The sequence below is a fragment of the Glycine max genome, chromosome 17 (assembly GCF_000004515.6).
Source record: "Glycine max cultivar Williams 82 chromosome 17, Glycine_max_v4.0, whole genome shotgun sequence".
Lineage (NCBI taxonomy): Eukaryota > Viridiplantae > Streptophyta > Magnoliopsida > Fabales > Fabaceae > Glycine > Glycine max.
Window position 1 is genome coordinate 26525118 of NC_038253.2, and position 72089 is coordinate 26597206.

Genomic DNA, 72089 nt, shown 5'->3' on the forward strand with positions numbered 1-72089 from the left:
AATAATCTCTCATACTCAAGAAGAAGAAAGAAAGAGAAAACAAAGTAAGTTGTGTAAACGTAAAGAATGAGTTCAACATTTTTTTTATAGCTGAAAACTTAAACCCCACCCCCAACGTTCAAATTTTTTTAACGTTAAGATGCTATATAGTATAGCCTTTTCAGAACCTGAAAGCTATTGCAAGGTGCAGACCATGAAAGCCTTCAACGTGAACCTAGGTGCAGGCTTTTCAGAAACAAAGCTAACACGTGAACCATGCATACGTGAACCCACAGAAGCCTATCCCGCAGAACCCAGTGGCGGCATCCCTCTCTCCCCCTGTCCCGCAACCGCCACTGGCGGTACCACCCCTGCAACACCCTCTCTCTCCTGTCCCGCTAGCTCCAAGGGCGGGACACCCTCTCTCTCTCCTATCCCACCAGCTCCAAGGGCGGGACACCCTCTCTCTCTCCTATCCCCTCCCATCCCGCCAGCAGCAATGGCGGCACCCCTCCCCCTCTCTCCTAGTCAGCCCCTATCCCGTCATTGGCACTGGCGGTTCAAGCTTCCCGACAGTGTCAATGGCGGCACCCACGTAAAAAACGAACCCCCCCTGTAATTTGTTATAAATGAGACCCCATTGCGTAAATTGTTTCTAAAACCAACCCTCCTTCGTAAATTTGCCTCAAGAGGTGAGTAAAATAACCTTTTTCAAAACTTCGATGATATGATTATTCAAGGATTTTTACTGTGCAAAATTTATTTCCCCTTCAAACATTGTGCCGTTACATGCACCGTATATGCCTAGTTGCTTTTGGTCTATAATGAATTATATTATAATATATCCATAAATTGAATTGCTTTCAAATTTAAATAACTGTGGTAAAGAGAAATTTGGGTGCGAATGATATATATATATATATATATATATATATATATATATATATATATATATATATATATATATATATATAAACATAAACATTGATGCTACTTTATGGTATTTTCTCGTAAGTGTGTATATGCCTTGTGTGTGAATGATAATATTGGTATTTATATACTTGTGTGTTTATTTAATTATATCTGTGACTGATGCATTATTCATATCATAAATTGATAATTTTGAATTATATGATAGATACCTCTATTTGAGATGGAGATAAAATTATTAAAGATACTTCTATTTGGGATGAGAAATAGATTTTGGACACCTTCATCTATGATAGGGAAGACAATGGGACGTCATTACATATAATATGAGCTCATACACCCTTGGATGAATCTAAGATTCACACTGGTTGAATCTTGTGATTCTAACAATCACTAAGTTGTGTATGTTATATTTATTTGAATGCATTGGGTGTTGTTGTTTTTGTAAATATTTTATTTATTCAGAATATCATGAATTGTGATTGTTTTAGTCTGATTTTTATTGGAATATATATATAATTTTATTTTAAATTCATTACAAATATCATGACTAATTTTCTAGATTACCATGCTTGCTGAGAATGACATTATTTACAAACACTCTAGGTTTATTTTAATTAGTGAGATTATCATCTCATTAAAAGTGTTGTGTTCAAAGCACCAGGAAGGATTTGCTAGAATTTAAGATGCTTGAAGACTTGCTTACCTTTAGATACATTTTTTTTAACTTTGTTAGGACTCAAAATAATATGCCGATACGGCTAATTATGTTATACTCTTGGCGTCTGTTATTTTAGATGCCCATATTTGAGAACAATATTTTTACTTATGTAAAGATTTATTTATTTTACTTTATTTATTATACATGAGGTATTTTCAGACTAATATAATTTTGAGATTTCGTATTTTTTTAGTATGTATTGTTATTTTGATGAAGGGCGTTACAATGCTCGTGGTAACAAGTTTGGGATATCTTAAGATGTCATAAATTAAATCTTTAAGATATTTGATTTTTTGTTTAATAAATATGGTTAAATTAAATTTGAATTTAAAATATTTTAATTTTGGTCTTTCCTTTTAATCTAATAATTGAGATTGATCATTCTCATTTTAGCATAAGATGATAATTTTCATATGATACATTGACTAAAAAGTATAAGAACTAAAAAGACCACTTTCAAACTATAAGAACTAAAAAGAAATTAAAATACAAATTGCAAGAACTAAAAAAATCACTTTCAAAGACTAAAAGAGAATTAAAATGTAAATTATAGGGATTAAAAAAATCACTTTCTAAAATATAGGACTAAGAAGGTAAAAATAGTGAAACTATATAAACCAAAGTAATTTAACCTTAAAATTAAATGGAATAAATATTAGTTTTCCGTTTTCGAGCTCCATCGGGATAAAAATATATACATAATCTCCGATTCTTATTAATTAAAGAATGATATATATATTTTTTTCGAACAGCAACTAAGGACATTAAAGATTTAAAGAGTCTTATGTTTTAATTGATCATAACTGATATATAAAGAGTATGTAATTTTTATTGTCATTAAAGTAATGTATGAAATTGCATGATACTGCCGCACAGGATAAAAACTTTTCAAAATGACGCAGATTAATTGTGATAGAGAAAATTACGTCTAATTAAAATTTTAAATTAAATAATTCAATTTTTTCAAATAAATTTAAAAATAAATAATTCAATTATGTAAATTAAATTAGAAATCATAACTTTAATATACAATTATTAAATTATTAAATTACTAATTATTATTATTCAGCAATAGAGAAATGTACGATATTTACAAATTTAAAATATTTGTAATTTAAAATTTATATATACAAATAAATTTATTAATAAATTAATGTTTTAAAATAAAATAGTTCGTATAAATTGAAAATAATATACTTCCTGCGAAATAAAGTAAAATACATTCTCTACAACTGTTTTATTATAGTTTTTAAAGAAATTTATAAACTAATATTTTAAAAAAATATTAAACATTAATAAATATATAAAGGTGCTAAAAATTTTAATTTTAAATTTTAAAATATTGATTGTTGCAAATATAGAATTCAATCAATTTCAAACTTTCCATTGATTACTTTAATACTTTTCTACTACCTCCATCGGAAAATATTGAGAAAATAGAAGTAAATATGTTTCTTTAGCCACACAGAATAAATATTGGTACTTAAAAATGAATTATGCTAAAATAATTTTTGAGTCGTCACACACAGATTTTTTCAATCATGTGTTTTTTTGTATAATATTTTTTTGGTTACGTCTAACAAATAATATATTTAAGCAAATATAAAATCATAAATATTATTCATCCATAATGTCATGCATTTAACAAAAGTAACTTCATAATCAAATTGTTGTTCATAAATTTTTCAAAGAACCAATAGTGTATGACAATTAAAAATACAAGATAAAAACTAAATATTGTTGATAAATCCAAAAACATTTCAATCCACTGGTTCCTTCTTAGTAGGAGCAATTTTTGGAATCTTTGTTGTTAATGTTTGAGTTTCAAAGTCTTCAATCACATATGAGATATCCAATTCATTTGCAGATATTTTCAAAGTTGTTTTGCTTGTAGGAGTTGCAACCTCACTTAGATCAACCTAGATAAAAAATAGCCACAAACAATTATTCTTTTAGAAAAATACATCAGATAATAAAAAATAAATCAATGTTTGTCAAGTTATCTCTTCATTTTTTTCCCTTTTATATTTGTCTCAAGTTCATTGAAGTTAACCTGATATTAAATACAATTTAAGATGTTAATATAATCGCATGTAAAATAAATATATTTAAAATTTTAAGATAAAGAATTTATCTCAATTTTGTTATTAATTTCAATTGAGTTCGCTTATTCCTCACCTAATTCATTGTTATCAACACAAATATGAAATTTTACAATAAAACTAAACAACATAAATACTTGAAATTAAATGAATTTCTTAAAAAAAATTACTTGATTATATTTTTAAAAAAAACTCTATGAAATGAATAGCCTTGAACTGAGCTATTAAATCATGATCATCTAACATCATGTAGATTGTTCTATTGATCCAATTTGTCTTAAATCTTGGTATCTACTTTGAAGAGAAATTGCTTACCTAAGACTGACTTAAATTGTACCGGATAAAATGTTGGCCCTCATTTGTCTTTAAAGTTAAAAAATTTATATATGGCATTCTTAAAATCACATCTACTATTAATATTATATAAAATTAAATTATATATTTGATGCATATCATGTAGAATTTTCGCTACAGTTCCTCCAAAAACTTTCTTTGCTACTTTTTTAAAAATAACCGAATTTGTTGATGTTGTTTCATCACTAACGTTAACATGCACCATGAACTCGTGTGATTTCAAAATTATTTGAGAATGTTATTATCAAATTATTTATACAACTAAAATAAAATTTGAGAATTTAATACTTTGACACATTATCTTTGATGTCTGAACATAATATATTACAATGATTTTTGGTCCCAATAGCTTCCATTTTTTTGAAACATCCCGGGCATGAGTAATAATGTTAATACTATCAATTTTAACAAGTATAATACATAGAACTTCTACAACAGTAAAAATCATACAAAGTTAATTTTATACATTATGCTTAAAAAACTAATTGTATAATTGTTTAAGTGAACAGTTTCAAATTAATGTATTGTCAATAAATGTTGCACCTCTATAGTGTTAGCAATGTCTAATATTGTCATTCGCTTAGTCTGCAAAATTTTATCAGGTAAAGTTATGGTAGAATTGGTAGACTCACCCGACATTTAAGTAATCACTTGAGACATGAAGACATCTCTATTTGCAACCTATGATAGAATAAATGACATATTTTTAACGTATTTGAAATGATCTAAAATAACATAATAATTTAAAAAAAAACATTTATTTTCCTTTTTTGTACTAGACAAATTTCTTTAACATCAACATTTATAGTCAACTTTATGCCAAATAAAGAATTAGAAATACCCATCATACCTAATAAATAAAATTTAAATTTAATTAGTTGTTTTTTATGCCCTATTTTATAGCTCAAAATAGATATAATTTGATAAGATTTATTTACTCACCTTGAAAACTCTTCATTGTGCACATTTCTAGAATAATGACAATTGGGTCATTTGAAACATTTTTCAACAATGGGAATCGATATCAACAAAAAATTCAATGTCAACAACAAATTCATTCCATAGTGCCCAAAAAATAGTGTTACTTCAATAAAATAATATGTTTCATTTAAACTATAAAAACTAAGAAAATAGAAGAATTGTCATTAATAAAAAAGTACTCCAAATTTTCAAGGACGATGTCAATTATCTTTTTCTTTCCCAAGCTTGTACTTATCTCTTTTAGATCGTCCTTCTTAATCACATGACCTATCATGTCTGGATCGAGTGTAAAATTTAAACAAGTTAGTATAAATAATGACTAATATTAAATTAAAATTAAATATATTAAAATCATACCAACCAAATAAAAAAATCAAAATCTTCTCTAGCCAATATCTTTGGAAATGATTAGAAATCAAAGTATACTTTGGGCATACTTTTAGTTTGAAACTTAATACGCTTTGCATACTTAAGGAAAAAAAAAAAAACAGCCTAAATTTGTGTTTTATTGGTGTACTTACCAAAATCTGGAGTTGTCCCATGTTAGGGTGGACTTGCCTAAGGTAGGCTCCACGATCTTGCACGTCAGACTGAGAGTACCCTTTAGGGGGGACCTACAAAACAAAAGAGCCTCTGATGTTCAAGTATGTGAATTAGGTGAGAATGAGTGATGCAAATGGTGAGATAGAACCTAGTACGAATAGAGTGGAGTGGGAGTTGCGGGTCCTTGTTTGTAGGGACTGTTACGACAATGTAACAACCCTTGCAAATAATTACTAACTTGTAGATAATTGTAACTTATAGATAATTAAATACTTGTCATGTGATAAGAAGGTTGCAACATATTCAAATAATGAAGTGGTTTGAGATAACTTGTTGGTTTGGAAGCACGGCCGCTGAAGGCGAGACGTCCGTGCCCCTATGTCAAGACTGACATAGAGGGTTAACGTATGTATTGGAGTGTCACATAACTTATCATGTATATTTTGTGGACACTGAACAATACAATTGGCCTAAATTTCTTATCTATATCATTAACCATAATATCTTCAAGTGCCGAACCCCCTTCAACGAGTTTGTCAAACTTACCCATAATACTTTTATTGATAGTTGTTTGGATCTTTTTAGATTGTTTGGACATAAAAAAAATAATTATTACTAATAGTTGATTTAATTGTTTAAATAAGATAAATATTAGGTAACACAAATAAAGAACACTTACATTTTCATCGAGTAGCAATAGTTCTATACTTTTGATATTGTTTGGTTTGTTGTATTGAGTTTGCTTTCATAGTCAAATAACTAACTTTCAAACTCCAATTCGTTTTTTCAAAAACAATGTTGTCAATGTAGGAAATTTCGCGAGCCATTCGGCGGAAAGAAAACAAATTGTAAATCAATATGATTTTCATAACCAAATGCATTGACAACATATATGTGAAACAAAGTTACCTGAATTTTGTATCCTCAAATTCCCTTGGTAGAGATAAGATTAGAGATGAATAGTAGTAGGTGGAAGAAACAATAGTTTTTGAGTTGGGTTTTAGTTGACTATTTATAGATGGTAAACGAGGATGTATTACTCAATTTTGTAATTTTTTAAATAAAATTAAAAATATCAAAAAATTAATATATCATTTTATAATGGTTTAGATCTTAATGTTTTGTAATTTTTTTAACAGTTTGGATGCTAAATTTATGAATATTTAAATATTTTTTAACATTTATGGAAAAATAGTAATGTAAATTAAATGACTAAATTTAGCCTGTTACATATTTATTTAGTCTGATACATAACAATTATTAAAAATTAAATGAATAAATTAAAGATTTAATTACAAAATTTATTAGTAAATTTTCATTATTTTGTGAACTTTATCACTCAAGTTTTATTTTTGTGTGTTTTACTATTCAACTTTCATAATTTCACAGATTTAACTACTCAAGTTTTTTCCATCAATTTTACCATTCAACTTTCAACATTTCATTTTACCATTCAATTTTTTTATTTTTATATATTTTACCATCATGTTGATAACAAAACAATATAAAAAGTCACTTTTGTAGATTTTATACATGGGTTATAGTCAGTGGCGGTTTCAAGGCCCGGCTACCCTGGGCAATTGCCCAGGCTCTGGCTCCGCCACTGGTCTGAGGACCAAGCAGGGCAAGAACTGAAGCTTCCAGACTTGTTGAACAGTGATGCTGTTAGAGAAATCCATGCTAATATCGAAAAAGAATGGGATTTTCTTCAAAGGTCAGCTTGCCAAACCGCTGCGGGAAGGGCTCTGTGGAAGCATGCCATCCATGATCCACTGGCTGACTTGCTGGCAGGGGAGACTTACTTGAGAAACCTCCATGAAAAGATCAAGAAAGACATTCTCAACAATGCTCGCGAAACTTCCGGAGTCATTCTTGCCGTTCGAACCCTTTGGTTTGATTCTAGACTAGAAGATGCCCTTAATTCCACTAATAGCAGAGAAGCACAGGTTGTTCTCCTTGGTGCAGGTTTGTCAACACTCCGCTACATATTAATTTAATTTAATCCGTAAAACTCGAAGATAATCCTGAAGAGAGGATTTACAATCCTCATGCACCCTGTACACTCTGGTCAACCATGTCATTTTGAGCTGCGAAACTGCCAAGTTACTCGGAAATTTGTGATGGTAGGTAGGGGGATCTAGCAATGATTATTAGCTTCCTTGTTAATTCCTATGCTAATTCTTCGGTCCACTTTACCTAACTTGACCAATAATAGTATTTTTTTATTACTATTTTATTTTCCCCGTGCTCTTCTTAGATATTCTCATATCGCATACTTTTTTGGATGTAGATTTTTTTTTCTTGAAAATTTGATGGCACGACCGTAACTAAATTTTTGCCCAAGCTTTATTATTTCAATAATTTGATGGCACGACCCTGGGCAATCTTTAAATTTTTGCCCAGGCTTTATAATTTTTCTGACTCCGCCACTGGTTATAGTTATAATTGATGTAGAAAAGTGACATTTTACATCGATTGTGATTATAACCAATGTGAAAAGTCATTTTCTACATTGGTTATAATTACCATCAACGATAAAAGTCATCCATCTTTCATAAATAATTTTTGAAATCACCTAGATTAGTATATATTTTTATAAAATCACCTAGTTTCGTGAAAAAAAAGTCCGTTTATGATGGTAAAATACACAAAAATTTTAAAACTTGAGTGATAAAATTGGTAAAATAATAAAAATTTAACGATAAAATTTACAATTAAGCCTAAATTAAATTATTAAAGTCATTGTTTAAAAATTATCTAGTCCGTTACAAATTCAATTGAAAGGTAATTAAATTTCGCTCAATTAGGTTACATAATTATTATTTTTTAATGAAAGTTATGTTACATAGTAGTAAGGTGTATTTTAAAAAAAATTATATATAATTTTGTAATATAAGTATTCCCTTTTTAAAAAAATTGATAGATATGTCTTTACTTTACCTTATTATATAGCTTAGGTAAGATTATCATTTATAAACTTTAATCTGGGAAACAAAGAAAAATTAATATTTTTTAAATTAAATCTTGTAGTAAATAAATAAGATTTTCTACCATTCAGTGATTTTCTATTTATTATCATATATTCTATATAACATTTCTAGAGACAGATGTAATAAAAATAATGTAATACTATTATTTTAAAAATTACACTACAAATATTTTAACAATTAAATATAAGAAAGTAAAAATAAAATAAAAATATTTTATAAAAAATTAAATATGAGAAAGGAGGACAATTTAAGTCAGTTGGTTTAGATAAATGGATTTGGATTTTGATAATAAAAAAAAAAGTCCATTTGTGAGATTTTACTTTTATTATTATTTTGGTTCTGATCACACTCACAGATAGAAAAATGAAAATAAGGAGAGAAGAAGAAAAAATGAGACAAAAATTATTTTATAATTGACGCTGAAATAAATTTTATTGAATATAAATAAATAACAAATAGGAAGAGTTTCTTGTATGAAATTATGTGAGCGTGAAATTTGATTATTCTTCCTCTCATCTTTGAAACTTTCATTTTTAATCTCCATTTTTTAAATATATCTGTGTAGTAATTTTTTATAACCTTTTAATTCATTTAATGATATGATAATTGTCCTTGCTTTAAACTTTAAAAAAATTCAACAATCTCTAATAAGTGAAAAGTGATACGGGATGATCACCATTTTTCCTTTTGTTGTCTTTGCTTTTTATCAATGCACACATCTTAAATTCAAATTTATTCCTAATTAATAGTTATCCAACTGGTAATAAATTTTTTTTATATAAGTAGTTACGAACGTACATATATTTTGGTGAAAATAAATTTTTATTTTCACTATATTTTCATATGGGTCCATTAAATTAATATCCCCCGTCTACAACTTGTCTCCCTAGTAGCATAAGAAATTTTGTTAGCAAACATATTTCTTCCTACATGTGCGAACACACACACACACACTATATATATATATATATATTACCTACAAATTTGTTGGCATAAAATCGGAATTACCTCTCAATTTTTATGATGGATTGCAATCTCATAAGCATGAAAAAAAACATATAACTATAAAATATAGTATTTAGATGTTTAACCTGTCGGAGGATGAATTTGACAGCAGAGCTTCTAAATCAATTTGTGAACTCCATATGTTAGAAGGTGTAGGTAGTGTAAGAATTAATGTCTCATGTGAGAGACATGTGACTTATGTAGGGACTAATAAGTAAATAATTAACGATTAAGGACTAAATTGTAATTGAGCTTAATAAGAGAAGTTTCTAGAACTAACTTCTACTTGATGGGAGTAGTGGTTATAAAAGGGGCTTAATACCCACTAATGTGAAATAAGGTCTCCTTCCTGACCAGAAAAGTGTTCTCTCTCACCCATAGCCATCACGAACGGAGAGAGATAGAAAAGAAAGGTCAAAGGAAGTGAAATCTTATTTCTCTCCTCTTTCAAGGAAATCAAAGTACACCGGAGAGAAGTTCCTATGGAGAAAGATACAAGTCTTCCTAATGGAGAAAGGTACACATCATTATCTATTGTTGTTTATTGATTGGTTTGTGAGAATCATAGGTTTCAAGATCCTGTTGTTTCCTATAATTGACAGTCTAGGAAACCCCTTAAGAATTTTTACATGTGGTATCAGAGCATGTGTTATGAAATTTATGATTCTCCAAGAATGATTTAATTTCTCTCAATTATACATGAACCCTAATTATGAAATTTAGGGATAATTTAATTTCTTTCAATTATGTATGAACCCTAATTATGAAATTTAGGGATAATTTAATTTCTCTCAATTATGCATAAATCCTAATTATGAAATTTAAGAATTTTATTTTCCGCTGCATACATTGTTTATTGGCAATATTTTATTATTGTTGAATACCAATTTTTGGAGAAAGATTATTTGAAAACTTATGATTATCGGAGAGAAAGCTTCACAACATGTATATATTAAATTTGGAGAAAGTTATTACTTCTAATGGTGAAAGAAAGGAAGTGTGCCTAAACGTAAAGATTCAATTTCAATTTTGAAAAACTGCGCAGGTACGAAATTGCTATTTGCAACCTTATGTTTGCTATTTCCAATCCCACTTGATCTTTTTTTTCCGAAAAATTATTGTTGAACGTGATTAAAGGATTGAAAGTTTATATCCTGTAATTAAATTAACGTGAATGCTTTGAAATTATTGGTAGCAGTAAATATATGTATATGTTACATATTTGCTTGAACGTATTTGAATGCAAAAACATAAATAAATACAAATATTATTTTATGGCCTGGAACAAAATTAATAGAATGGCTATGAATTGTTAATAGCAATAAGTATGTACAGGCCATATATATTTGATTGGAATTAAATGTATGTTAAATTTGTTAGTCACCAAAGTGGCCAAATTTGTAAGGTTATTTAATTCCAAATTAATGATTATTTCAATAATATTTGGTTGGAATTAAATGTATGTTGAATTTGTTAGTCACCAAAGTGGCCAAATTTGTAAGGTTATTTAATTCCAACTTAATGGATTATTTCAATTACTCATAGAATAATGGATGCTAAATTATATGATTATTGGTTTATGGGTAATTCAAATTCATTGTTATAAGGCATTTATGGATCGCCCAAAGGTTGATTAGTTGTTCTTATAATTAATGAATATAATTGTAGGCAATTTGTGTGTATCATTAGTTTTATTTATATGCCCAAAGGAAATAGATACTACAAATTGGTGCATATTTAATTGCCAAATAATGTTAAAATTTTATTAGTATCATTATGTTTGTATGTTGTATGTTGGTGTATCACCCAAAGGAGAACATCAATATACATTGTCCGTTATCTGAATGAATCATATGTATGACATGTATTTTATGTCTCAAAACACATGTGAATTTTATTATGTAATACATGTTTTGAATTCATTGGATTCTTATGTATCATCTATGCCAATTTTAATGGGCTTAACTTCTCTGACTGAAATGAGCAAGTCCAATTTCACCTCGGTGTTTTGGATCATGATCTTGCTATGTTGGAAGAGAAGTTTGTTACTATTATTGATGCTAGTAACAATGAAGAGAAAGTCCATTATAAAACTTGGGAAAGATCTAACAGACTCAGCCTAATGTTGATGAGAATGACTGTTGAAAACAGTATTAAGACAACTCTCCCTAAAATTGAAAGTGCTAAAAAGTTTATGTGATTAGTGGGAGAGTGCTCTCAAACAACTGATAAGTCTATTGTTGGGAAATTAATGAGTACATTGATCACCATGAAGTTTGATGGTTCACGTACTATGTATGAACATGTCATTGAGATGACAAACATTGCAGCAAGACTTAAGACCTTGGGAATATAATGGTTGTGAATGAGAACTTTCTTGTTCAGTTTATTCTAAACTCATTACTGTCTAAGTTTGGCCTGTTCTAAATGAACTATAATACCATGAAAGATAAATGGAATGTGCATGAATTGCACAGTATGTTAGTTCAGGAAGAAATGAGGCTTAAGGATCAAGGAAGTCACTTAGTCCATTATGTTAGCCACCAAGGGAATCAAGGAGCTTGAAAAGAAATTTATGAAGAAGCATGATAAAGGCAAAGGGTCATTAAAGAACAATGACGACTCTTTGCAAATCCAGAAGAAAGTTATCAAAGGACAATAATTGTCAATTTTGTGAAATTAAGACATTTCCAAAAGGATTGCCTAAAGTGTAAGTTTTGGTTCGAAAAGAATGGTGAGCTTAATGTTCATGTATGTTTTGAATCAAACTTAACTGTAGTTTCCCATGATACATGATGGATTAATTCTGGATGTATGACTCATGTTTCTAACATTATGCAGAGATTCCTTACAATCCAAACCATAAGCCCAAATGAGAAGTTCATTTTCATGGGGAATGAAGTGAAAGCTCAAGTGGAAATAGTTGAAACTTATTGTTTAAAACGCAACACTGGACATCGTTTAGATTTATTGGAAACTCCTTATGTACCTAGTTTATCTAGGAATTTAGTTTCATTATCTAAACTTGATGTTACTGCATACTCTTTTAATTTTGGTAATGGATGTTTCAATTTATTTAAGCATAATCATCTCATTGGTATTGGTATTCTTGTGATGGTTTATATAAATTGGAAATAGACAGTTTGTATGTTGAAACTGTTTTAACTTTGCATCATAATGTTGGCACTAAACATAGTTTAGTGAATGAACGATCTGCTTTCTTGTGGCATAAACGTTTAGGTCACATTTCTAGAGAAAGGATGGAAAGATTAATAAAGAATGAAATTCTTCCTTATCTAGATTTTATGGATCTAAATATTTGTGTGGGTTGTATTAAGGGAAAACAAGCAAAACATACAAAGAAAGAAGCTACAAGAAGCACTCAGCTTCTTGAAATTGTGCATACTGATATTTGTGGACCTTTTGATGTTAGTTCTTTCAGAAAGGAAAGATACTTTATCACCATTATTGATGATTATTCATGTTACGGTTATGTCTACTTACTGCCCAAGATTTCTTAGGCAATGGATGCCTTAGAAATTTACTACAATGAAATAAATGGGCAATTAGACATAAATGTGAAAATTATTAGATATGATAGAGGTGATGAGTATTACGGAAGATATGATGAAACTGGGCAACACCCAGGTCCATTTGCTAAGCTTGTTCAGAAACGTGCATTTGTGTGCAATACACAATTCCCGATACACCACAACAAAATGGTGTATCAGAAAGGCATAATAGAACTTTAATGGATATGGTTAGGAGTATGTTAATCAATTAGACTTTACCCGTATCTTTGTGGATGTATGCCTTGAAAACTACCATGTATTTGTTGAACAGGGTTCCTAGTAAGGCAGTTCCAAAGACACCTTTTGAACTGTGGACAAATAGGATACCTAGTATAAGGCACCTGCATGTTTAGGGTTGCCAGGCAGAAATAAGGATTTATAATTCGCAAGAAAGAAAATTGGATGCAAGAACAATCAGAGGATATTTCATTGGTTATCCAGAAAAGTTAAAAGGGTATATGTTTTATTGTTCTAATCATAGTATGAGAATTGTCAAAACTGGAAATGCAAGGTTCATTGGAAATGATGAAATCAGTGGGAGTACAGCTCCACGAGAAGTGGAAATTAAAGAAGTTAGAGTGCAAGTCCTTTTAGCTTGGGCCTCTAGCAGTAATGTGATTGCTCCTTTTAGTTGTTGTTACAAAATTAATGAAGAGGAGCAACACAATAATGAACTCATGATGCATAATGAACATATTATGGAAGAACTACAAGAAGTAGCATTAAGGAGGTCTCAAAGAGAAAGGAGACCAGCTATTTCAATGATTATGTGGTATACCTTCATGAAACAGAAACAAACTTAAGCATTAATGATAATGATCCATTTTTGTTTTCACAAGTTGTAAGTTGTGATAGTTCTGAGAAGTGGTTAAATGCCATGAAAGAAGAGATAGATTCCATGGAACATAATGGTGTTTGGGACCTTGTAGAATTACCAAAGGGTTGTAAGAGAGTTGGTTGTAAGTGGGTCTTGAAGACTAAACGTGACTCTCATGACAACCTTGAACGTTACAAGGCTAGACTTGTTGCTAAGGAATTTACTCAGAAAGATGACATTGATTATAAAGAGACATTTTACTGGTCTCACGAAAGGATTCCTTCAGTATTATCATGGCATTAGTAGTCCATTATGACTTGGAGCTACATCAGATGGATGTGAAAACTGCCTTTCTTAATGGAGATTTAGAGAAGAATGTTTGTATGGACCAACCAATGGGGTTCTCAGTTGAAAGAAATGAACACATGGTGTGCATACTAAAGAAATCAATATACAGTCTTAAAGCAAGCTTCTTGCCAATGGTATTTGAGGTTTAATGATACCATTATTTCTTTTAGATTTAAGGAAAATACTGTTTATCGGTGTATGTATCTGAAGGTCAGTGGGAGTAAGGTTATTTTCTAATTCTGTATATTGATGATATCTTGCTTGCAGCTAACGATCTTGGTCTTCTTCATGAGACTAAGAAATTTCTCTCTAGAAACTTTGAAGTGAAAGATATGGGTGAGGTAAGCTATGTGATAGGGATATAAATATTCCATAATAGATCACAAGGATTGTTAGGCTTATCTCAGAAAGTATATATATCGATAAAGTGCTAGAGAGATTCAAGATGGAAAGGTATTTAACATCGCCTATTCTAATTTAGAAATGAGACAGAGTTAGTCTCACACAATGTCCTAGAAATGATATGGAACGAAAACAAATGAAAGTAATTTTGTATGCATCAGTTGTTGTTGCATCTTAGAGCTGAATTTGTAGTATGTTTTGAGGCTACAATTCATGTTAATTGGCTGCGGAACTTTATTTCAGGGCTTGGAATTGTCGACAGTATTGCTAGGCCGCTGAAAATGTATTGTGATAATTCCGCAACAATATTTTTGTAAGAACGACAAGTACTCTAAGGGTGCTAAGCATATGAAATTGAGGTACTTTGTCGTGAAGGAAGAAGTTCAGAAACAAAGAGTGTCAATAGAACATATTAGCACAAACCTTATGATAGTTGACCCTTTGAATAAGGGATTATTGCCCAAGACATTATAGAACATGTTGAAAGTATGGGCATTATTGTTATTGATGATCATTAAGTGTAATTTACCTTGTGTAATTTTGCTGACACTCTGAGCTCAATTATGATATGTTTCTGATTACCTGTTCTCTATGTTTGCATGCATGTTTGTGTTAGAGTAATGTTAACAGGTTTTGTCTTGAATGAAGACATTATGTTGGACCAATTATGTACTCCTAACTAATGGTCATATTAAGGAAAAGACTAATTTGTAGTACATGGAAGGGACTATGTCGATTAGATGATGTACAACCGCCATGACTCGAATTGGTTCCTATTCTTAATCATGAAATTATGATGTACCCAATGTATAAAAAAATTTAGTCAATTTTTAATGCGCATTATGTTAGTTAATCTATTTATTTATTTAGTCCATAATGTTTATTAATGTCACATGAGCCAAGTGGGAGAATGTAAGAATTAATGTCTCATGTGAGAGGCATGTGACTTATGTAGGGACTAATAAGTAAATAATTAACGATTAAGGACTAAATTGTAATTGGGCTTAATAGGAGAAGTTTCTAGAACTAACTGCTACTTGATGGGAGTAGTGGTTATAAAAGGGGCTTAATACCCACTAATGTGGAATAAGGTCCCCTTCCTGACCAGAAAAGTGTTCTCTCTCACCCATAGCCATCACGAACGGAGAGAGACAGAAAAGAAAGGTCAAAGGAAGTGAAATCTTATTTCTCTCCTCTTTCAAGGAAATCAAAGTACACCGAAGAGAAGTTCCTATGGAGAAAGATACAAGTCTTCCTAATGGAGAAAGGTACACATCATTATTTATTGTTGTTTATTGATTGTTTGTGAGAATCATAGGTTTCAAGATCCTGTTGTTTCCTATAATTGAAAGTCTAGGAAACCCCTTAAGAATTTTTACAGGTAGGTGATCGTCGAAGCAATAAAATGTGAAAGAAAATTTTCAAATAAGGAAGAACAAAAATAGAAGAATAACAAAGTCTCAAAATGTGTAATTCAATACCACTTTGAAAAACACATCTTAAACCACGTTATGCATATTAGGCTAAAATCATATTTGCCCGTACTCGTCCCCAGTCCTCTTGGTGAAGAAGAAGGACGGGACTTGGCGTATGTGCGTGGATTATAGATCCCTTAACGCCGTAACGGTTCGAGACCGATTCCCAATCCCCACCATTGATGAGTTACTGGACGAGTTAGGCAACGCCTCGTGGTTTTCCAAGCTTGATCTCAAGCAAGGATTCCACCAAATCCTTATGCACGAAGCTGATGTTGAGAAGACATCTTTTCAGACACACCAAGGGCACTACGAATACCTCGTTATGCCCTTTGGTTTGTGCAATGCGCCTTCCACGTTCCAGGCAACAATGAACCTTCTCCTCGCGCCGTTCCTGTGTCGTTTCGCGGCAGTGTTCTTCGACAATATACTCGTCTACAGCGATTCTTTATCTGCTCACATTCAACACTTGGAGTTAATCTTCCAAGCTCTCCTTCACGGCCAGTATTTTTTGAAGAAGACGAAGTGCTTGTTTTCCTAGAATCAATTAGAATATCTTGGACACATAGTTTTCGGCAAGGGTGTAACCCCTGAACCCTCCAAACTCCAAGCTATCACCGAATGGCCAATTCCGACGACCGCCAAGGAGCTTCGGGCATTCCTTGGTCTTACCGGTTTTTACCGGAAGTTCATTCAGAAATATGCAGCAATCGCATCTCCACTCACTCGCCTCTTATGTAAAGATTCATTTGAATGGGACACTGAATCACAAGCTGCTTTTGATCACCTCAAATCGGCCATGACCTCTGCCCTGGTGTTAGCTCTACCTAACTTCAATGAACCATTTACAATCGAAACAGACGCGTCTGGCTCCACCATGGGAGCTGTGCTCATGCAGCAGGGACATCCACTCGCATTCTTCAGTAAAAACTTCACCCTGCGACTACTACACGCTTCTACCTATGTCAAGGAACTCCATGCCATTATCGCCGCCGTCCGCAAATGGCGTCAATATCTCCTTGGCCGTCCGTTTACAATCCTTACGGATCACAAGAGCCTTCGGGAACTCCTGTCACAGGTGATTCAAACCCCAGAACAACATTACTACCTCTCCAAGCTGCTGGGTTTTGACTACACCATCCAATACAAGGCGGGTGCAACGAACATCGTGGTGGATGCACTATCGTGAAGACCTCCTGATTCCGGTCAACTGCTTCTCCTTTCGGTGCCACCACTGGATTTCCTGCATGACATTCAACACGCGCTCGAAGCTGATCCTACCTTCCAGGAGCTTGTACGCAACATTAAAGACGATCCTTCAGCGTATCCCCATTACCATCTTCGAGAGGGCCACCTGTTGTTTAACGGTCGAATTTGGCTGAATAAAACCAACCCATATATCCCCTCCTTGTTATTAGAGTTCCACGCTACACCATTGGGGGGCCATTTAGGAATCGCGAAAACCACACATCGTTTGGAATCCAGCTTCTTTTGGGAAGGTTTACGACATGACGTTAAGAAGTTCATTCGCGAGTGTAAGGTATGTCAACAACATAAGTCTAGCACCAAGCGCATGGCTGGTCTTTTACAACCATTGCCAGCTCCGACGGGGGTATGGGAAGATATCTCCATGGACTTCATAACCCATCTTCCCCCTTCTCATGGCTTCACCGTTATATTCGTTGTCGTCGATAGGTTCTCCAAGGGGGTGCATCTGGCGGCATTACCCATGGGATTCTCAGCTTTCAAGGTTGCCACGGTGTTCCTCGATATCGTATGCAAACACCATGGATTCCCTAGGAGCATCGTCTCTGATAGGGACCCTGTGTTCCTCAACACCTTTTGGAAGGAGTTGTTTCGCCTCTCCGGCACTCGCCTTCGCCTCAGCATGGCGTACCACCCACAGTCTGATGGACAGACTGAGGTGATGAACCGAGTCCTTGAACAATACCTTAGGTGCTTCGTGAGCTCTCAACCATCAACTTGGTTCCGCTATTTGTCTCTTGCGGAATGGAGTTATAATACTTTATTGCACTCCAGCTCGGGATTAACCCCATTCGAAGTCATATATGCTAAACCACCGCCTGCGATACCACATTATATTCCTGGATCAACAAATAATGAAGCTGTGGAGTCACTGGTTACTTCGCGCCAAGCTATACACGTTAAACTGCTGAAAACACTACAAAAGGCTCAGGATTCCATGAAAAAATACGCGGATACTAAACGTGAAGAAGTCACATTTTCTGAAGGTCAGTGGGTCTATGTTAAACTTCATCTGGCGCGCCAACGTTCAGTCACCGGTGCCACCCATTCAAAGCTATCGAAATGCTACTTTGGACCCTTCAGGATCTTGGCAAGAGTGGGAGTAGTTGCGTATCGACTCGATCTTCCCGATGAAGCACGTATTCATCCGGTCTTTCATTGTTCTTTGGTACGCCCTTATCACGGCGAGCCACCATCAACCACCGCATCTTGGCCTTTGCAACTCCATGGTCATAAGCCCATCCCACGACCTCTCTGCGTCCTAGACACCAAGTTTGATGACTCAACGTCCCCTCCAACTCAGATGGTTCTCGTCCAATAGGCTGGGCAACCCCCAGAAGACACCTCCTGGGAACCATGGAAGGAATTGCAAGTAGTTTACCACCTTGAGGACAAGGTGGTGTTCGTGGGAGGTGGTATTGTTAGCAACCACGCTGCCTCCATTGAAGATGAACCCCACACCACGATAAGGCCAGTGCGCGTAACAACCAAACCCAGATATTTGCAGGACTATGTTAGTTAGTAACTACAACACATTAGCTTGTAACCCATGAATAACATGTGCCCATTAACAGCTATAGAACACGTGCGTATTAGTTAGTTAGGGCAGTTACGCTTACGCAAATCCGTTGAGATCGTTAGTTAGTTCATGCTTGTACCATAGCAGTATATAAAGCTGCTAAAGTCTCGTTATATGATAAGAATAATCACAAATAGTTCTGAGGAACTCAGGAGGATCCCTTCCTCAAATTTGGGTCATCATTCTTTCCTTATCACCTCTCTCTTCTTCCCTCTCACTCACTATCCTCGCTCTCATATGATCCCTTAGCTCTCGTAGCGCCGTCATAAACCCTAACAGTTACCGTGTTCCCGCCAAAAAAAGTTTTTCAAAATTAAAATTACTTAAATTTTATTTAAAATCAACAATGTTACAAATAAATTAAATGAATTAGTTATTTTATCTATTGAAAGTGAAATATTAGAATTATTATATTATAAAACATTGATAAATGATTTTGCAGCTAAAAAAAACTAAAAATTTAATTTTTCATTAAGTTTCTTTCATAATAAATTTTGCCTTATATCCTAATTTCTCTAGACACGACCATACAATGAATACGAAACCGAGAGAATATTTAGAGCGACAATAACCCAAACCGTCATTTTGAAGGAAGAGGTGAAATCACTTTTCCATTATGGGGTTGCTGATGAAATACAACCTCCACTTATTAAGGAGAATAAAACTGCAACAAATAAAATTGATAACATTTCATAAAGCAAGATAAATTTGCATATTTAAACACATAAACTACTTGGTAAATCAAGGCATACATACTTTCTATGCACGTTAAAAATCCGATAAAAAATGTTTTTTTTTCAGAAAAAAAGGATAGAAGTAGAATCTTAATGCATACATGTTGTTGCATTACAAAACAACCAACCTTTGTTCACTGAAAAAAAAAATTGTTTCTTTACAAGAGTGTGATAAAAGTAGAATCTTTGATAAAGAGTCAAAACAAAATCACAATTTTGTTAAGAGAGAAGAAGCATATCATACCATTTTTCTATAAGGTTTATGTTTCATCATGTGCAACACCACCACCTTCGCCATTGGAATCATCGAAATGAGTTATCCGACGATTTGCTGCAATATCTCTTCCATCATCATTAGTGTCATTGGCCTTACACTCTTTGGGATCACTCTGGTACTCAACCCCTTCTGGATTAAAATGCAACATTGAGAATAAAAGTGACTTTTACGATGCAATTAAATGACACAAACCACCATCCCATTGTTATTGTCTATTTATTTTTTGCCAATTAATTCAATTTGACATCAAACATGTGTTTAGAATTTGCTCCGTGAAATAGTGTATGGGAAATATATCAGGTGTGGTTGTCATTTAATGAATCCCACTAATATAGCAATTAAGACCAAGAATAGGTTTTTTTTCGTAAATACACCTTCTCTTTCCTACTTTTTCTCAATCTACACTACTTTACAATTTAATTCCCAATATACACTACTTGGAACTTTTTCTCTCCTTTTTTGTTTTTTTTTTAATTTAAAATCTTATAAAATATAAATATTATATTATATTTTTTTAATTGGTTTTAAAATTACTTATTTATTAAATTAAATTTTATAATTTTGTTTTTAATACTTTTTAAAGAAAATGATATCATTAAATATAATTTTTGTTTTATTATTTAATTTACTTGACATATATTTTAGGTGAATATTTGTATTTAAAATATGAATTTTCTAATATAATTATTTTTAATACAATTATATTACTAAATATAATTAGTTTGTTTATGCCATTAGATTTAAATAAAAATGAGAAGACTTTTTGTTTAACAATTTATCTATAGAAGAACATTATATTGCATTATCAATAAAAATACTTAAACAATTACACTTGAATAAGGAAAAACTTAAGATGGAGATATATTAAGACAATTGTTTATGCTATGAACATATTGCCGGCAAATTTCACATTTTTTCCTACTTTATGATTCATTTTCTTCTTCTTCCTCCATCTCAGTAGGAATGCGAGTTGAAATGGGACGACCAGTCCTCTCCTTCTCTTGGATCAGGACCCTACTCATTGATGTGTAAAATGTGTGTTATAAAGTGAATAGCATCAGCATATAAATTAACTACAAAAGTACATACAAAGTAACTAAAAAATCGTACTCTAATTTTATCTATTTTTTTTATTTTTCTTTATCTGTGTCGCAACGTGCGCTTCGCGGGCGAGCAAGGGCGGGGCTCACGGGTGCGCCTTCCAAAGGAGGAAAGGTGCGCGGAGTCGCCACTAACGTTTATTTGTGGAAAACGTTGGAAAAACCGAAGGAAACCGGTCAAAATGAAAATTCTAAGTTCGGGAGTTGTATTTACGCTTGAGGAAGGTATTAGTACCTCTTACGTTTGTCTCGAAAGACAACAGCCTTATTTCTAGAATTTGTGGAATTGTGTTATCTTAACTTTATTTCTTTTTTATTTTTTGAGGTCGACAAAAGCGGGGCTTTTGCTCCTACGTACCCTTCTTTGGAGAGGAAATCAGACCTACGTAGTTCTTCCTTATGCATGGATCAAGTGATTCTTTTTTACTTGAAGGGTGATCATTTTAAGGCGTTGGACCTTAATAATGATCCATTTTACTTAGTAAGAAACTGAAATGATAAACTTTCAAAACCCTATTTTTGTGGACGAGCTTGACTAGGCGAGTTGATTTTAGCCTTAGTTTCACTTTAGTTATTAGTCAATTCAATTCAAGAATGAGAAATCCCAAAGAGAAAATGTCCGATTGATTTTTCGCTTTACTTTACTAAAAGGTATTTTTTGATTATTATATTATTATTTTACCTCTTTTTTGATTTCCAACGTGGTTACGGAACGACCGAACGGTCGGAATTCATTTTAACCAAAATTAACGGATGATACAATTCAAACGATCGGTGGAAATTTATTTTATTTTTAGATTAAGCGAGAAATGACTTAAATAAATGGCTTAAGCACGTCAAAAGAGGGTATAAAAAGTAAATGAAAACGGGAATGAAAATACATGAAACAAAATGTGGACCACCACGGGTACATATAATGAATTGAAAAGCTTGGTTTGAGGTACTTACCCGTTGAAGACTGAAGAAAACGAAGAACGAACGATGAATCTTGAAGAACGGTCGAGAATCTTCGCATAATTACTCACGGAAACGTTACGGAAGCGCCTCGGCTTGGATTTTCTTCACGGAACTAATTTTCCTCAGCTATTCCGAGAGAGAGAGAAGTGCCTAAGGGGCTGAACCCTTTTCTTCTTCACTTCTTCCCCTATTTATAGCAAAATAGGGGAGAAGCTTGCCGCCCAGCTCGCCCAGGCGAGCCAGGTTGCTTCCTCCAGAAGCAACAGCCTTCTGGAGGAATCTTCTGGAGGGCCCAAGTGGGCCTGGTTGCTATTTACACCCCCCTTTTTACTAAATGCACCCCTTTCTATTTTTTTGTAATTCTTTTTCCGTAACGTTACGAAACTTTACGAATTTCGTAACGATACTTATTTTCCTTCCGCAAGGTTACGAATCCTTACGGATTATGTATTTACTCTTTTTTAGCTTTCGAAGAAGTTACGGAAACTTACGGATTGCGCAAAAACATCTCTTTTCGACTTCCGCCACATTACGGAATTTCACGGATCGTGCAAGCCTGCTTCCTTTAGATTTCTGAGACATCTCGGGACTTCATTTATTGTGCAACAAAGGACGCCATGTATCTCAAAGCGGCTAACCAAAGATTGCGTGTCATCAAGTAATAATCCCCGGACGAAATTAGGGTATGACAGTTGCCCCTCTTTACTTACCTCTCATCGGAGATAAGAGGAAAGCAAAGATAGGACACTGATTTCGTCCGTCCTGCCCTTTTCGCGATGACGACTCTCATCTCTACTTCTTCTTTTTTCTTCTGCACAAAACAAAATACAAACAACAACCAGAACAACCAATATAATACAGATATACACATATACACATACTTGGCGAAGGAACCGATCTGGAAAACAACAGAATAACGTGCTTCCCAGTCATCAGAAGCTTCACACTTGATAATGGAGAACACATGAACAGCGCTAGGCAATGACATTCATGGTACTCCGAACAAAGGTGGAGTATGGAGGATTGCCTTGAGGGTCCGCACTTAGGCAATCATGAAACTCAGCTCCAAACTCGAAAGTGGAGGACACATGAACAGCCCTAAGCAATAACATTCATGTGGCTCCAGAAAAGGATGAGAATGGAGGATTGCCTTGAGGGTCCTCTCTTAGGCAATCATGAAACACAACTCCAAACTCAAAAGCGGAGGACACATGAACAGCCCTAAGCAATAACATTCATGTGGCTCCGGAAAAGGACAAGAATGGAGGATTGCCTTGAGGGTCTTCTCTTAGGCAATCATGGAACACAGCTCCAGACTCGAAAATGGAGGACACATGAACAGCCCTAAGCAATAACATTCATGTGGCTCCGGAACAGGATGAGAATGGAGGATTGCCTTGAGGGTCCTCTCTTAGGCAATCATGGAACACAGCTCCAAACTCGAAAATGGAGGACACATGAATGACAACGCAATTCATTCACGTGGCTCCAGAACAGGATGAGAATGGAGGACTGCCTTGAGGGTCCTCTCTTAGGCAATCATGGAACACAACTCCAAACTCGAAAATGGAGGACATTGAACAGCCCTAAACAAGAACATTCATGTGGCTCCGGAAAAGGATGAGAATGGAGGATTGCCTTGAGGGTCCTCTCTTAGGCAATCATGGAACACAGCTCCAAACTCGAAAATGGAGGACACATGAATGACAACGCAATTCATTCACGTGGCTCCGGAACAGGACGATAATGGAGGATTGCCTTGAGGGTCCTCTCTTAGGCAATCATGGAACACAGCTCCAAACTCGAAAATGGAGGACACATGAACAGCCCTAAACAAGAACATTCATGTGGCTCCGGAAAAGGATGAGAATGGAGGATTGCCTTGAGGGTCCTCTCTTAGGCAATCATGGAACTCAGCTCCAAACTCGAAAATGGAGGACACATGAATGACAACGCAATTCATCCATGTGGCTCCGGAAAAGGGTGAGAATGGAGGATTGCCTTGAGGGTCCTCTCTTAGGCAATCATGGAACACAGCTCCAAACTCGAAAATGGAGGACACATGAATGACAACGCAATTCATTCACGTGGCTTCGGAACAGGATGAGAATGGAGGATTGCCTTGAGGGTCCTCTCTTAGGCAATCATGGAACACAACTCCAAACTCGAAAATGGAGGACACATGAATGACAACGCAATTCATTCATGCGGCTCCGGAACAGGGTGTTGGCGGGACCGAACGGTCCACCGGGTTTTTCCACCTAACAGGATAACATGCTTTTTGCAAAGAAAAATAAATCATTCACGAGAGCACCACATCTTAGAGAAACAATATACTTGTGCCATGGGTAATCTTCCTTGCAACCGAGAATGAAGGGTAGGACGTCAACTTCTAGCTTTCAAATGAACACGCAGGGGAAACATGGGGCTAAGCTGAAAATAAATCACTCATGGTGTATAAAACTCACAAGGCAAGTGTCTTATCCTATTCCCAAACCAATAACTGCACCATGACTCTATTTTGCACGTGACTTCCTATCGAATCATAGATCAAACGTACGATCACGGACCAATAGGATTTTCTCGAGGTCAGCGTTTTTGGAGAGGAAGCTGGGTGTTTTGGTCTTTTCCTCTTTGTTCATGTGGGGTGGGATATTGCCAATCAAGAATGATTCTGAGTGGCAATCTGGCTTTGGGGACTTTCTATCCTCTTTCTTTCATTGATCGAGAATTGCTTCTTTTCCCTTTTCACTTCCTTTCGATCTTTGATCGGGAATCCTTCCTTTCATTTCTTTTGTTCATTTCTTTATTTTCATCTTTTTCTTTTCTTTCTTTCCATTTCTTCCTTCAATTTTCCTTCCCCATCCCTTTCTTTGGGAAATCGGGTTTTAACATTCCATTCGCTCTCCCTTGAGGAGATTTCACTGTCCTTTGCTTCGGGGAAAGGAGGAGGATTCTTTTGATAGGTCAAGGTTCAAAGAGGTCTAAGGTTGTGTCTCAATGGGATCTTTTACCGTGGGAACCCCAATCTTGATATCTGGGGCGAGACAAATTTGGGTGTCAAGGGGTCGCTCGTGGCCCGAACTTCCGCATTATTCCATAAGGCACGCGTGACAATGATGATTTGAAAATAACGTGCAAAATTAGTCATGGCTACAGCCAGGTGGGCCCTCAAGCATCCCGTTTATGGCATTGTGATACTACGGTTGGGAATTTACACAGACAAACCCAACGTTTCCAATTTACGTTCTTTCATCAGTTCAATGAATTCATCCACCCTTATCTCAGTTCATTCCGGAAAATAAACTCTTAGCATCAGTCCCTTGTTTCCAGAAGATGCATTTGCTCTTTACGAATGATTTATACTTATTAACTATAACATGTCGACCTTCGCGGTCTTTCTTTCTCTTTACTTTTTGTTTTATTTTTTTATATATGTTCACTAAAACTATACACATGTGGTCCTTTATGAGGAAAACCTTTCTTTGTACATCTATATGACAAACTTTTTCTGTACACGCACTAGAATTCTTCTTTTTTACGTCACACGGTCTATATACAAACCCTATTTATATTCAAAGATTTTCATTTTTCCCAACACACACTTATGGTTCACACAAAAGTTTCTTCATATACACTCGTTGCTCACACACACAAGAATTCCTTTCCACGCATTATTTACACACAAAAACCTTCTATACACATTTTCCTTTTACATACATGTATAAATAAAAACCTTTTTCTTTTCTTTATGAACATGACTTTTATTCACAACGCTTCTTTCTTTTTATTAGGATTTTTGGTTCATTTTATTTTTAGGACGACGTTCCTAAATGAAAAAAAACTCTACACGGTTCTGGAATCTCAACAAGCACTATTGAAAACAACGAAACAAGTACTGAGGTAACAACTCAAACGATATGTATGTACAAAACAAAAGTCAAAACATGAAACAAACGTTAGTCCCTTAGTCAAACAAAAATAAGATGATATATACCAAGAAAAAATGGAAACAAAAAGAAATATGGATCAAAGAATCTCCCAATCATGCGGCTCCGCTCCCTCCTAAGAAATCAAGTAACTCGGTCATCTCTTCGTCCTCGCGGGCCTCATCTGCCTCATCGGGAGCCTCTGTTGGTGCCCCTGCTGGTGCCTCTCCTGCCTGGGCCTCAGGCCAATCCCCAGGCCACGCGACCTTTGCCCTGAACTGGTCCGGAGTAGGGCACGGAAAAGAAGTAAAGCCCTGACTCTGGAGGCTGAGACTCATCTGATAAAGACAATCATGAGTCTGTACATGTGCCCGGTGGTTGGCCGCCTGCTGGCGAACCAAATGCCGCAAATACTGCTCCGTGTCAAATGATCCGGCTGGACCAGCCTGATGAGGTGGCGGCGCGTCCGCGGCCTATGGTGCATCACCCTGGACCTGTCTCTGCGTGCAGTACTGCATCAAACGGGATCCACTGACCCCTCACCCAGGACCTCATATCACCCACGCCCTCCTCTGTTGGCCAAGCATTGGCATAAAATTCGAGGACTATTTCTGGATCGAACTTGGCCATGGGGGTAACCAGCGATGCCCACCGCCGGCGACCTATCTCCTCCTGGAAATCAATATACTTGTCGTCCCTGAGCTGGACGCGTCGCTCCCAGAGAAATGACCATCCCTTGATGGCCTCAAAGCGCTGCTGGTGTACAGCGCTCCTAAAGCTGTGACTGTCATACTCGGGAGCAGAACTAGTTCCTTCAGCCACTTTATCCTTCCTAGATCTCTTTGAGGCAAGTTTCCTCGAGGCCATTTCCTGCGAGAACAAACATTCAGAAGTTAGTTCTACAAGATAATGCTTATCTTAACGCAAAAATGTCATGTGAATCCCTCTGATTTAGACCAAACCCATATGATCCATTCATGCACACACGCATGTGTAGAAAATACCCTATTATTTACATCAACATACAAGGATATTCAAAACATTCTAGTTACCACACATATATATATTTTTTCGGAAAAAATACTTACACGCATGCTCAAGGTATTGTGCCAAAATTACATATGTTCCTATCATAACTATTTTACTACCACAAACTACCCGCACACATTTGAAGTATTTTATCAACATACAAATTTTGTTGTTTCACTCATTTTTATTTATACATATATGCACATTGGAGAGCCAATCCCACGTCACACACACACTTGCATTTGAAAAGGAAATTTCATGTCATCTACCTACTCTTGAGGAAAACTTTTCTTTGTACATCATATATTCATTTGGGAAGCATTCTCGTGCCATCTTTGGCATGGGTACATTTTTGAAAGACTTCTTATGCTACTTATCCACAAATATACATATTTTGAAATGCATTATTTACTATTCATTCACTTTGCAAGGTATTTTTATGCCATATATTCACACACTTTGCAACACATTTTTATGCCATATATATTTACACATATATCTACACACCCTTGAAAAACATCTCCCATGTTACTTAGGTGCAAAATGCCAATCGTGGGGCAGCCCAAATTCTTACAAACAAGTACCTATTTTCATGCTTTTCTAATCCTAAAACCAAATTTTGGATTCCTAGCTATAAACATGTTTCCTTGCATGGAAGCTACAAATTTAGGCTCCTAAGCTTGGGATTGCATTTGGGCATCTATTTTGACTTTCCTATGCTGTCTCTACATATAGAAAACAACCCCATCACCCCAATTTTGCAAAATCATATTCATTCATCATTGGGGCATTTCACCGAGCACTTGGTGGGCGCATGTTTGAACACAAATTGCAAGAGGATGGGGACAATGTGGCATGCCCCATTGCTTCATCCAAATCCTTAATTCAAGAAAACAAGCACCCAAGCAAATCGAAACTGCCTCACAAATATAAGCATGTTCTCCCAATTTAAGGCACCAAAAGATGAAGAAAGCACATCAATGGAAAGCAAAAACACCAAGGATGGAATACTTACTTGTTGGAGTGAATTGAAATACCAAAAATGAAAGCAAAACGTGATCAAAAGGCTTAGGGGAGCAAGAAACCGCAATCCTTCGTGTTCTTTCTTTTTTGAATGAAGGGGGGGAAGTTTTTGGATACAAAAACATGCCCCTCCTTCGTTTTTTATATTTTGAGTGCAGGGATTGCTCGCCCAGGCGAGCTAACCTGCTACTTTTTTTTTTTTGAGGGGAACATTAACCATGTCCCCTCCTTCTTATGGGCTAGCGTTTGCCTAACTTGAACTTACTTAAGTTAGAATTAGGCGTCGATTACTCATTTAAAACAAACAAATAGTAAAAGAAACTGCGAACACAAAGGATACTGGGCTGCCTTGCAGCGACGTTCTCTGCTTGTTTAGCGCCGGGAAGGGGCAACGATCGGTCGGTCGTGACCCTAACCCTACTTGCATCCGTCCCTATGTACCTGCGAGTAAGAGCCAAGATGATATGCGACCAATCGTGAGCAGTCATCATCTTACCTTGGTTGATTTCTGCCATTGACTTGTCTTGACTCCTAACCGTGGCCTGAGACGATTCCGCTCCTCGCTATCACAAGATATGCATGTGCATGTGCATGTACGAATGTTTCTAATGCGATGATTTTATTTTAGTGAAGGCTGGTTAGATTTAATTTTAAATAAGCATTTGGGGCACCCCCATACACCGAGCGAAGAGGGCTCAAGTTATAACAAATCTAAAACACAAAGTTTGAAACACCAAAGGGAGGACTAAAACCCCGCCCATCTTTTCTTTTCAAAGAAACAAGACAAATACAGTGAATGGGAATCCATAGAGGAAACCAAGAGGAACGAGAAAAACTCAGAAATAAAAAACGTGCAACGGTCCTCTCGATTGCCCGAGACTTCAAGCGTAATATCGTTTAACTACATCGGAGTTCACGGGCGAAGGCAATTCCTCGCCATCCATGTGGGTGAGTATCAGAGCACCCCCAGAAAAAGCTCTTTTTACCACGAAAGGTCCTTCATAATTCGGGGCCCACTTGCCTCGATTATCTTTTACAGCGTGGGACATCTTCTTCAGCACGAGGTCCCCCTCGTTGAACTTGCGCGGGCGTACCTTCTTGTCGAACGCGTTCTTTATCCTTCGTTGATACAAACGCCCATGGCTCATGGCGGCCAAACGCTTACCTTCAATAAGGTTAAGTTGGTCGTAGCGTACTTGAGCCCATTCTGACTCTTCTAGGCCTGACTCCGCCATTATCCTCTGAGAAGGAACTTCTACCTCAAATGGGAGTACTGCCTCCATCCCATAAACCAAAGAATACGGCGTAGCCCCAGTAGAAGTTCGTACCGAGGTTCTGTACCCGTGTAGGGCGAAAGGAAACATCTCATGCCAATCCTTGTATGACACCGTCATCTTTTGAACAATCTTCTTAATATTCTTATTCGCAGCCTCTACAGCCCCATTCATCTTTGGTCGATAAGGGGTAGAGTTATGATGCTGGATCTTGAAGTCTTCGCACATCTCCTGCATCATCTTATTGTTCAGATTGGTGCCATTGTCAGTAATGATCTTCCTGGGGAGTCCGTATCGACAAATCAACTCCTTCTTTATGAATCTAACTACCACATTCCTTGTGACGTTAGTATAGGAGGCTGCTTCGACCCATTTGGTGAAGTAATCTATCGCCACTAGAATGAAGCGGTGACCATTCGATGCCTTGGGTTCGATGGCCCCAATGACATCTATTCCCCACATAGAAAAAGGCCAAGGGGCGGACATAACATTCAGAGGATGTGGCGGAACATTGACATTGTCTGCGTATGCCTGACATTTATGACACTTCCTTACATGAGCGCAGCAATCACTTTCCATGGTGAGCAAATAATAACCGGACCAAAGGATTTTTCTGGCCATAGCATGCCCATTGGCATGTGTCCCAAAGGAACCCTCGTGGATCTCCTCAATCATGAAGTTCGCCTCCTTGGCATCTACGCATCGTAGGAGGGTCATGTCGTGGTTTCGTTTGTACAGGATGGTACCACTTACAAAGAAACCAGTAGCCAATCTCCTCAACGTCCTTTTGTCATTGTCAGAAATCCCTGGTGGGTATTCCTTGTTCTCGATATACTGCTTGATGTCGAAATACCACGGTTTCCCATCCCGCTCTTCCTCTATTGCATAACAATATGCCGGCCTGCCTTGAGATTTGAATTCGATGTATGGCAGATCTCCGTGTGGGGCAAGTTGAAACATGGATGCCAGGGTGGCTAGTGCATCAGCCATTTGATTCTCTTCCCGAGGTATGTGGTGGAAGGAAATTGCGTCAAAGTACTTGGCTAACCTCAAGATGTGAGTTTGATAGGGTATCAACTTCGAATCCCTAGTTTCCCATTCTCCTTTTAACTGGCGTATGACCAAAGCTGAGTCTCCATACACCTTGAGTAGTTTTACATCAAAATCAATGGCCGCCTGAACCCCGAGGGCGCATGCTTCGTACTCGGCCATATTGTTGGTACAATCAAAACCTAGCCTAGCCGTGAAAGGAATACACTGATCATCCGGGGATACAAGGACTGCCCCTACTCCGTGGCCCAAAGCATTAGACGCCCCATCGAAGCAAACAATCCATTTGTCTATGTCCTCGTGCGTCCGCTTCTCTTCAAACAGGGCCATGATATCTTCATCTGGGAACTCGGGATGCATCGGCCGATAATCCTGGAGGGGTTGCTGGGCCAAATAATCTGCTAAGGCACTTCCCTTTACCGCCTTTTGGGTAACGTAAACGATATCGAATTCAGATAATAGTACCTGCCACCTAGCGATTCGTCCCGTGAGGGCCGGTTTTTCAAAGATGTATTTCACGGGATCCATTTTGGAAATAAGCCACGTGGTATGGCTGAGCATGTACTGCCTAAGCCGATGTGATGCCCATACCAGAGCACAACACGTCCTTTCCAGCATTGAGTAATTCATCTCACATGCAGTAAACTTCTTGCTTAGATAGTAGATGGCCTGTTCCTTTTTTCCAAAATCATCATGCTGACCCAACATGCACCCCATAGACTCGTCCAACACGGTCATGTACAGGAAAAGGGGTCTTCCCGTTACAGGTGGCATGAGTACCGGGGGATTCGCGAGACTCTGTTTGATCTTCTCGAAAGCCTCTTGGCAGTCACTGTTCCATAGGACCACTTGGTTCTTACGTAACAGTTTAAAAATGGGTTCACAGGTAGGGGTGAGCTGCGAGATAAATCTCGCGATATAATTCAACCTGCCCAAAAATCCCCGAACCTGCTTCTCCGTGCGTGGTTCCGGCATTTCAAGGATGGCCTTCACTTTCTCGGGATTTATCTCTATCCCTTTCTGACTCACAATAAATCCTAGCAGCTTCCCTGACTTCACCCCAAAGGTGCACTTGGTTGGGTTCAGTTTTAATTGGTATTTCCGCAATCTTCCAAACAGCTTACGCAGATTGACAAGGTGTTCGTCCTCAGTCCGAGAATTGGCAATCATGTCATCTACGTAGACCTCTATTTCCTTATGCATCATGTCATGGAACAATGCCACCATGGCGCGTTGATAGGTTGCCCCAGCATTTTTCAATCCGAAGGCCATCACTTTATAGCAGAATGTCCCCCATAGGGTGACGAAAGTGGTCTTCTCTATATCTTCGGGTGCCATCTTTATTTGATTATACCCCAAAAAACCATCCATAAACGAGAAAAGGGCGAACTTGGCTGTATTATCTACCAATATGTCAATGTGTGGCAGGGGAAAATTGTCTTTAGGACTGGCTCGGTTCAAGTCCCGGTAGTCTACACACATTCGAACCTTGCCGTCTTTTTTCGGGACTGGGACAATGTTGGCCACCCACTCCGGGTACCGTGCCACAGCTAAGAAACCTGCATCGAACTGCTTCCTTACTTCTTCTTTAATTTTTAAAGACATCTCGGGTTTCATTCTTCGTAACTTTTGCTTAATCGGGGAAGACCCAGGATTCAAAGGCAACTTATGCTGCACAATGTCGGAATCGAGACTGGGCATGTCTTGATATGACCACGCAAAGACATATTGATACTCTTCAAGAAGGGTTATCAAGCCTTGGCGGATAGGCGCGGTGTCGCAACCTACCCTTCGGCGGGAGGGCGACGCGTGACTCGCGGGATGCGTGTTCCACGAAAGGAATACGCGCGGAGTCGCCACCAACGTTTATTTGAGGAAAACGTCGGAAAAACCGGAAAAGACGCGATCTACGAACTTTTAAGTGAAAGGCTCGGGAGTTGTATTTACGCACGGGGAAAGTATTAGCACCCCACACGTCCGTCCCAAGGGACGGCAGCCTTTAATCGAATGTGCAAACATGACTTTGATTTTTACGTTCCCTTTTTATGTCTTTATATCCTTTATACCCTTTTTATATTTTTTCTCTTTTTGTGGTCGACAAGGGTGTTTCCCTTTGCTCCTACGTATTCCTCAATTGCGATGAGGAAATCAGACCTACGTAGTTCTTTCTTATGCGTGAATCAAGTGATTCTTTTTACTTGAAAGGTGATCATTTTAAGGCGTTGGACCTTAAAAATGACCCATTTTACTTAATAAGAAATTGAAGTGATAAACTTTCAAAACCTATTTTTGGGGACGAGCTTGACTAAGCGAGTTGATTTTAGCCTTAGTTTCACCTTAGTTATTAGTCAATTCGATTAAGAATGAGAAATCCCAAAGAGAAAACGTCCGATTGATTTTCCGCTTTATTTTACTAAAAGACATTTTTTGATTATTATATTATTATTTTACCTCTTTTTTGATTTCCAACGTGGTTACGGCACGACCGAACGGTCGGAATTCATTTTAACCGAAGTTAACGGATAATACAATTCAAACGATCAGTGAAAATTTATTTTATTTTTAGGTTAAGCGAGAAATGACTTAAATAAAATGGCTTAAGCACGTCAAAAGGGGGTATAAAAAGTAAATGAAACGAGAATAAAAATACATGAAACCAAGTGTGGACCACCACGGGTACATAGAATGAATTGAAAAGCTTGGTTTGAGGTACTTACCCGTTGAAGACCGAAGAACGATGAAGAACAAATGAAGAACGTCGAAGAACGGTCGAAAACCTTCGCGAAATTCCTCACGGAAACGTTACGGAAGCGCCTCGGCTTGGATTTTCTTCACGGAAACAATTTTTCTAAGCAAATTCGAAAGAAAGAGAAGTGCCTAAGGGGCTGAACCCTTTTTCACTTCACTTCTCCCCCTATTTATAGAAAATTGGGGGAGAAGCTTGCCACCCAGCTCGCCCAGGCGAGCAGGGTTGCTTCCTCCAGAAGCAACAGCCTTCTGGAGGAATCTCCTGGTGCCCAAGTGGGCCTGGTTGCTATTTGCACCCCCATTTTTACTAAGTACACCCCCTGCCTTTTTTTTGGTGATTCTTTTTTCGTAAAGTTACGGAAACTTATGAATTTCGTAACAATACTTGTTTTCTTTCCGTAATGTTACGGAACCTTGCGGATTGCATAATCATCCCCTTTTTTGACTTACGGAATGTTACGGAACCTTACGGATTGTGCATCAATATTTTCTTTTGATTTCCGGCATGTCCCGGAATTTCACAAATTGCCTAATGATGGGTGCCAAGCACCTCACAAGGACCAAAAAAAAGTTGCATGTCATCAAGCAAAGGTCCCCGGACGAAATTAGGGTATGACAGTTGCCCCTCTTTACTTGTCTTTTATTGGAGATAAAAGGAAAGTAAAGATAAGACACTAATTTCGTTCCTCTCGGTTGACGAGAGTCGCGGGTGACCATAAAATCTCCGCATGCAAATGACTTGTTGTTCCCGGGGGAACAAAAGGTGCAGAAGACGATGTCAGTCTCTGCATGCTATCAAGCGTTCTGTCTTACAGATAGCAAAAGAAAGTTTATACGGATAACCACTCGGGTATTTCCGCCCGTCAGCGTGACTCAAAAGTCAGTATGACAGATCTTGTGAGCGCGGAAGATGATGTAAATCTCCGCGTGTCAACGGGCTTGTCGGCCGCGATTGACGAAGGGCGCAGAATGACCATAATTTGTCTATGCGTGCCATCGGACACGACTGTGTCTGAATGGCAAAAGGTGTGCGGAATGACCATAATTTGTCTCCGCATGTCATCGGGCCCGCCGCCTCTGGATGGCAAAAGGGTGCAGAATGACCATAATTTGTCTCTGCATGCCATCGGACACGACTGTGTCTGAATGGCAAAAGGGGTGCGGAATGACCATAATTTGTCTCCGCATGTCATCGGGCTCGCCGCCTCTAGATGACAAAAGGGTGCAGAATGACCATAATTTGTCTCTGCGTGCCATCGGACACGACTGTGTCTGAATGGCAAAAGGTGTGCGGAATGACCATAATTTGTCTCCGCATGTCATCGGGCTCGCCGCCTCTGGATGACAAAAGGGTGCAGAATGACCATAATTTGTCTCCGCATGTCATCGGGCTCGCCGCCTCTGGATGACAAAAGGGTTCAGAATGACCATAATTTGTCTCTGCGTGCCATCGGACACGACTGTGTCTGAATGGAAAAAGGTGTGCGGAATGACCATAATTTGTCTCCGCATGTCATCGGGGCCCGCCGCCTCTGGATGACAAAAGGGTGCAGAATGACCATAATTTGTCTCTGCGTGCCATCAGACACGATTGTGTCTGAATGGCAAAAGGTGTGCAGAATGACCATAATTTGTCTCCGCATGTCATCGGGCCAGCCGCCTCTGGATGACAAAAGGGTGCAGAATGACCATAATTTGTCTTTGCGTGCCATCGGACACGACTGTGTCTGAATGGCAAAAGGTGTGCGGAATGACCATAATTTGTCTCCGCATGTCATCGGGCCCGCCGCCTCTGGATGACAAAAGGGTGCAGAATGACCATAATTTGTCTCTGTGTGCCATCGGACACGACTGTGTCTGAATGGCAAAAGGTGTGCGGAATGACCATAATTTGTCTCCGCGTGCCATCGGACACGACTGTGTCTGAATGGCAAAAGGTGTGCGGAATGACCATAATTTGTCTCTGCATGTCATATGACCTCAGGGTCAGTATGACAGAGATTGTGGGGCGGCTGACAAAAGCAAGGCTCTTGCTCCTACGTATCCTTAATGAGGAACTCAGACCTACGTAGTTCTGGATAACTTGTGAGACTTGAAAAAGTCTCGGTGTTTTCTCCACTAAAATGCAAACATGCTTTAGTAAAGAGACAAATATTCCAACTGATTAGAGCAGCATATGCTTTTTGGAGTGAAAAACAATGCGTCTACCGGGGAAAGAGAGTCTGCTGATGAAACCCCCCATAACCATAAATGAGATTTTGGATGTTTAGCATTTCGTTTCTAAATGACCATTTAGAGGAAACACCGGGTTCGACAAAAAGTAGAAGAAAATCACTCAAAGTGTATCAATCTCGCACAGGTAAGTGTTTCATCCTAATTTCGAACCATAGATATGTCATGACTTGACTTTGCAAATTATTTCCTATCAAATCAAAAATTACATGCGTGATCATGGATCAATAGGACTTCCCTTGGGAATGGGTTCTTTTGGTGGTTTTTTTATTTTTTTCGGCTTTTGTGTGTTTTTGGCCTTTTCCTTTTCTGTTTCTGTTTTGCGCGAGGCGAACAAGTCACCGACGCACAGGATTTTGGTTGGTAATCAAAGGGAGAAGACCACTTTCAGGTCATGGTTTTCTTTCCCCCCCCCCCCCTTTTTTTTGTTCATTTGGTGACAATTCTGTATTGTACAGATATTGTCCGGTCAAAAGACCTATCTGCACATTTCTTCTGATTTCTTTCGATCCTTGATCAGGAGCTTTCTTTCCTTCCTTTTACTTTCTCCCACTCTTTGGTTGAGAATTTTCTTTCTTTTCTTTTCGCTTTCTCCCACTCTTTGATTGGGAATTTTCCTTCTCTCTTTTTTTTTTTTGATTGGGAATTTTCCTTCTCTTTTTTTTTTGATTGGAAATTTTCCTTCTCTTCTTTTTTCTTTGATTGGAAATTTTCCTTCTCTTCTTTTTTGCTTCCGAGGGTAAGGATTGACATTCTCATCCTGGGTCAAGGTTTATGGTGAGTTAGGATTTTGGCTCAAAGCTTGTAGAATGGCCAGACATGATACATGTCAGGGTTTGGTTTGGTTTAAGGGTAAAAGGGATGCCCCACATTATTTCCATGACACAAATGCAAAAATGATGATTTGGAAACTTTATGCAAAACTGGTCATGCACGCACCTATGTGGACACTCAAGTGTCAAATTTTTATGGTCATGTGATGCTAGGGCTCAGGATTCATTTCCTCTATTTTAAATCAACCCAATATTTCCAAAATATGTTCTTTTATCAATTTGTGCATTCATCCGAGTCCATTTTGGGTACTCGAGAAAATTTCACAGCATTCACCCTTCAGGTGTACACACATTTTTTTTCAAAAACCAGCTATGATCGGCGAATTTCCCAAAGAAGAGTTGGAAGTCATCTCTTTTCAAAAGCATGTCGGTTTTTCAGCTAAACAACTTATTTTTCTTTTCTTTTTCCTCTTTTTCCCTTACTTGCTCCCTTCTTTTCTTATTTGCTCTCTTTTTCATTTTTTTTTTATTTTCATTTTTATTTTTATTTTTATCATGATTTTTGTTTGTTTTATTATTATATTTTTTTTTGGACGATGTTCCTAAACGAAGAACTCTACACGGTTCCAGAATTTCAAACATAATTGATAGTAATGATATAAACACTAACGCAAAAACAAACATTAGTCTCTCAAGTCAAAACATAACATAAAAATGATAAAAGAAATATGAAAGAAAACATGAATCTGGAGATCTCCCAGTCATGTACCTCCACTCCCTCCCAAGAAGTCAAGCAAATCGGCCATCTCCTCGTCCTCGTGGGCCTCCTCTCCATCGCCGGGAGCTTCTGGGGGCGCCTCTCCTGCTTGGGCCTCGAGCCAATCCCCGGGCCATGCGACCTCTTCCCTGAACTGGTCTAGAGTAGGGCATGAAAAAGAAGCGAAGCCCTGGCTCTGCATGCTGAGGCTCATCTGGTACAGACAATCATGGGTCTGTACATGTGCCCGGTGGTTGGCCGCCTGCCGGCGAACCAAATGCCGTAAATACTGCTCCATGTCAAATGACCCAGCCGGGCCAGCTTGATGAGGTGGTGGTGGCGCGCCCGCGGCCTGTGGAGCATCCCCCTGAGCCTGTCTCTGGGTGCAGTACTTCTCAATAAAAGCTCGGGTGATGGGCGGCCGAATCACCTTGGTAGGTGTAACGGGGACTCCAAACGACTGGTAGAGTCCTGTGATCAGCGCGGGAAATCCCAGGGCCCTGTTGGACTTATCTGGATCCAAAGGGTGCCTGGTAGGCGCCATACCTGCAAAAATATAGATGTCATCAGCGATTAACTGAGCCACATGGATGCTCATCCGCGTCAGGATGGCGTACACCAGCTGACACTTCGGCAGGGGGAGGTCGGAATTATGGTCGGTGGGCAGGATGTTGCTGAGCAGCAAAGTCATCCATATCTGAGTCAGGGTGGTCATATTGGTGCGCATGATCCGCACCCGTCTTCCGGCAGCAGTCCGGGCAAAATCCTGCCCCGGTATACATTGCAACTGGGCGATGGCCTCCTCATCGAACCCATCAGACCGGTTCCTCCTCTGGCCATACTCGCACTCCTGGCCCTCTTCCAACACCAACGGATATCCCAGGAGATGGCCGATAGCATCTGCATCAAACGGGATCCACTGACCCCTCACCCAGGACCTCATGTCACGCACGCCCTCCTCTGTTGGCCAAGCATTGGCGTAAAACTCAAGGACTACTTCTGGATCGAACTTGGCCATGGGGGTAACCAGTGATGCCCACCGCCGGCGACCTATCTCCTCCTGGAAATCAGTATACTCGTCATCCCTGAGCTGGACGCGTCGCTCCCGGAGAAATGACCATCCCTTGATGGCCTCAAAGCGCTGCTGATGTACAGTGCTCCTAAAGCGGTGACTGTCATACTCAGGAGCGGAACTAGTTCCTTCGGCCGCCTTATCCTTCCTGGACCTCTTTGAGGCAAGCTTCCTCGGGGCCATTTCCTGCGAAGGCAAACATTTGGAAAGTTAGTTTTACCAAGAAATGCTACTCTTAAAACAAAAATGGCATACAACCTCCTCCAATAAACACAAACATCAATGTAAATTTAGAGCAAACTCATGCACATACTTCCTTACGAACATTCACTCGCACAAGATATTCTTCTAACTAAGAAAAATGCACCCATGCACAATCAAGGCACCTTCGTTACCTAGATTATTTATATGTACTTCCAAGGTGTATTCGTTACCTACATCACATTCACTTCCTTGGCTAAATTTACATACATGCATACTCAAAGCATTTTGGCTACCAAAAATTGCACACGTGCACATTCTGGTATTTCTAATACCTATGCATATACAAACTTTGTGATGAATCTTGGCTATCTACACAATAAGGTGCTACATTTCATGCTTTATTCAAGTGTTTTTGCTACCTAAAGCCGCATGCAAATTCAAATATATTTTCTTTTGCTGACTAAAATTGCATTCAAATTAAAAGGTATCTTTGTAAGGTATTTTCTTTACATAACATGCAACATATATATATTTTTGTGAGACATTTTGACTACCAAAAATTACATGTACATACATCCAAGTATTTTGCTACCACACCCAAAGTGTAAATTGCCAAAGGTATTTTGCTACCTATTCTAAACCTACACATTTATGATGAGTAAAATTCCTAAACATCTAGGCGTAGGGAAATTATTGTAGCGTGGCTCATAGCTGATTGGTGGCCAAAAAGGGTAACTTTACCCAATATGCACCCCTTCTTGTGTTCTTTTGCATAAAAACTTTGGTTCCTAGGCCTAGGACATATGTGGGGCAATTACTCTAGCCTTTTCGAAACTGAATGCATGTCCCAAAAAATAGAAAATATGTGCAAACCAAATTGCCCCATGGGTTGTTTCCCTACGAAAATCACGCGCTAATGCCATTGAGGCATTTCACCGAACACTTGGTGGGCGCGCGTTTAGGCATCAATAGCAAGAGAACGGGGACAATATGGCATGTCCCATTGCTTCAAAATGCATTATAGGCCTAGGGCCATCTCATACAAACCCCCAATTCAACCCAATCAAGCAAGAAAACAAACCAAAATTGCCCCACATATTTGAGCACATTCCCACAATTTAGAGCACCAAAAGGAGATCAAAATACACCAATGAAAAGCTAGAAAGCTTAAGGATGGAATACTTACTTGTTGGTGATGAATAAAAGCGCAAAACAGAATCGAAGAATGCGAAAAGTAGAGATCCTAGGGCTGCAAACTCGTAAATTCCGTGGGTATGGCTTTTGAAAGGGGGGAAAAGAAGTTTTTGAATGCAAAAACGTCCCCCCTTTCGTCACTTTTATATTTTGGTGCAGGGGTTGCTCGCCCAGGCGAGCTCAGCTCGCCCAGGCGAGCTAACCTGCACTTTTCTTTTTTTGAGAGGAACATTAACCATGTCCCCTCCTTCCTTATGGGTTAGCGTTTTGCCTATTTGAGCCTACTTAAGTTAGAATTAGGCGTTAATTACTAAAAAACAAACAATGGTAGTAAAATACTGCGAATTCAAAGGATACTGGGCTGCCTTGCGCGACGTTCTCTGCTTGTTTAGCGTAGAGAAGGGGCAACGATCGGTCGGTCGTGACCCCATCCCCACTTGCATCCGTTCCTAAGTACCTGCAAGTAATAAACAACCAGGTATGGCCAATCTTGACCGCGTCGTTGTCTTACCTTGATTGGTTTCTGCTGTTCATGTTTTGTCCCTACCCCAGAAGATAGCTCAAGATGATCTTGCCCCTGTTTTACCACAACAATATGCATGCGTATGCGTATGCATGAATGTTTTCGAACGCAGCAAATTTAGTGAAAGTTGGTTTAGGTTCAATTTTAATTAAGCGCTTGGGGCATCCCATGAACTGAGCGGAAGGGCTCAGGTGATCACAAATTAACGCAAGGTTTGAAACCAACGTGAGGACTAAAGCCTCGAATCCACGTTCATTTCTTTAAAAGATTGTAACGAGAGATACTGTAGACGGGGAATCCCTGGGGGAAATCCAGAAAACACATAAAGATAAAAAAACATGCAACGACATCCTTAATTGCCCCAGATTCTAAGCATAATATCGCTTGACGACATCAGAATTCACGGGTGAAGGTAGCTCTTCGCCATCCATGTTGGTAAGCACCAGGTCTCCTCCGGAAAAAGCCATCTTCACAACAAAAGGCCCTTCGTAGTTTGGGGCCCATTTTCCTCGAGTGTCCTTGACAGCATGGGACATTTTCTTTAGCACAAGGTCTCCCTCATGGAACTTGCGCAAGCGTACCTTCTTGTCGAATGCACTCTTCATTCTTTGCTGGTACAAGCGCCCATGACTCATGGTCGTTAAGCGCTTACCCTCAATGAGGTTGAGCTGGCCATAGCGCGTTTGAGCCCACTCTGATTCCTTTAATCCGGATTCTTCCAAGATCCTTAATGACAGGACTTTTACCTCAAACGGTAACACAACCTCCATCCCATATACCAATGAGAACGGCGTTGCCCCAGTTGACGTTCGCACTGAAGTTCGGTAACCGTGTAACGCGAATGGGAGCATTTCGTGCCAATCTCTGTATGACACGGTCATCTTTTGGATAATCTTTTTGATATTCTTATTGGCCGCTTCCACGGCTCCATTCATCTTTGGCCGGTAGGGTGTGGAATTGTGATGCTGGATTTTAAACTCCTCGCATATTTCCCCCATCATCTTGTTATTCAGGTTGGTGCCGTTGTCCGTGACAATCTTCCTTGGCAAACCATATCGGCAGATGATCTCTTTCTTAATGAACCTGACCACTACACCCCTCGTGACATTGGTGTAGGAAGCCGCCTCGACCCACTTGGTGAAATAATCTATCGCTACGAGGATGAAGCGATGACCATTCGAGGCCTTGGGCTCAATGGCCCCGATGACATCTATTCCCCACATGGAGAAAGGCCAAGGGGCGGACATGACATTCAGAGGATGCGGTGGAGCATTGACATTATCTGCGAACGCTTGACATTTGTGGCATTTCCTTACATGGACACAAAAATCACTTTCCATGGTAAGCCAGTAATAACCTGCTCTTAGGATCTTCCTGGCCATAGCATGCCCGTTGGCGTGCGTTCCAAACGAGCCCTCATGGACTTCCTCGATCATGTGATTCGCCTCCCTGGCATCCACACAACGCAGGAGTGTCATGTCGTGGTTTCTCTTATACAGTATGCTTCCGCTCATGAAGAAACCGGCCGCCAACCTTCTCAATGTCCTCTTATCATTGTCGGCAATCTCTGGTGGGTATTCTTTGCTTACGACATATCGCTTGATGTCGAAATACCAAGGCTTACCGTCTCGTTCCTCTTCTACTTGGCAACAATGCGCGGGTTTGCCACGACACCAAAATTCAATGTAGGGTAGATCCCCGTGCGGCGTTAGCTGGAACATAGACGCCAAAGTAGCAAGCGCATCCACCATTTGATTTTCCTCGCGGGGAACATGATGGAAAGAGATCTCATCAAAGGTTTTAGCCAATTCCTTGATATAGGCTTTGTAGGGTATCAGCTTGGGATCTCTAGTTTCCCATTCCCCTCTCAGCTGATGGATTACCAACGCTAAGTCGCCGTACACCTTGAGTAGTTTGACATTGGAGTCAATCGCTGCCTGGACGGCCAGGGCGCATGCTTCATATTCAGCCATGTTGTTAGTGCAGTCGAATCCTAGCCTGGCTGTGAAAGGTACACATTGATTGTCCGGAGAGACCAATACTGCTCCAACGCCATGACCTAGAATGTTTGACGCTCCGTCAAACCATATGGTCCATTTGTCCCGATCTTCATCCAATTTTTCCTCAAACAAGGCCATGATGTCCTCATCCGGGAATTCAGGATGCATGGGCTAATAGTCGTTAAGAGGCTGTTGAGCCAAATAATCTGCTAAGGTGCTTCTTTTTATCGCCTTTTGGGTGACGTAAACTATATCAAACTCGGATAGCAGGACTTGCCACCGGGCGATTCGTCCCGTGAGAGCTGGCTTTTCAAAGATGTACTTAACCAGGTCCATCTTGGATATCAACCAGGTAGTATGGCTCAGCATGTACTGCCTTAGGCGATGGGATGCCCATACTAAAGCACAACACGTTCTTTCGAGCAAGGAGTAATTCATTTCACAGGTCGTGAACTTTTTACTTAGGTAGTAAACAACGCGCTCTTTCTTTCCGGATTCGTCATGTTGCCCCAGCATACACCCCATTGACTCGTCTAAGATTGTCATGTACAAGATGAGAGGCCTTCCAGGTACTGGTGGCATAAGCACGGGAGGATTCATAAGGCACTTCTTGATCCTTCCAAAAGCCTCTTGGCAATCCTCATTCCAGCGATCAGTTTGGTTTTTGCGTAAGAGCTTGAACAACGGCTCACAAATGGCGGTGAGCTGCGATATGAATCTGGCAATATAATTCAAGCATCCCAGGAAGTCTCGGACTTGCCTCTCAGTACGGGGTTCTGGCATCTCAAGGATGGCCTTCACCTTTTCGGGGTCTACCTCTATCCCTTTCTGGCTCACAATGAAACCAAGCAATTTCCCTGATTTGACCCCAAAGGTACACTTGGCGGGGTTCAACCTTAATTGATATTTCTTAAGCCTTTCGAACAACTTCTGCAAGTTGACAAGGTGTTCTTCCTCGGATTTAGATTTAGCAATTATGTCGTCCACGTAGACCTCGATCTCTTGATGCATCATATCATGGAACAAAGCTACCATGGCCCGTTGATAAGTTGCCCCGACATTCTTGAGTCCAAAGGACATCACCTTGTAACAGAACATCCCCCACAGGGTGACGAAGGTAGTCTTTTCCATATCCTCTGGCACCATCTTTATCTGATTGTAACCGGAGAAACTGTCCATGAAGGAAAATAAAGCGAAATTGGCCGTGTTATCTACGAGGATATCGATGTGTGGCAAAGGAAAATTGTCCTTGGGACTGGCCCGATTCAGGTCCCGATAATCCACACACATTCGTACTTTCCCATCTTTCTTAGGGCCCGGTACAATGTTGGCAACCCATTCTGGATACCAAGCGACGGCCAGAAAACCAGCGTCAAATTGCTTCTTCACTTCTTCTTTTATCTTCAAGGATGTTTCGGGCTTCATCCTTCTCAGTTTCTGCTTTACCGGGGAACACTCGGGATTTAGAGGTAATCGGTGCTGTACAATGTCAGAACTCAAACCGGGCATATCTTGGTATGACCAAGCAAAGATGTCTTGGTAGTCTTTTAGCAGGATTATTAATTCTTCACGGATAGGTGCGGCAATACCTGTGCCTATTTTTACTTCCCTTTTTCCACTGCCAATTCCCAAGTCTACTAGTTCTGTTTCTTCTTGATGAGGCCCCATTTCTTGGTCCTCATGGGCGACCATCCTTTCTAACTCCGGGGGAAGTCCCACATCCTCGTTCCCTTCATCTTCCGTTTGATTCGTTTCTTGCTCGAAGTTGATAGGCGGGTCCCAGGTATTAGTACCTTCAGGGGACTCGTCATCGGATCTGCCGTTTCAGAAATAAAGAAGTAAACATGCAAATGGATGAGAATGGGTAGAGACGTAGGAACAGATGAAGAAAGATCCTTGTATTATAAATTTAAAAAACAAAATACACAGAGCCTTAACCAAAAGAAAAACTCTAAAGCCTAGGCCCAACTATAGAGCTTTTAAAACCGTAAAGGTTTACATTATGCTTGCTGCGTAAATGTCGGGGCGTTCCTCCACTTGCCAATTTCCCAGCCGGAAATAAGGAGGGCATGGTCGTACCAAATCCAATGTACTCGGAACATCATCTTCGTATATCGCGACCACTTGACCTTCGTCTCCTAGACCCGCGCTTATAAAGCTTCTACTTATGTGGCAGGGCGGGCTTCCTTCACTTTCTTGTCTCAACCGCGAGCTTTGACCACCGCTCTTCCTTCCCGCGATGCTTCTCTTTATATCTGCCTGAGTGGGCTTATAGCGTAAACCATACTTTCCACGATTTCCTTTGGCATTTATCAGGCTAGTTATGCCGCCGTTGTCTTTGCCTAAACCCATTCCGGGTTCGTAACCGTTCCCCAACATAACTCGGGCCATCATTACTGCTGCATCGGATAGGCAAGGCTGCCCAGAGAAGGAGTCCACGGAGGAAATGCTTACCACCTCAAAAGACTGGAAAGCGGTTTCTAATGACTCCTCTGCGGCTTCCACATAAGGCATAGAGGATGGACAGCTCATCAAGATGTCTTCCTCGCCTGATACGATGACAAGATGCCCTTCCACTACGAATTTCAACTTTTGGTGGAGTGTAGAGGGAACAACTCCCACTGAGTGGATCCACGGACGCCCCAACAGACAGCTGTAGGGGGGGTTAATATCCATTATTTGGAAAGTAACTTGACAGGTGTGAGGGCCTATCTGTACTGGGAGATCGATCTCTCCCCTAACCTCTCGGCGGGTGCCGTCGAAGGCACGAACCACCATTGAACTCGGCTTCAAGTGGGAGGCATTGAATGGTAATTTCTCCAAAGTGCTCTTAGGCATCACGTTTAAACTGGAACCATTGTCGATGAGCACTTTGGCTACGATATGGTCCATACACTTGACTGATACGTGCAAAGCTTTATTATGCCCTCTCCCCTCGGCGGGGATTTCTTCTTCGGCGAAGGCGAGATAGTTGTTGGCAGTGATATTATTGACTAGCCCTCCAAAACCTTCTACCGAGATGTCTTGGGCCACATGGGCCTCGTTCAGAACTTTTACTAGCAGAGCCCGATGAGGCTCGGAGCTCATGAGTAACTCCAACAGCGAGACCCTGGCCGGAGTTTTGTTGAGCTGTTCGATAACCTTGAATTCGCTCTGCTGAATTATACGGAGGAACTCACTGGCTTCCTCTAGCGACACCTCCTTTTTACCATCCTTTTTCTCCGGAAGACCTTTCGCCGGAACATCTTTATTCGAAGCGTGAGGTGCTTCACCATCTTGTTCCTCCACCACTTTTCCTTTCCCCTTGACGTTCGCGGGTTGGACTGGTAGGTCCGGAGGCGCAAACACCCGACCGCTACGGGTCACACCACTTAGTCCCGTGATATTTGTTACCTTAGCCGACAACGAGCTGACGTCGGTGGCTTCTTCTTCCTTCCCCTTCGGAGGTGTATATCTCCATGGGACTGCGTGGCTATTTTGGTATGGGAAAGGACAGGTTTAGTTGCTAAGGGGTGTCCGGGCTTTTGCGAAGCTGTGCCCTTGGTGAAGTATATCACCAAGGGTTTGGGCTTCGTAACACTGCTCCCATCCGTGGACTGCATGCATATATGCTGCTCCTCTCTTCCTTCACTGCTAACTTCCAGTCGACCTTGATCTATCATTTGCTGTAACAATTCCTCTACTCCCAAACACGTTTCCATGTCATGCAGCTCGCCGGAATGCAGTAAACAGGAATCCTCCTTACGCCCACTATGAGGAATCACACCTCCCTTTTGTAGGGCCTCAAAGATAAACCTCCTAGGGGTTGCCACATCCTTTAAAGGTTTAGACCTGCGCGGCCTATCGGACTCAACGGCGCTAACCGCTCCCCCTCCATGATTGGCGAGCGGGTTGGTTCTCACATTGGGCCGATCCTCTTGGAAAGTCAGCCATCCAACATCTATCAAATGTTGGACCTTGTATTTAAGGGCCAAGCATTTTTCAATGGAATGCCTCGGGACACCCCCATGGTACTTGCAAGTTGCGTTAGGGTCATACCACTTTGGGAAAGGGGGTTGGAGGACCTTTCCGGGAGTTACCACGGCCAAATGGTTGGCGATGAGGGACGGCAAGAGGTCTTCGTACGTTATTGGGAGTGGGGTGAATTCTTGAAATGGCCTCGGAGGGAAGTTCCTTGTTGCGTTGGAATTACCGGCCGGGCGAGTTGTGTTCGGAGTTGGAACTTGGGGAGCTTCCCTCTAGGTGGGTGCCTTAGGCTGCACAGGTGTTGAACTAGAGGCGTTCCCGGTATGAGCCGAGAAGCTCGGGTGATGTTGCGCGTACTGATGGGTACCATGAGGTGTCTGCGGGGGTTTGACCCACGCAGGCGTTGAAGAGACGGCATGGGCATCTCCTTCCTTCCTTTTTGCCCCCGTTGTCCCGATTCTTTTGGAATTCGCACTCAGGGAGGAAACGTAATCGAACTTTCCTCTTTTCAACCCTACCTCGATTCTTTCCCCGGCGAACACTAGATCCGCGAAGCTGGACGGCATGTAACCTACTAGCTTCTCATAGTAGAACACTGGCAGAGTGTCTACCATCATGGTGATCATCTCTCTCTCAACCATGGGAGGAGCCACTTGTGCCACCAGGTCTCTCCACCGTTGTGCGTATTCTTTAAAGGTTTCGCCCTCTTTCTTGAACATATTCTGCAGCTGAGTGCGATCGGGAGCCATATCGGAATTATACTGATATTGCCTTAGGAAGGCAGTAATCAGATCCTTCCAAGTACGGATACGGGAAGCTTCCAAATTAGTGTACCAAACTACCGCGGCTCCGGCCAAGCTATCTTGAAAAAAGTGTATTAATAGCTTCTCATCCTTAGAGTGTGCGCCCATCTTGCGACAGTACATCTTGAGATGGTTTTTGGGACAAGTCGTCCCTTTATACTTGTTGAAGTCCGGTACTTTGAACTTCGGGGGGATAACAACATCGGGTACTAAGCAAAGATCCGTCATGTCTGCGAACGGATAGTCCCCAAATCCTTCCACGGCTCTCAATCTCTCCTCGAGGAGATCGAGCTTCCTCCTTTCTTCAGTTGCCGGGGGCGGTCCTTCCGTGGACAAAACTATTGGTTGTGTCGGGATGTTGGGCTGAGGCAACGTGCTGGGTGCCGGCCCTTCAGGGATCGGGGGATAGAAATCGACATCCCTTCGAGCATAGTCTTGAGGGTCTTTGTGGACCTCGTCGGGCTGTTGAGGAGGCTCTCTTTCAAGGACGGGAGAAGCAATATGGCCCGCATCGTCTTGCAGGACGGGTGGTGAGTAGTTGGGCGGCAATCCATAAGGGTAAGCCGCTCGGTTGTATCCCAGATGAGGGATGCCATCGTGCCCCAGTGTGTCCCTTCCCCGTCCTACTATGTTTGAGGGAGGATAGTGCACAGTTGCCAAGAGAGTTGGGTCTGCTTCGGCAGCCGAACTGACAGCGGCAGCGGTGGCCACGTTTTTATCCATGAGCTGCCTCATTCCTAACATGGCCTCCATCATGGAAGCCATCTGTTCTTTCAAAGCCGACATGTCGGCTTTCATCTGTTCCTGTGTCTCCTCTTGATCACCCATCGTTCTAGATTTGGATCTGGTGCGATAGGGATGCCTTGTGGCGCGTTTAGTTATGGTGTTTTTCCCTAAAAAACCAAATGTGAGGAGTGGGTAAAGAAAGAAAGAATGCATGCTAGAGATAAAATGCAGGAGTGATTTGATTCGCACAAGCTTATTTTTGGAGTAGAAACATGGGACCAACTCATTTTATTTCAGAAAGTCGTATCTAGTCAAGGTCTGAGAGACCATATAAGTTTCCTAGCGATTTCTAATTGTGTGGGTCATTAAGTCTATCATATGCTGACAATAGCCGAGAAGCCCATGAATTTCTTCGGGGGCGGAGTAGGTGTCCGCCATCGCCTTGGCCTTGGCTAACAATCGGGGAAGTTCTTGACTCCCGTTCAAGGTAAGAGCAAACCGATCCATCCACATGGTTGCCTCTTGGTGTAAAGAGTCGATCACCCTTCCTCTAGCCTCTTTTTCTGCGTATACTTGGGCATACTCGTCCGCGACCCTATGCTTGTGGGTCGTGGCTAGACCTAACTCTTCTTGGTACTTGGCGATGATAGCTAGCATGTTGGTCTCCGTCTCGCATAAACGCTGAGACAAGCTCCTTTTGGACCTTGAACAGGCAACTAACTCCTCTTTCAAGACCATGCTATGTGCTCGCGACTGGTCCCTCTCTTCCCTTCGCAGCTTGAGTTCATTGTTGCTACCCCACAAAGCTCCGCGAAATTTGTTACGGCCATACTCTTCCTTGCGAGCCCTCTTGGTCTCTTGTTCAAGGGCTTTTGCGGTAGTTGCATTCTCTTCCCGTAATCCGGCACACTCCTTCCGGATGTGTGTAGCGGCCAACTTGAACTTCTCCTTGGCAAGTTTCGCCTTTCCTAACTCGCTTTTGAGAGCTTGGACTTCTTCGTCCTCTTCCGGTGCTTCGAAACTCTCTTCGTTGACGACTTTTAACTTGGCGAGCCAATCTAAACCTCGTATATGAACTTTCAGCCATTCATGGTAACCACCAATGATGCCATTACGAATGCCCCTAAGTTCTTGATCTTTCCTTAACGGGGTTTCCCATGCCCTATGGATTCTTTGTATAGCCTTGAAATTTTGCGCGCCGAAATCCCTCACAAGGAAAGGAGACATGCTTTCTTCCATCGGTGCTCCCCTCATGGGGTACCCTAGTTGTCTTATAGCGAGCGCGGGATTGTAGTTAATACAACCCCTCGTTCCTATCAGCGGAATGTTTGGGTACCCTCCACATGAGAAAAGGACTCCCTCCTTTCCTTCCTTCCATCGGGGGAACCAATTGATTATTCTACCTCCTATCCCAGCCAAAAGCTGGTCCCAATCTATTCTTCTCTTTTCAGTACACGAGCGATGGCTCTGGAGCGGACATGGATGTCTCGTGTCTTGCTGGAACAGGTGTGAAACCAACCAAACACAGAGGGCGGGCACACAAAAAATGATCCATGCGCTACTCTTTTCGCACCTTCGGTTAAATGTGTCAAATAAATCTGCCAAGACAGCTACCACCGGACTTTCCTTGCTATGGTAGTATGCAAGGAAAGCATCGATTGCTGCTAGGTCCACCAAACCATCTACGTTTGGAAAGAAGATGACCCCAAAAATTAGCAAAGCTAACACATCCATAAACGGGACCCAATCTCCTTGATCGGCCATACCCCTCGCCTTGTCTTCTAGGTACTTTCGTGGTAGGCCCGCTATGCCGTTTCGAGTCTGTTTTATGCGGTCCAAACCTCTTGCTGAATCCTTGACCACAGTTGCAATTCTGCTCAAAGAAGGGAGACACCCGGAGGAAAGGTATGGTTTTCTTCCCCCGAGAGGACATCCTAGAATTTCCTCAAATTCTTCAATGGTTGGTACCAATTGGAAGTCTCCGAACGTGAAGCATCTCAAAGGCTGGTCGTAGTATTGGGTGAGTGATGCAATGGCTTTTATGGATACCTCTGTTATGGTCAACTCTAAGATCTTTCCGTAAGTCTTGCGGAAGGCTTGCATTTGGAGTCCATCAACCGCCCTAATTCCTTGATGCTGGTGGTATCTAGGCCTTTAACCTTGACTTGGTAAAACCTCTTGCCGGTTTGATTTGTTCCCATGCTTACTAAAGTGAGACAAAAAGCTGGTGCAAATCAAAACTCTGATATCTCATGGGTGGAACGGATGAATGCATGAAGGAATGCATATGACACAGATGTAATTTAAGAATGCGGGGGCCCGAGGAATTGTCTCCTTCTTAGACACAACGTCTAGGGGTAGCAAAGTGCCCCAACGTATGTATTTAAAACGGTGACCCGGACCCTCCGTTGATTTGTCTATAGAGGGGATCAAGACAGAACCCATATGCGATGCATATGCAAAAGGCACAAAGAGATTTGTCTATAGAGGGCATCGTTAAGAACCTTCATCAACAGCGCACGATGAGGCTCGGAGTTTATGAGTAGTTCAAGCAAAGAGATCCTTGCTGGAGTTTTATTCAGTTGCTCGACTACCTTAAACTCGCTTTGTTGGATGAGGCGGAGGAACTCATGGGCCTCTTCCAAAGTCACGGTTTTTCCTTGAAGTCCCTCTTTCTTTTCGACTCCTCTTGCCATGGGAGGATCTACTTCCTTCGAGGGGATGGCTATGTCTGTGGGCTCTTGGACCATGGGCGCCTTCCCTTTAGAGGGCAATTCCGCCGGGTGAGGGGAAGCGAACACCCGACCACTGCGGGTTACGCCACTAACGCCGGTGATGTTGGTTACCTTAGCTCATAGGGAGTCAACTTCGGTTGTAACTCTTTCGCTAGACGCGAGAGGGGTATACTTCCACGGAACGGCCTTATTACTTTGATATGCAAATGGCGTTGGCTTGGGCGCCGCCCGCGGGTATATGGGTGTGGAGCCGGTCCCTTTCCTAGTAAAACATATCACTAGGGCCTTGGGGGTTAAAGGAACCTTCTTCTCTTTCGACTGCATGCAAATTTGTGGTTCTTCCTTCCCTCCTATGAACACTTCAAGCTGCCCGCAATCCATGAGCCGCTGAAGCAATTCTTCCACCACGGGACAGGTTTCCATGTCATGCGACTCCCCAAGGTGAAACAAACATTCATCCCTTTCATCTCCACCTCGGGGGACCATGCACGCCGCTTACAGCGATTGATAGATGAAACGTCTAGAAGTAGTCACATCTCCTAACCTCTTTGTCCGTGGTGGCCCGTCTTCTTCGACGACGTTCACGCTAGCACCTCCATGACTAGCTAGCGGGTTGGTTTTAACATTTGGGCCTTCTTCCTGAAACGCCAGCCAGCCGGCACTAATCAGATGCTGCACCTTATACTTGAACGGGATGCAGGAGTCAATATTGTGTCCGGGAACTCCACTGTGATACACACACTTGGCACCCGGATCATACCACTTGGGGTAGGGTGGCTGGAGAACTTTCCTGGGTATGGCCACCACCAAGTGATTCTCCAATAGTGAAGGCCATAACTCGGAGTATGCCATGGGAATAGGAGGGAAGTTGTCTTTCGGGTGCTGTGCATACTTATAGGTCGCGCCGGGGGCTGCATTATTAACTGGCCGGGGTGCGGCTGGAGCTGTGCGTTGGGCCAGCGCTCTTTCTGCCGCGGGTGGTCCTTTTACTTGAGTCGGGAGGGAATTTCCAGCTCGGATCAAAAAATTTGGGGGATTGGGCTGGTATGAGCTTTGGATATTTTGGGGTGCTTTCATCCATGTTGGGGCGGTGGTGACCACGTGGGCGTCTCCTTCCTTTTTCCTTGCGCCCACTGCTGGGGCTCTTCTGTTGTTGTTGGGGACCATATTGGCAGCATATTCAAACTTGCCTTTTCGTAGCCCGGATTCAATCCTTTCTCCGGCGAAGACGAGATCCGCAAAGTTAGCTGGCATGTAGCCTATCAGCTTTTCATAGTAGAACGTGGGTAACGTATCTACCATAATTGTGATCATCTCCCTTTCCGTCATGGACGGTACGACTTGGGCTGCGAGATCTCTCCATCTCTGGGCATATTCCTTAATGGACTCATGCTCTCGTTTAGTCATACCCTGAAGCTGGTTCCGATCGGGAGCCATGTCCGTATTGTACTGGTACTACCTAATGAAGGCAGTTGCCAAGTCCTTCCATGATCGGATCTGGGAAGCTTCCAGATTGGTATACCATGCTACAGCTGCCCCGTCCAAGCTGTCTTGAAAGAAATGGACCAACAACTTTTCGTCCGCGGAATACGCCCCCATCTTCCGGCAATACATCCGGAGATGCCCTTTTGGACATGTCGTCCCCTTGTACTTATCAAAGTCCGGTACTTTGAACTTGGGAGGGATGACGATGTTGGGCACAAGACACAAATCTGCCAAATCCGAGAATGGGTAATTGCCGAGGCCCTCGACTACTCTCAACCTCTCTTCAAGCGCCTCAATCTTTCCCTTATCTCCCGCGAAGGGAACAGATTCTTTTACGGGTGTGGGTGAGGCTGGGATCTGGCAGACTATGTTTGGCTGGGGTAGTTCATGCGGGGACGGATCTTTGAGGTGGAGCAGGGGGCCAAGATGGGTATCTCCTTCCCCATCGTCTTGCCCGGGATAGTCTTCATAAGGTGGGAGTTGCCCCTCAAAGGTCGGGGCTTGGCTTAAATCTTCTGGGGTGGCACGGGGGGTGAAGTCCGGAGGCAGGCCATAAGGATAAGCTTGCGGACTATACCTTCGACCGAACACGGCCGTGTTTCTGTCTAGGCCCGGATTCAAGGCGGGTTGCAGCACCGGCTCCGCTTCCCTAACTGTACTGGAGGCGGTTGCGGTGGCTTTATCCTCTATGGTTTTCTGGAGTTTTAACATGACCTCCGAGATGGAAGCCATTTGATCTTTTAAGGCCGATAGATCGGCCTTCATCTGTTCCTGCATGCCCTCTTCATTATCCATTTTTCTGGATCGAGTGTTATAGGGGTGCCTTGGTGTTTTCTTAGTTATGATGAAATTCCTAAAGAAATAAACAACGGTGAGTATGCCACCAAAACATGAGTATGCAAATGGATGATCGGAACACTTGGATCCACCCCAAGATTTTTAGATAACGTAATGAGTCCAGAACTTCTCATTTTATAAAAAGAACAAAAGCTTTCATCTAGCCAAGATTATACAAAGGTATTACAAAAGAACCTAACGATTCCTAATTATATGGGCCATCAAATCTATCATGTGCTGACAGTAATTGATTAGCCCATGAATCTCCTCGGGGGTAGTACACACTTCGGCCATGGCTTTTGCTTTGGCCAACAGACGCGGGAGGTCTTGACTTCCATTCAAGGTCAAGGCGAACCTATCCATCCACATAGTCGCTTCTTGATGCAACGCATCAATCACCCTCCCTCTTGCTTCTTTTTCAGCATACACTTGTGCAAAATCCTCCACTAGCTTTTGTTCATGGGCCATGGACTAGTTCAATTCTTCCTTGTATCGCCCTATGATAGCTAACATGCTTTGCTCCGTGGTTTCCAAGTGTTGAGCCAAGCTCCTTTTGGACCTCGCCCAAGCAACTAACTCTTCTTTTAAGATCATGCCATGCACCCGTGACCGATCTCTCTCCTCTCTTCGGAGCTTGAGCTCATTATTGCTACCCCATAATGCTCCTCGGAATTTTTCTCGCCCATGTTCCTCCTTGCGGGCCCTTTTGGTTTCTTGTTCAAGAGCTTTTGCAGTGGCCGCGTTTTCCTCTTGTAACTCGGTGCACTCCTTCCGGATGTGTGTAGCAGCTGATTTGAACTTCTCTTTGGCGAGTCTCGCCTTCCCTAGCTCTAACTTTAGAGCTCGGACTTCTTCATCTTCCTCCGGAGCTTCGAAGTTCTCCTCATCGACAACTTTCAATTTGGAGAGCCAATCTAAGCCCCGCGTGTGAATTCTTAGCCATCCATGATAACCTCCGATGACGCCGTTTCGGATGCCTCTAAGCTCCTTGTCTTTCCTCAACGGACTCCCCCACGCCTTGTGGATTCTTTGTATAACCTTGAGACCTTGCGCGCCTAGATCCCTTACAAGGAAAGGCGAGAGACTTTCTTCGGTCGGCGCTCCCCTCATGGGATAACCTAACTGTCTTATGGCGAGTGCGGGATTATAATTAATACAACCCCTAGTCCCTATCAGTGGAACATTAGGATAGTCCCCCCACGAGAAAAGAACTCCTTCCTTGCCTTCCTTCCAACGAGGAAATCAATTGATCGTGTTGCCCCCTATCCCAGCCAAATGTTGGTCCCAATCGACTCTTCCTTTTTCGGCGCATGAGCGATAGCTTTGAAGCGGACACGGGTGTCTCGTGTCTTGTCGGAATAGGTGTGAAGTCAACCACACACAGAGAGCGGGTAAACAACTGACAATCCGTACACTGTTTTTCTCACACCTCCGGTCAAAGGTATCGAACAAATCCGCCAAGATAGCTACCACTGAACTTTCCTTGCTATGGTGATATGCGAGGAAAGCATCAATGGCGGCTAAGTCTGCCAAGCCGTCAACGTTCGGAAAGAGGACAACCCCAAAAATCAGCAAAGCTAAAACATCCACAAACGGCCCCCACTTCTCTTGGCTTGCCATATCCCTTGCCTTGTCTTCCAAGTATTTCCGAGGCAGGCCCACTACGCCGTTCCGAATTTGTTTCATGCGATCCAACTCTTTTGCCGAATCTCCAATCACAGCTGCAACCTTGCTCAAGGAAGGAAGAAAGCCGGAGAAAAGATACGGTTTTCTCCCCCCAAGAGGGCATCCTAATATCTCTTCGAACTCTTCAATAGTTGGTACCATTTGGAAGTCCCCAAACGTGAAACACCTCAACGGCTGGTCATAGTATTGGGCGAGGGATACGACAGCTTCCATAAATACCTCCGCTGCGGCCAAATCTAGGATCTTCCCGTACACTTTGCGGAAGGCTTGCCTTTGGAGGGGTCCCATCAATCGTCCCAATTCCTTGAGGCTGGTGACATCTAGACTTTTAACCTTGACTTGATAAAACCTTTTGCCGTTTTGATTTGTCCCCATCATTTACCTAAAAAAGGGGTGGATCAAGACTCCGACATGAATGATGCAATGCGGATGCATGAACAAGAAAAAGGGGTAACTCATACACACGAGACCATAGAGACCCCATTTTAATGCTACATTTTGGGGCATGATGGCGCCTCAACGTAGCTTTAAAAAAGGTTACGCATTACTCTAAAGAAAACAAACATCACTAGTAAAACTATAAACTAGTGGTATTTACAAAAAAATGCATGAGAACGAATGGCACGGAGCGTGTTTGCTCTTTGCCCCAATTTGGGAACCTAGGACAATATCTAGGGGTCTCTAATAACTACTCCCCAACAATTCATAACTCACACGACTGTTTTCTAGAGGTATCATCACTCAAGATAATAATGTTGTGGCGGTATGGAATACCAGTGACAACACATTATAAAGAGAGAAAGCTCTAGACGAGGTTTCACTATTATCAAGCAAGTCGGAGACCTAGCATGATGATAGATTCACCTCCACTCCTTAAATTCCCATGAACCCGGGTGTAGGGCCCTTTTTTTACTCAAACCCGTGGGTGCTTAGAATGCAGTGTAAAGAATGCGAAATAGACAACAATTATTTACATTTTACACAGTCCAATAAAAGCACACCCAAAGTTTCACAATTCCACAATTCCTAAAATAGGCCTAACTCACAAAAAGTCCCCAGTGGAGTCGCCAACTGTCGCAACGTGCCCTTCGCGGGCGAGCGAGGGCGGGGCTCACGGGTGCGCCTTCCAAAGGAGGAAATGTGCGCGGAGTCGCCACCAACGTTTATTTGTGGAAAAAGTCGGAAAAACCGAAGGAAACCGGTCAAAATGAAAATTCTAAGTTCGGGAGTTGTATTTACGCTTGAGGAAGGTATTAGCACCTCTTACGTTTGTCTCGAAAGACAACAGCCTTATTTCTAGAATTTGTGGAATTGTGTTATCTTAACTTTATTTCTTTTTTATTTTTTGAGGACGACAAAAGCGGGGCTTTTGCTCCTACGTACCCTCCTTTGGAGAGGAAATCAGACCTACGTAGTTCTTCCTTATGCATGGATCAAGTGATTCTTTTTTACTTGAAGGGTGATCATTTTAAGGCGTTGGACCTTAAAAATGATCCATTTTACTTAGTAAGAAACTGAAATGATAAACTTTCAAAACCCTATTTTTGTGGACGAGCTTGACTAGGCGAGTTGATTTTAGCCTTAGTTTCACTTTAGTTATTAGTCAATTCAATTCAAGAATGAGAAATCCCAAAGAGAAAATGTCCGATTGATTTTTCGCTTTACTTTACTAAAAGATATTTTTTGATTATTATATTATTATTTTACCTCTTTTTTGATTTCCAACGTGGTTACGGCACGACCGAACGGTCGGAATTCATTTTAACCAAAATTAACGGATGATACAATTCAAACGATCGGTGAAAATTTATTTTATTTTTAGATTAAGCGAGAAATGACTTAAATAAATGGCTTAAGCACGTCAAAAGGGGGTATAAAAAGTAAATGAAAACGGGAATGAAAATACATGAAACAAAATGTGGATCACTACGGGTACATATAATGAATTGAAAAGCTTGGTTTGAGGTACTTACCCGTTGAAGATTGAAGAAAACGAAGAACGAACGATGAATCTTGAAGAACGGTCGAGAATCTTTGCGTAATTACTCACGGAAACGTTACGGAAGCGCCTCGGCTTGGATTTTCTTCACGGAACTAATTTTCCTCAGCTATTCCGAGAGAGAGAGAAGTGCCTAAGGGGCTGAACCCTTTTCTTCTTCACTTCTTCCCCTATTTATAGCAAAATAGGGGAGAAGCTTGCCGCCCAGCTCGCCCAGGCGAGCCAGGTTGCTTCCTCCAGAAGCAACAGCCTTCTGGAGGAATCTTCTGGAGGGCCCAAGTGGGCCTGATTGCTATTTACACCCCCCCTTTTTACTAAATGCACCCCCCTTTCTATTTTTTTGTAATTCTTTTTCCGTAACGTTACTAAACTTTACGAATTTTGTAACGATACTTATTTTCCTTCCGAAAGGTTACGAATCCTTACGGATTATGTATTTACTCTTTTTTAGCTTTCGAAGAAGTTACAGAAACTTACGGATTGCGCAAAAACATCTCTTTTCGACTTCCGCCACATTATGGAATTTCACGGATCGCGCAAGCCTGCTTCCTTTAGATTTCTGAGACGTCTCGAGACTTCATTTATTGTGTAACAAAGGACGCCAAGTATCTCAAAGCGGCTAATCAAAGATTGCATGTCATCAAGTAATAATCCCCGGACGAAATTAGGGTATGACAATCTGTATATTTTTTCTTTTAAAAAATAAAAAAATATAAAATTTAATTTAATAAATAAGTAATTTTAAAACCAATTAAAAAAAATTATATGATATAATATTTATATTTTATAATATTTTAAATTAAAAAAAATAAAAAGGAGAGAGAAAGTTCCAAGTAGTGTATATTCAGAATTAAATTACAAAGTAGTATAGATTGAGAAAAAGTAAGAGAGAATGTGTATTTACATAAAAAAAAACCGCAAGAATATGTAAATTAGACATTTATATTTTCTATTTTCAAAATTTAAAAATTAGATTAGATCTATTTTTTAAAGATTAAAAATATATTTATATAGTGAAATAGAAAAAAAAATTCCTCAAAAATAAACGAAAAAAAACTTTTTTCTCTTCAAAACATGAGGCCGTATAATTACATACTTACCTTTAATATCAACTTAATCAAAAGCTACTTGTTTTCTTATCCAAATAATTATAAAGATAATTTTCTTAAAAAAATAATTGTAAAGATAAAGTTAAACTATTGATCATTTATAAAGATAATTTGAATTTATAATAATGATAAATTTAGTAAGAAAATAAATTTTAAAATTTTGGATGACAATTATAAATTTACTTTTTGAAACTGTTAAGCAAATAATATATATATTTGTATTTAATTTGTACTTTTAAATATATTTATAATATATACTTTTTTTTACACAATAATATATAATGGAGAATGTTATTATCCACCCTAGTTGGTATACATTAACATTCAATATAAAAAAAAATTGAACTAAAAAACATGAACTCTTTTATTTTTCAAAATTTAATTTAAATACATTATCATACTTTATCATTTAACTTAAAAAAAACATGATTATAGAAGAGAAACCTAAAAAAAGAGAGGAGAGAAAAAATATTGTCCTTTTATTTTTAAAAGCTAAATGATAAAATACAATAATATCATTAAACTAAATTTTGGAAAACAAAAGAACAAATGAATTTTTAGTCTATCTTTTTTTGTTCAATGTTAATACATACCAACTACGATGGATATTAGCATTCCCCATTTATAATATAAGTTATAGTGTAATTTTTGTCCTCCTATTTTTTTTAAATATTTGATTTTAGTCCTCCTATTTTTAATTGAGATATTTTGTTCTCATCTTTTAAAAAATTTATAATTTAACCCTCTTATTTTTTAATTTAGATATTTTGTCCCTACTTTTAAGAAAATTTGCAATTTTATTTTTTTATTTTTTAATTTCAGACTTTACTTCATATTTTCTTAATTCTTTTCTTATAAATTAAGTTTGTTAGCAATTAAATAATTAAAAAAATATTTATCATGAAAATAATAAATAGACACCAACATTTACAAATATATATATATATATATATATATATATATATATATATATATATATATATATATATATATATTAACATTTCAAATTGGCCACAAAGACTAAAATTATGATTTTTTTTTAAAAAAATGAGAAACAAAATAACAATTAAAAAATAAGAACTAAAATTATAAATTTCTTAAAAATGGGATAAAATGTTTCAATTTAAAAATAAGAAACTAAAATTCAATATTATCCTGTAATATATTAATTGTTAGAAAGTGTGATAATTCTTGTCACTTAAATTTGATAAAATAAAGGAAAAAATATTTTCATATTTGAGGCACGTTTTAAAAAAAAAACAATTAAAATATAGAAACTGTCCATTTAATTAAATTAAATATAGAAATATAGTATGAATTAAAGATATAAAGTAAAGATAAAGATATCAGAAAGGAAATTACTTTTTTATCATCTATCAAACTTAATTTTATTTATTTTCTTTTAGCGTTTATTCTTTCCTTTTCTTTTTTTACGTTATTTTTCCTTTTAAGGTTTTTATTTCCTTTTTTCCTTTTATTTATCTACAATATTGATATTTTCCAATTTAATATTAAAATTAGACAATTTAATAACATCTGAAATTAATTTAAATTTAAAATTAGAAAAGAAATATATATAAATTATTATTTAAAAATAATATATTTTTAGTTGACAAAAATGAAGATGAGAATGAGAATGAGAAATGATGGATATATTCGACGTCAAACAGTGGTGTATACAAAATATTTTATCTCTAGCAAGGATCATAAATTAGAATGGGCTCGAAGATTTGAAACGAAATACATAATGTTCGTTTTCATGCCTATTTATAATTATATATATATATATATATATATATATATATATATATATATATATATATATATATATATAAATAATTACAGAGATTTGGATAAAATTAAAATACTTTTTTAATCTTTTTAATTATTTTATTTCTGAGCACCCGACTTAAAATACCATAAAAACAATTAACAGGATAACAAAATAGAAATTTATCCTTTTTAAAATTAATAATGATGAACGCTTAAAAATTCAAACATGAAATTGCAAATATATAAGAGGTGGAAGAAACCAAACCTTAATCTCAAAAACCCTACACTCTCCCTCTCTTCCCTTCACGTTCTCCGACACCGCGCCTCTTTGATTTCCTTTTGAACAATGTCGACCGCGTCACTGGACGAGGAAACCGCAAAGAAAGTCGTACGACAGGTTCGTAGCCGTCGTTTTTGCGTTTGGCTGTTCTCCAATACTCGTTCGCTTATGCTTTGCCGTTTATTCAACTCTCGTTTCCGTTTTGTCCTCAAAAAACAGGTGGAGTTCTATTTCAGTGATAGCAACCTTCCCAGAGACAATTTTCTCAGGAAAACCGTCACCGAAAGCGAAGATGGCAGTATCCTTCATCTCTATTCTGCTTTTGGCACTCTCATTAAATTGCTTCATGTTTATAGCGTTTCGCTTAAGTGATTATATGATTTGTTGTTTTTCCAAAAAAAAAAAAAATAGCCAGTTTTCTAATTTTGATTGAAAAATAATGTGAAAATTACTTATGGTGATGCGAAATTTAAAATTGTCTTTATTCTTAGAGCAAATTACAACAACACCTGAGTTTTCGTGTAATTACACAAGCATCCCTGCTTTTTTAACCATTACTTTCACCTCTTGTAGGAAGTGTTAGTGTAAGTTTTGTTGGGGTGTTAGTATAATGTTTTCAAACTTAGAGGGGTTAGTGTAGAAAAATAAAAAAAAGGATGGGGTTATGTATAATTTGATAAAAGCTTAGGGGGGTGTTGCTGTAATTTGCTCTTATTCCTATTCATTGAATTCATTGAAACCTAGTTAATCAAACCAAACCTATATCTTAGTTTGTGCATTTCTTTGCATTTTTCAATGTTGTTGGTCTTGACTTTTGCTGCAACCGCACAGTGGTTAGTTTGGCTTTGATTTGCTCTTTTAATCGGATGCGAACCAATCTTAATCTGGGGGATGTTAAGCTGGACGGGGTGACCAAAGATACTGTTAAAGCTGTTGCTCAAGCTTTGAAAAATTCGGCTTTGGTCAGAGTCTCTGAAGATGGTTAGTTACTTGTGTTACAAGCATTTACGTTTAGTTTTATGAGAAATGCAGTTTCATTCGGGCAATGATAAATTATGTGTTTATGACTTTATGCATGTATTCATAAGTAAAGAATCTAGTTTAATGCAATTTCCTCTTATAGCTTATTAGTTGTGTGAATTAGTCCCTTTTTCTGATTAGTTTGGACTTTTGGATATAGTGGTTCTTTTACCCTGCATGTTGTAGCAACATGCAAAGCTCTATTTGGTTGAAAACTTCTAATGGTTATGACACTTTTTTATTTATTGTTATTAAATTTTTTTAGGGTTATTGTGGTGGCAGAGGAGGCCTATGGTCATTAATTAAGTTTACTTTTTAACTTTAATTAGTGTTTCTTGGGGGTGAGACTATGAATGAAAAGGACATCTATATAACCACGTATTTGTCACTGCCAGATCAGTTGATTGTATGAAAATGTTTTGTTTTTTTAATTTTGGGTGCTAGTTCCATGTTGAATAAACACGTTACTTATAAACCATGTCTCTCATATCGTCTATTTGTATCTTTCAGGGACCAAAGTTGGCAGGGCAACTGAACTTCTGAAGCCAGAAGAGGTAATTGAGCAGGTAGAGATAAGAACAATTGCTGCATTGCCATTTGAATATGATGTGAAGCTTGAAGATGTGGAGACATTCTTTGCTCAATATGCCAAGGTAAAATTTAGGATTGGTGACATGTTTACTTTAGAACATTTTAGCTAGAGAGCATTATAGTACCTCTCTCTATAGTTGGTTTTGATGCATGCTATGTGGCAACTGGCGTGAAAACTGTCTGTCTATAAGTTCTTTAAATCTCTTGATATAAAATTGGAGCACAGTTGCTATTCTTCTTATTAACAGGTTGTCATTATCTTTTAAAAATAAAATCTGAAATTTGATTCCACTGGTTAATCTTTTCTTGCTTCTGATTATATATTCCTTTAATGATAAATTTTTTTGTCATATAGTCCTGGAGGTATGAAGTACTTTTGATAATTTATTTTGTTTTATGTAACAAAAATGGCATTCTTGTTATTCTGTTTCAGGTTAATAGTGTTCGGTTGCCTCGCCATGTTGGAGACAAAAAGTTCTTTTGTGGCACTGCCCTTGTTGAGTTCTCATCAGATGAAGAAACGGAAAAAGTTTTGAAGCAAAGTCTGGTCTATGCAGGGGCTGAGCTACAATTAAAGCTAAAGTAAGAATGCTTATAGTGAATCAATTGAGTCACTGACCATTGATCATTTATAATTTAAAAAGTTTATTTTATTTTTTGTATTGTATACTAGAGTAATTTCTAATGTTAGGGAAAGAGAGGGAGGATAATCCAATATTTTCTGTCAAATTCCTATGTAAAAAAATTTATATTGCAATAAGATTTGCAATTATTTCAATATTTATAATAAGAAAAAAAGAAGAAAAAAATGCAAACTGATAGTAGTTGATTTAATGCCAGTGTTGCTCTTGGCATCACTACATTTTAATTTTGAATTTACAGCATTTGGCTTGCAATGTTCGGTTTTGTTCTAACATGAGAATTTTAGGATGTGAGACTGTCTACATATGCATAGTCTAATATTGTTTATGGTTATATCCAATTTAGGAAGGACTTTGATGCACAAAGAGAAAAGGAATTAGAAGAGCAAGAAAAATTCCGGCCACCTTTGGGTTCAGGTCACCAGAATAACACAAATACAGAAGCAAAGTAAGATACTGAATTCTTTTAATCCCCACCCTACAACAAAATAAAAAAGTTTATCAACTAATTGTCTTTTTATGTTTATCACAGCTACCCTAAAGGCTTACTTATAGCCTTCAAACTAAAGAGCATTTCTGATCAAGTTCCTTTGGATCAAAATAACATTGATCAGCAAGCCAATGACAGTAATGTTGTGAAGGATAATGCTGACAATGATAAAGAAAACAATGGAGTGAGTGAAGGAAAAGACACAGAAGGTGAAGAAAAGAGCAAAGAAACTGATGGAAAAAATTATGCTGCTGCTTACAAGGACAACAATGATGTTGTCTCACGTGAGGATTTAAAGGGTGTCTTTGAGAAGTTTGGTACTGTGAAGGTAGTTGGGTTTTTTCCCTTTCTCTAGCTTGTGGGGCTTTATGCCTTTTGTTTTGATTTTTGTTCAATATTTTAGTTATATTTGAATTGATTAAGACTGGTATAAATTGTATATTGTTTGCCTGCTCAGTACATTGATTTCAAGATTGGAGAAGAGTCAGGATACATTCAATTTGAAGAACCTGAAGCTGCTCAGAAAGCTCGTGCTGCTGCAGTTCTTTCTGAAAAGGAGGGCTTAGTTGTGAAAAATTATATTGCTACTCTAGATCCAGTAACTGGTTTGTTTCACATCTGATTTAGTTTTTTTCAAAACAGTTATTCATGCTTTTGTTTCATGTGTATTTTTTTTTTTTATAAAAGCTCACTTCATTCTTGATCAACAAAATTACTTTCTAACCTAGTTAGTTTTTCCTTCCTTTTTCTCTAAGAACGATTTACTTGACACATGAGCTGGTACAATTTCTCTTTGTTGCATTTGTTCTCTCTCCCATTTTTTTGTTTGCAAACATGAAACTTCATGGACATTGTTGCAGTGATTAGTACTAAATTGACATATTCTAACACAGTCAAATTTGATTGATTAATCTGAGAGCTGTAATTGTGTTATGATTATAGGTGAGGCTGAGAGAGAATACTGGACCCTGCTTCGTGGTAATCAGGGAAAGATCCGAGGATGCACAAATAACCGAGGAAGGTAAGTGGATGCACTCAACCATGCCTTTAGTTTGACTTGAATAAGTCTGTATTGGTTCCTTTCCCTACTTTTGGCTTAAATATATTTTTGGTTGATGAAATTTTGATCAATTTTTAGTCCTCTAATTTTAGGGGGGTGTATTGGATTAAGATTTCAAAGGATTTTAAAAGACTTTTTTATGATTAAAAAGTCTTGTGGTATTCAATCAAGACTTTTATAAAATATAAACAAATCTTGTGGTATTCAATTAAGACAATAAAGATTTTTTTTCAGGGCAACAAAATCTGTTGGTATTCAATTGAGATTTCTTACCACTTTTAAAATGTCTTTTGGTATTCAAAAGTAAATAGATTTTGATGGATTCTTTTGTGGAATGGATTTTGAGAGACTTTTTAGTTAGAAATACACATAAAATACTCCTCCAACAATCTCACCCAAACCCTTGAGACTTTTCATAATCTTCCAAAGACTTTTTCTTCTCCTGCCGAACAAGACACAAACCACTACCAGGTTCATTCTCTTACAACTTTTCAATCAATTTTACCTATTTTTTTAATGGCAATCGATAGTCAATATTGTTCATACTATATGTATATTACGCAAATCAAAAGAAAAGGGTGCTGTATATGCTTCAAGATTTCGTATTCATATTGTTTTCAACGTCCAGGCAATGAATATGCATCAAAAGAATGACAATTGATATGCATCAAGATTTCATATTGCTTTTTTTTAGTACTGTATATGCAAATCAAAATAAAAAACTCTTTTTTTTTTCTATTTCTTCAACTTGTTTTTTTACAACATCCATTATTATTATTATTATTATTTTCTTGTGTTATTATTAAAATGTTAATTATTAATGTGTTATTATTATTTTTTTGACAGCGTGTTATTATTATTATTATTGTGTTAATAATTTTTTAATTGTTATTGTGTTATTATTATTGTTATTTTGTTAATAGTTTTTTTTTAAATGATTTTATGATATATGAGTATTATTTTTATGGAAAATGCTAACATGTGCCCTTAAGACACTTGTTAGTGTATTATGTATAGAAATTTTGTATTGAAAGTTGTGCAATTTACTTTTTTAAAAGTCAAAAATTGTTGTTTTTAAGACATAGTTACTATTGGAAGTATCCTTAACATGTGCCCTAAGTGCGCATGTTAGCATGACCTTTATTTTATTATTAGGCAGTTTTTTATTGGTTTTTCTATTGAATTGTATATTATTCGGGATATAGTCACTATACTTTTGACAATTAGGAAACAATAACTATTTTTGTCAAATAACTAGTTTCTTATATATATATTAGCGATCAAATGGGGGATTCACAAGAAAATAACAAAGAAAAGAGTAGAGACAAAGATAATTATGTATCTTGGACTATGGAGGATACCAATGAGTTGTTGCACCTCTTGGTGGATGCTATGAATAGGGGATTGCGTGATGTCAATGGGTCACTTAGCAAACAAAATGTAGAACGAATAATACTTCCTCAACTCAATGCAAAAACTAAATTCCCTAAAACTTATAGTCATTATTTGAGTCGGATAAAGTGGTTTCGAAACCAGTATAACATGATGTCAACCCTTATGCGCAACAACTCTGGTTTTGGATGGGACCCAATTGAAAAAACTTTCACTGCTCATGAGGATGTATGGAAAGATTACTTAAAGGTGAGCTAAGTTCATAATCTTTTAAATATATTAATAGTTATAAATTTAGTAAATTATAATATTTGTAGTATATTAACAATGATTTTTTTTTAGTCCCACCCAAGTCACAGCAAACTTCGAGGAAAAAGTATGGTTGATTATGAGTATTTGAAGATCGTTGTTGGGGGTGGAGTTTCTAGCGGGAATAATTCTATATCAGTCGATCCAGATGATACTGATGCAACAACTTTTGAGCCAGAAAATAGAACTGTTGGGATAAAAGAATTTTCATATGATCCTAATAGTGATACATTCATAACATCAAATAACTATGAACAAGCATATCAGCCTCCATCAAACCAACCAAGTCCATCATCCCACCCCCCTTTAGATTCAGAGGTTCCCATAGAAAAACAAAACTGTCACAAGCGAAGGAGATCCGAGTATGGAGGGAGTTCAAGCGCTGTTGGGATCAACAATCAAGGCAACGTTCTGGAAAATCTTTCTGTTGGCATTGGGACTATTGCTGTGAATTTTGAAAAAATATCCAACATGATGGAGAAAAGAGAAAAAGATAGAGATAGAGATAGAGAGCTCGATAGAGAGCTCGAGGGTATTATTTGGGATGTTATAAAAGAAATTTCAAATTTGGATGACATAACGCGTTTCAAGACAGTTGAATTGTTAAATACTAAAGCAAAAAAGGATTTTTTCTTGAAGATGTCACCGGAAGAACGCTCATCTTGGATAAATTTTAAGTTAGGGAATAATTAATATTTTGATCATCTATTATTAACATATTATTTTAAACATCGTGAGTTTGTTGAACTATATCTTTTGGGTCTCTATTTTGGTTGAAGTATTTGGTTTGTTTTTTGGTCGAACTATTATGGTTGTATTTTGGTTGAAATATTTGGTTTGTTTTTTGGTCGAACTATTATGGTTGAAGTATTTAGGTTATATATTTTGTGAAATTGTTGTGGTTAAACTTTAGTTATATTTATTTTATATATGAATTTGTATTAACTTTGATATTGACTTATAACCATGACCATGACATAAAGAACGAAGAAATGGATGGAGATATATATAATGAAGATACAAATGATGAAGATATAGATGACGAGGAAACAAATGAAGAATTTTATGAAGCCACATACACATATGTGATGACAATTTATGCTTTAATAGATATATTAAATCAGTTTTTGAATATGATGCGTGGTGAACATATTGAACGTCCATTAACTCGACCACAAATTACTAGTCGGGGATATGACTATATACACAAAGCATTAAACGATGATCCTGCAATCTTTCGACAAGTATATAGGATGTATCCTGATGTATTTCGAAAGTTGTGCACGATTATAAGAGAAAAAACACCTTTGGAGGATACAAGATTTATTTGTGTTGAAGAAATGCTTGCATCATTCCTACAGATTGTCGGCCAGAACACTCGATATTGTGTAATCCGCAATACATTTGGCCGATCACAATTTGCTACAAGTGAAAATTTTCACAAGATTTTGAAAGCTCTGAACTCATTAGCACCTGATTTAATGGTTAGACCAGGCTCAACTGTGCCTGCAAAAATAAGGGAAAGCACAAGGTTTTATCCTTATTTTAAGGTATGTGATCATTATCTAATTATAACAAAATTATAATTATAATTGTGATTATTATAATAATATTTATGATTATTGATACACACACTTTAGGATTGCATTGGAGCTATTGATGGTACACATATTCCCGCATCAGTAAAAGGACGAGATGTAAGCAATTATCGTGATTGTCATGGAAATATATCACAAAATGTATTAGCTGCTTGTAACTTTGATTTGAAATTCATGTACGTTCTTAGCGGGTGAGAGGGTTCAGCATATGATTCCAAGGTGTTAAGTGATGCTTTGGCAAGGAAGAATGGACTTAAAGTGCCCTAAGGTAATTATTATCTGGTGGATTGTGGATTTCCTAATCGACGCAAATTTTTAGCCCCATATTGAGGTGTACGATATCATCTACAAGATTTTGCAGGTCACGGTAATGACCCTGAAAATGAAAAGGAATTATTTAATCTTCGGCATGCATCCTTAAGGAATGTGATTGAGAGGATATTTGGTATTTTTAAATCGCGGTTCACAATTTTTAAGTCAGCACCTCCATTTCTATTTAAAACACAAGCAGAGCTTGTGTTGGCATGTGCAGCACTTCATAATTTTCTTCGCAAAGAATGTCGTTCTGATGAATTTCCAGTGGAACCTACTGACGAGTCTTCATCTTCATCTTCAGTGTTACCAAATTACGAAGACAATGATCATGAACCCATTGTTCAAACGCAAGAGCAGGAACGAGAAGATGCTAATATATGGAGGACTAATATAGGTTCAGATATGTGGAGAAATGCTAATAATTAGGCGAACATGAAGTGAGAATCACTTTGTTATTATTTTTTTAGGCAATAATGACTTTGTTATTAAAAGGTTTAAAATTTCTATCGTTTTTATTTTCTTTATTCAAACATTATAATTTATTTATCATCTTTTTCATTCACTTTTGTAACTTCCGTTATTATTTTGTTTAATCTTTCAAAATCTTAAAAATCCATAAAGTACTTTGAAATCTTAAAAATCTGTGTTAGAAATCTATTAAAATCTTGGGTTAAGAATCCTGATTGTAAAAATTTTTTTAAAAAAAATCTTTTAAAATCCCACAAAATCAATACAATCCCACATAATCTTTTAAAATCTTCAAGATTGTTTTTGTCAAAATATTCTCTCAAAATCCCAATCCAATACACCCCCCTTAGATTCAATTTAATCCTCTAATTTTTTTTGGTTCAATTTAGTTCTCTAATTTTTTTAAATCAATTCAATTTGAACATTCAATCTAAATGGTAAGAAATTACACATTGTGGCGATTCAAAACTGTTACTAAGTGATTTTAAACCGTTACAAAATACAGATTACTAAAAATGAATTGAGGACCAAATTATACTTCAATAATAAATTACAAGACCAAAAAGTTATTCAATTTTCTCTGAAAGTTATGCGCTTTTTGGTCCCCAACACATTCTTTCATTTATTTGCAGGGGTGGAAAACATGGTAGAGGGGGCAAATACTCCAGGTCCAGAGAGAATGAATCTGCAGTAGATCGCCCAAACAAAGTTAGAAAGTCATAGTTAATGGTTATAGATAACTTAAGAGATCAGTTTTTTGTGGTTCTGAGAGATATATGATAACTTAAGAGATCAGTTTTTGATCTGTTTATAGCTCTGCATCAAGAGTTGCATGATGTAGTTCGCAGCAACTTAGATTTCGTGGTTAGTTGTAACTAAATTATTACTATTATTTTGGCAGTTTGCCGTATTATAATTTAATGCATACCGTTATTTGAATCTTTTTTGGGGAAGCTGTTTTTAACTGCCCTATGGTATTATCGTTTTTCCTTTTGTATTTTTGCATGAATCTTTGATTAATGAGTGGTACTCCCTCTTTTATCTTTAATAAAATAAGCAAAAAGAATTCAATTTTTTTCTTCTCAAATATAAGTAAAATTTACTAATTTTTGTATTATTTAATGAGATTATGTTCAAAATATCTTATTTAATAGGGGTTTGTGTTTAATATCAAGTTTTAATAAAAGGTAGTTTAAAAAAATTGTTTTTAATTGAAAATGATACATTTAATGAAGTAAATTAATTTTTTTAATAAATGTGAATTTTTTTCCTTATAAAAGAGAATGGAGTATGTTTTATCAGTTATTTTATTTTGTATTTAAAGTTACATGCAGTCAAAGTTTTATTGGGGAAAGAATAAAGTGTCGTTCATTTGGCCCTAAAGGTTTTCATTATTTAGTTCGTTAATGTTTGAAGTTTTTTATTTTTACAAAATTTATGGTTAATATTAGGGGTGCTTGTGGTGTGATTTGATTTTTTAGATAAAGTCATTTGAATCAAACAATAAAGATGCAGTGCTGTTTAAGTATAACACCAAATTAAATTAAACAAATCTTGTGGTTTGGTTTAGTTTAGATAAAGTCATCAAACATATGGTTTGGTTTGTCGGTTTTTGATTTTTTAAATTATTATTATAATTTAAATGAATGAATAATTGGAATATAATGGAGTGAAATGGATTGGATTTAAAATACCATTCTATTGTTTGGGTAATTTATAATAGAATGGAGCGACTTAAATACCTCAGCAATATATGCAGCAAAATCATTTACATGATAAGCAATAGGATTGACGAGAAAGGTAATGAAGAAATGGTGTACATATTAGCAGGACATTAATAAACATTAGGAAAAAAGTGAAATGATCCATCAAGCAAGAAGAAGAAGCACGTAGGTATGACATGTAGCTTTTACCGGAGAAGCATACAGCAACACACAAGAGGAAGAACTCCCACGGCACTAGCAGGAAGAGATAGAAGAAAGTATAATTGTTCTCTTTGGAGTGGGCAGTTGTAAAAAAAAAGGCCAAATTATATATTCTATAAATTAGGAAATCTGTACTCCATCCTCTGCATCCCAAATCGAGGGGGATGAAAACGAAACTGAACAGTGGAGTGGGATCCATCACTTACCATCCTTATTTTTTTAAACCAAACAATGGTATAATTTTTTCACCCACTCCATTCCTTACCACTCCTACATCATAACAATGGCACTGTTTGTAGGGAAGTTGATTCTCTAGGATAAAAAATCCATAATTTGTAGATCTTTGTTATGGTGAGAACGTAAAGCAAAAAAACATCAACAACAACAACACATCCTTCACTTGTGATCGAGGCCACAACCTTTCCAATGATGTAATAATGATGAGAAGCATCAAATTGAAGGATTGAAGAAAACAACTTAGTCTAACCATAAACAATAACACTAACACAGTAGCAACTAGCTTCTACAAAAGTCTCTCTAAAGTTGTCTAACTTCAGAATGCATGAAGTTGTAAAGAAGTGTTAAGAAGAGATGAAGTCACACTACATAAAAATGAGATAATACAATCTAAACTTCATCAAGAGTATTTAATAAGGCATGAACTTAATTTCAGCAAACATTATAATCATTATTTTGATGACTCTTCATAATGTTCCTCAAAATGGAAATCTTAGAAAAGTTCCTCGGAATGGAACCTCATAATGATCTTTGTAACATCTTAATTTTTCATGTATGTGTGGTAGACAATGTTATTGTTTTGTTATGCGATTGGGTAGTGTTTTTAGATTATTGAAATGGTAAAAAATGAGATGTTATCATAGGATACCTAGGCATGGTTAAACTATTAAGTTGTTAAGCTAAAGTCTAGAAAGAATCAAGATGATTTAGAAAAAAAAATTATAGTCAAATAATGGTCAACTCATTAATGACCTAGATGTTAATAATTAGATTTTGGTCTAAAATAGAAATTAGAAGCTTGAAAGAAAATTAGTAATTAATGTAAGTAAAGTTAGAAACTAAATGGGGATAGTTAAGGTTGATTAATGGTGATCTAGATTTCATAGAATTAGAAAAGGGGTAATTAAGTCATAAGAGTTTAAAGTGGAGGGTATTTTAGTAAATGACTATATAACTAGTTTAAAAATAGAATTTTAGTTTAATTAGTTGGTGACTAATTAAAATGTCTAATTATATGATATAGAATAGTTAAAATAGTTAAAGTTGTAACAACCCGAAAAAAAATTACAACCAGAGAAAATTTTGTGTTGTGTCATCTGTGCATATATGAATTTAATTTTAGTAGTTATATGTTTTTAATCATAGAATTTCATGCTATGTGTGTGTGTGTGTGTGTGTGTGTGTGTGTGTGTGTGTGTGTGTGTATATATATATATATATATATATATATATATATATATATATATATATATATATATATATATATATATATATATATATATATGATTGTTTTAGTAAAGCTTGACCGAGAAATAAAAATTATGAGTTAGATTTCCATCTGTGCAAGAATTGTACTATGTATCGAGTCACAGTGTAATTTGCCTCTGTGTGAATGGACTTTGTGCAAGGTTCACTCTGAGTACACCTATTCCAAGAGAGGTTAACACACTAATATAGAAAGTTAACACTAATCTAGAAAATTAGGATAAGATTTACTAGTTTTAGAAAAAGCAATTTTACCATTTTTGGCAAAATTTTATTTTATGCTTTTATAGTTAGTTTTCAAAAAGTGCAAGAAGTCCTATAGTCAATTTTACTCACTTGTAGTTTCAAAACCATATTTTGCACTCTTGAAGGTTGGAAATCTGAATCTAAACTCCCTTATTCTTCTAAATTTTGCAGAACCTACAAGAGGTAAGGGGGGTCTCTCCAACTCTTGAATCATATGCTTGTTGTTGAACTTCCTTGAAATGTTGCTTTAAAATTTTTGAGCTTGTTGTCATGTCCTGAATCTGTGTGCTGAGTTGTGTTTCCTAGAGTTTTTTATGCCAAAAATGAGTTCTTTGCATGTTAAAACATAGAGTTAACCTAAAATTTCACCCAAATCATAGTTTCCTAGCTAAAGTTACAAATAAAACAAGTTTAAGGACCTTTAGTAAAATGAAAAATCTGGCACGAATTTGGAATGAGAGTTACAACAGTATGAACTATTTGTATTAAAGTTTTGACCTCAAAAACAAATTTTTTAGGTTTGAAAATGTAGGGTAACATATAAGATTTGCGAAAATGCAACTCCCGGAGCATCGAAAGTGCTAAAAATAAGTTAGGAGCAAAACTATGAAAAATTGAGTGACAGAGTTGTTGCAACCTACTCTTCGGCAGGAGGGCGACGTGAGGGCTCACGGGTGCGTCTTCCAAGGGAGGAAGGTGCACGGAGTCTCCACCAATGTTTATTCGAGGAAAACATCGGAAAAACCGTAACGTGTGGTCTAAGAACTTTAATCGTGAAAGGTTTGAGAGTTGTTTTTACACATGGGGAAGGTATTAGCACCCCACGCGTCCGTCACAAGGGACAACAACCTTTAATCAAATGTGCAATATCATGTCTTCAATTTGTTTTATTTTCCCCTTTTTATGTTTTATGTTTTTTATGGGTCTTTTGTATTTTTTATCTTTTTGTGGTCGACAAGGGTGTTTCGCTCGCTCCTACGTATCCTCAATTGCGATGAGGAAATCAGACCTACGTAGTTTTTTTAGAACTAAACGTTGGTTAAGTTGTTTTTATCTTTTTTTTTCGCAAGATATATTTTAACCGAACAAAAGTTATTTAAGGCGTTGGACCATTAAACGATCTTTTTGATTTTTGGAAAAGAGAGAAACGTTAAGGCGTTGGACCATTAACGATCTCTTGGTTTTTGAAATG

General features: G+C 38.3%; 2 protein-coding genes across 12 annotated transcripts; one reads left to right on the forward strand and one right to left on the reverse strand.

Annotated features, from left to right (window-relative positions):
- Positions 1-20998: 20998 nt before the first annotated feature.
- LOC112999938 (uncharacterized) lies at positions 20999-44011 on the reverse strand. Its single transcript, XM_026126358.1, has 4 exons — positions 43982-44011; positions 30087-31334; positions 26215-26399; positions 20999-21089 (listed from the first exon to the last, which is right to left on the reverse strand). The coding sequence occupies exons 1-4, from the start codon at positions 44009-44011 to the stop codon at positions 20999-21001; spliced, it is 1554 nt and encodes a 517-aa protein (XP_025982143.1).
- Positions 44012-59303: 15292 nt separating this feature from the next.
- Positions 59304-71242, forward strand: LOC100792984 (la protein 1). 11 transcript variants are annotated; one of them, XR_005889225.1, is made up of 13 exons: positions 59304-59456; positions 59559-59637; positions 60171-60320; positions 60870-61012; positions 61384-61532; positions 61938-62039; positions 62124-62409; positions 62539-62686; positions 63024-63102; positions 65826-66392; positions 66483-66539; positions 66629-66708; positions 67057-67317. XR_005889225.1 is itself a non-coding variant. In XM_014770046.2 (11 exons), the coding sequence occupies exons 1-11, from the start codon at positions 59406-59408 to the stop codon at positions 65533-65535; spliced, it is 2211 nt and encodes a 736-aa protein (XP_014625532.1). In that variant the 5' UTR covers positions 59304-59405; the 3' UTR covers positions 65536-65571. The 11 variants fall into 11 exon arrangements, 5 of the variants coding, with proteins under 5 accessions (XP_014625532.1, XP_040866939.1, XP_040866936.1 ...); XR_005889224.1 differs by lacking the exon at positions 67057-67317 and adding an exon at positions 66793-66896; XR_005889221.1 differs by lacking the exon at positions 67057-67317 and having other exon boundaries at positions 66629-66896.
- The last annotated feature ends 847 nt before the right edge of the window (positions 71243-72089 follow it).

What these genes read in the sequence shown, in the direction of transcription:
- LOC112999938 (XM_026126358.1), bottom strand. Translation starts at nt 44,011, where the DNA reads ATGCCCTCCTTATTTCCGGCTGGGAAATTG. An exon ending in TATTTCCGGCTGGGAAATTG is followed by an intron (nt 31,335 to 43,981) that starts GCAAGTGGAGGA and finishes TTTATCTCGCAG; the next exon opens with CTCACCCCTACCTGTGAACC. An exon ending in GAGGACGAAGAGATGACCGA is followed by an intron (nt 21,090 to 26,214) that starts GTTACTTGATTT and finishes ATCAATGAGTAG; the next exon opens with GGTCCTGATCCAAGAGAAGG.
- LOC100792984 (XM_014770046.2), top strand. Translation starts at nt 59,406, where the DNA reads ATGTCGACCGCGTCACTGGACGAGGAAACCGCAAAGAAAGTCGTACGA. An exon ending in CACCGAAAGCGAAGATGGCA is followed by an intron (nt 59,638 to 60,170) that starts GTATCCTTCATC and finishes GCAACCGCACAG; the next exon opens with TGGTTAGTTTGGCTTTGATT. An exon ending in GAGCTACAATTAAAGCTAAA is followed by an intron (nt 61,533 to 61,937) that starts GTAAGAATGCTT and finishes TATCCAATTTAG; the next exon opens with GAAGGACTTTGATGCACAAA.